Genomic DNA, 72,089 nt, shown 5'->3' on the forward strand with positions numbered 1-72,089 from the left:
TGAAAATGTTTTACCTCTATTCCCACCAAAACATCCATATCCCTTTCAGTGAATTGTTCTTTAATAAGCTTCAAGATGTTAGTGCCTTGAAATCTGATTCATTTATATGTACTTTACACGTACAAATCATACACAGAAGTCATTTCACTTCCGTTTGAAATTTGCCCTTCAACATCATGGTACAGACATTTCCATTAATGTAATTCACCTCAGTGCAGCTAACAATTCTACCTACTAATGACATCACAATGCATTGCTTTAATTTGTTGTATCTCGGCATTCTAGGTTGGATACTGCAGTTAGAAACATAGAAAACCTACAGCACAATACAGGCCCTTCAGCCCACAAAGTTGTGCTGAACATGTCCCTACCTTAGAAATTACTAGGCCCTCGATTTTTCTTCATGAAAGGGAACAGGTCCCACTGTCTCTGTGTTCAGACCAGTCATGATTTTATATACCCCTGTCAACTCTCCTCTTAGCCTTCTCTCCTCAAAAGAAAACAGCCTCAGCGTCTCTGATCTGTCTTGTAAATGTAGTCCCTCATCAAATTTTTCGGGACCCCTGCTTAGGTCTTTTACATCCCTTGCAGTTGTGTATGGATACCTGCTTTGATAATAAATGAACCTTTGAATCTTTTTTTTAATCTTTGATTTAATTTAGTTCATCGGTAGTCAGTTTTCCAATTGAGACAATTGACTGCACAGCGTCAGTTCAGACACTTTCCAAATTTCACACAGTGTATTCGTTCAATGGATGACACTTATGGCAGTGCTTGATTAACAACTTTTCTAGCAGAGTGCCTGCTGCCATCAACTGCCACACCTTGATCTCTATGTAATGAAGGAAGTTATTGCTCATGAATGAGGATGTATCTTAAATTCTGCAAAAAGAGAAAAAAAACTTGTTAATGCTTGAAAAGATGCCATTGTCATTCAGAGACTGGACAAGTCACCAGTGACAGATATGTTTATATTGTGTAAACATTCTCCTTTTTTTATTTTTAAGTAGAGTAAGGTTTATTGTCCTTCTGTATCAAATTGCTTACAAACTTTATATTCCATGACCAATACTAAATGTTTGTCCTCAATGTACTCCTTTGAGAACACGTTTAATTCAGTACCTTAGAATGTGCTGAGCATCCTGGAGATTTTCCAGGAAGTGATTGACTATAATTAGCAGAGAAGTGGCAAATCCAGGTACATTGCCTCATACAGAGCAGAATCTAATTTATAAATTCAGTTGAAGAGAGAGAATGAGAGAAAGAGAGGGAGGTGAAGAGAAGGGAGAAGAGAGCGGAGAGGCAAAGCAGGGTTTGGGAGGGGGGAGAGAAAGAGATACGGAGAGAAGGGGGAAGAGGGAGAGACGGGGATGGGGAAGAAGGAGAAAGAGGGGGGAGCGAGAGGAGGAGAGAGAGGGAGCAGGAGAGGGAGAGATAGATCTAACATGATGTACAATTCTCTGACCAGTTATCCTGTCCATTTGAGCTTCTGCTCTAGAACTGTTTACTTCCTGAAACATAGCAAGATTTTTTTTACATTTCAGCTTCTTTTTTCTGGTTAAGTGCTGAGGAAATGTCAATTAAGCAACAATCTCTAACAGGTATATATCTATTTTATGTTCCTTGCAAAAAAAAGATGTTGGGACTGGACCTATAAGAAATAAATTAAGAGGTTTGGTTACGCAGCACCTTCCAATCTCAGGATATCTACCTCCAGTACAATCGTACTGCAATGAAATTGCCATTGATCACTGATGACACTTTCTGCTACTTTATTAACCCCTGGTTTCCATTTAAGGTTTCTGCACCTGTGCACCAGTACAGATTGTACTACCCGCCCCTTGCTTCTTCCTGCATCAGGAAGTTCCCATCCATCATCAGTACCTGCCTGATTATTTTTACATTGCTTAATGTTCTGCTGAATTCCGTTCACTGCCCCCAATGGAAAAAAAGTTGTTATAGGAACCTGCATAGGTTATGTTAAAAATATGTTACTTTCTCCTTGTTCCAAACCTCTCACGTTCTCTCCTTAATCACTGAGCTGATCCTATCAATGACTGCATAGCTGCTGCTTCCTGCTCTAAACCTCATACTTTTTGCTTTTTTGCTAGATATTCTTGCCAGCTCCAAAGGTAAAACTGACAGGATTTATACATTTAGATGGAAATAAATCAGGTTTAGTTGGACCCTCAGTAAATCTAGGAATTACTGTGCCAGGGTAATGAGACTGGCCAGGTAATTGACCTTTCATTGGGTGGACAGTTAGGAAACAGTGAGCACAACTCCTTAACTTTAGGACTGCTATTGATAAGGATAGGTATAGTTCTTGTGGGAGAGCTTTAAATTGGAGTAGGGAAAATGACGAGGGCATTATGCAGGAACTGAGAAGCGTTAATTGGGAACACCTTTTCTCTGGCAAGTCCACAGCAAACATGTGGAGGGTATTTAAAGTTCAATTGTATCAAGCACAGGAAAGGTATGTTCCTGTTAGAAGGAAGGACGGGGATGGAAAGATAAGAGAATCTTGGATGTCCAGAGAAGTGATGAATTTAGTCAAGAAACAAAAAGAAAAGTATGGGAAAGAAAAAGAAGTTAGGTTCAAATGAATCACATAAGGCATATTAAGAAGCCAGACAAGAACTAAAGAAGGGAATTAGGGAAGTCAGGAGGGGCCATGAAAATTCATTGGCAAGTAGGATTAAGGAGAATCGCAAGGTATTCTAAACATACATCAAGAGCAAGAGAATAACTAGGAGAGCGTGGTACCACTCGATGATGAAGGGGGGAGCATTTCCCTGAATGCAGAGAATGTGAGTGAGGTACTTAATGAGCACTTTGCTTCAGTATTTACCGAAAAAGAGATATGGAGGACCAGGAGATCAGTGGTGAGTGTAAAAATACATTAAGGCAATTATAGGTCAAGGAGGAGGAAATGTTGGGCCTCCTAATGAGTATTAAGGTGGACAAGTCCAGAGGGCCTGATGGGATTTAACCCAGGTTATTGAAAGCAAGAGTCTAGATTGCTGTAGGAGTGGTGGGTGGATGGGTTGAGGGCAGATGTGCGGGAAATGGGAGAGATGCGTTTGAGAGCAGAGTTGATGATGGATCACACCACTCGGGATAGGGTTCCACTTGTCCTCACCTACCATCCCACCAGCCTCCGGGTCCAACGTATAATTCTCCGTAACTTCCGCCACTTCCAAGGGGATCTCACTAGTGCATCTTTCCCTCCCCCCCTTTCCGCTTTCCACAGGGATTGCTCCCTCTGGTGCTCCCCTTGCCCTTTCTTTCTCCCTAGGCCTCCCGTCCCATGATCCTTCCCCTTCTCCAGCTCTATATCTCTTTTGCCAATCACCTTTCCGGCTCTCAGCTTCACCCCAACCCCTCCGGTCTTCTCCTATCATTTCACATTTTCCCCTCCCCCTCCTACTTTCAAATCTCTTACTATCTTTCCTTCAGTTAGTCCTGATGAAGGGTCTCGGCCCGAAACGTTGACAGTGCTTCTCCCTATAGATGCTGCCTGGCCTGCTGTGTTCCACCAGCATTTTGTGTGTGTTGCTTGAATTTCCAGTATCTGCAGATTTCCTCGTGTTTGCACCCAATCTACATCAGGTTTCACCAATACAGAGCAAGCTGCATTGGGAGCATTGGCTACAATGGACGACCTTAACAGATTTGCAAGTGAAGTGTTGCCTTACCTGCAAGAACTGTGTGGGACCCTGAGTGAGAGTGGGGGAAGAGTTGGGGGCAGGTAGCATTTTTTTCCATTTGCAGGGATAAGTGCCAGAAGGGAGATTAGTGAGGAGGGACAAATGGGCAAGGGAATCCCGGAGGGGATGATCCGGCTGAGTAGATCTACACAAAACCTACCTTTGTTAGTGTGTAGATGCCTTCATCTTTAATTGATTCAGTTCTCCCAGTAACCAGGGACTCAGCAATGTTGCTTCCCAGAAAGACAACCGCAGTCTGTTTGAAAGTTGGCAATTAACTTCTTCTTGATTAGTTCATTCCTGCTGCTCCTGGTTATGCAGCACTTCCTTTAAGAGAGAAGGGTGTCAAGCCAGTGAGTGTCATATTAAAAACCTGACGGAACTGGTTATCGCAGATACACACCTGACATGTGTAAATCCTGATGCAGTCTACAGCTTTATCAGTACGGTTTGTGTGAGTAGAAAGCTCAGAATCCAGAATAATAATGCGAACACAATGCTGGATGGACTCAGCAGGTCAGGCAGCATCCGTGAGAAAAGAGTAGCCAACGTTTCGGGCCGAGACCCTTCATCAGGAATGGTGGGGAAGAGAGGACCGAAGACCACTAATAGAGCTTAACACCATTCCGGGCACCAGACAGTCCTTCCCGTTGAGGCAACACTTCACCTGCGAGTCTGCTGGAGCCGTCTATTGCATCTGGTGCTGCCGGTGCAGCCTCCTCTACCTTGGCGAGACTCGACGTAGATTGGGGGACTGCTTCGTTGGGCACCTACGCAATTGACAGTCTGTCGCAATAGACAGGACCTCCCAGTTGCCACCCACTTCAACTCTGCCTCTCATTCCCATCTAGATATGTCCATACATGGCCTCCTCTACTGCCATGATGAGGCCAAACTCAGGTTGGAGGAGCAACACCTCATCTACCATCTGGGTAGCCTCCAGCCTGGTGGTATGAACATTGAATTCTCCAATTTCTGGTAATTCCCTCCCCCTCCCCCTTCCCCTATCCCAGGTCCCTTTCTGCCTCTCTCCCCTTTCAACTTTCTGCTTCTTTATCTCTACAGTTCTTTCATGCTTATCCCCTCCCCTCCCCCCCCCCCTTTATCCTTCCTCTGTTTGGTTTTCTACCTGGCGCCTCTAGGCCCTACTCCCTCCCCTATCTCTATTATTGGGCTTCGGTCCTCTCTTCACCCCTGTTCCTGATGAAGGGTCTCGGCCCGAAACGATGGCTACTCTTTTCTCACGGATGCTGCCTGACCTGCTGAGTCCTTCCAGCGTTGTGTACGTATTCTTTGATCCACAGCATCTGCAGTTGTATTTTTGTGTCCAGAATAATAATAGTTATTGGTAGGTGGGTAAGGGGGTGTAATAGGCAGAGCAGTGGCTTAGTCCAAAAATTAAAGAGATAGAATATAGCATTTGAAGCTACATTCACTTTCCAAGATCACTGAACTTCCTTTATTTCAGATAGTTCTAGAATGCAGAGAGGATGTTTCCCATAGTGGGGGTGTCTAGGACCAGAGGGCACAGCATCAGAAAAGAGGAGTGTCCCTTTAGAACAATGATGAGGAGGAGCCAGAAGGTGGTGAATCTGTGGAATTTATTATCACAGACGGCTGTACAGCCCAAGTCATTGGGTATATTTAAGTCAAAAGTTGATAAGTTCTTGTTTAGTAAGGGCATCAAAGGTTATGGGGAGAAGGCAAAAGAATAGGGTTGAGAGGGATAATAAATCAGCCACGATGGAATGGCAGAGCAGACTCAATGGACCGAATGACCTAATTCTGTCCCTATGTCTCATGGTTTCGTGGTCTAACATTATTGAAGTCATTAACCTTTGCAGCTACAGCAGCTCCTGCCAGTAAGCATGTCCAAACTCCTCTTGCTCCTATGAAGATACTAGACAGCTGTTCCCTGTTCCACTCTCTTAAATAATATTTCCAGAATCAAATAACCATGACACCCACTCAGCAACACGTCAATCATGGTTGCGAATTTCACAACAGAACATCCGCAATTATTTGAATAGTCAGCAACGCAGTACCCCTTCCCTTTTAGAAACATAGAATTTCTTTGCTGATGCAGAATTTTTCTTTCATCAGTCTCCTGGCTGATGTAAGCAGCCATTTATTCAGAATGCTAGGAAGTGATATTCCTGCTGGATATCTGGACACATGTATAATCTGTGACAATGTGCAAGCTACATAGGACGTAGATGAGTACAGCACAGAACAGGCCATTCAGCCGACAATGCTGTGCCGAGTCAGGTAAAATGCAAATCAAAGTCACCCAAACACTAATCCCTCCGACCTACACCATATCCATATTCCTTCATCTTCCTCACTTTCGTGTGCCTATCTAAACATCTCTGAAGAATTTGCATCTACTGCTATACCAGACAGCATATTCCAGGCATTTAGGTAAAAAACTTACACCTTGCATCCCCTTTCTCACCTTCAATGCATGCCATCATAGTATTAGACATTTCAACCCTGCAAAACTCTATCTATTCTCTCTCTGCTTCTCACAATTTTATGAACCTCTATCAGATCTCACCTCAGCCTCTGCCGCTCCAGAGAAGACAACTGGAGTTTATTCAGCCTCTCATGATAGCACACACCCTCTAAACCGGGCAGCATCCTGGTAAACCTCTTCTGCACCCTCTCCAAAGCCTCAGAACCTTTCCTATAGTGGGGCGAACAGAACTGTATGCAATGCTCCAGATGTGGCCTAACCAAAGTTTTATAAAGTTTTATAACCCCTTGACTTTAGAACTCAATGCCTTGACTAATATAGCGAGCATTCCATAAGCCTTCTTAACCACCCTATTGACCTGTGTAGCTATGAACTGGGATCCCAAGAGCTCTCTGCTCGGCAATGCTGTTAAGGATTTGCCTTTAGCAGTATAATGTCTCCTTACATTTGCCCTCCTGAGTGCAACACCTCACATTTATCTGGGTTAAACTCCATCTGCCATTTCTCTGCCGATATTGGCAGCTGATCTATTTCACACTGTATCATTTGCCAATCTCTACACTACCCACAATTCCATCAATCTTGGTCTCATCATAACCTTACTAACCCACCCATCTGCATTTCCATCCAGGTCATTTATATACACCATTTATATATCCCTGCAGAACCCCACTAATTACGCACCTCCAGCTCAAATAAGTCCCTTCAAACATTACCCTCTTTCCTCTTTGCACAGGCCAGTTCTGGATCCAAACAGCCAGTTCATCAGGGACCCCCATTCGTCTTAATCTTCCGGATTAGCCTCCCATGAGGGACTTTGTCAAACACCTTACTAAAATCTGTGTAGACAGCATCCACTGCCCTACCCTCAACAATCTCTTATGTCACCTTGGTAAAAAAAAACTTAATCAAGTTGGTAAGGCACGAATTACTATGCAAAAAGCTGTGCTGGCTCTCCCTAGTTAGGCCATGGGTTTCCAAATGCTCATATATCCTATCCCTAAGAATCTTCTCCACCAACTTTCTCTGCAACTGACATGAAACTCACCAATTAAATCCTATTAGGCTGTGGGGACTTATCCACCTTAATACTCATTCGGTTGCTCAACATTTCCTCCTCCTTGACATATAAATGTGATAACATATTTATACACTCAATACTGATTACCTGGACTTCCATATCCTTTTCCTTGATAAATACTGAAGTAAATTACTTATTAAGTATCTCACTTGCATTCGCCGCATCAAAAGGAATGTTACCCCCATATGCTTGAGTGGTCCTACACTCTCCCTAGTTATCCTCTTGTTCTTAATGTATGTATAGAATGCATTAGGATTCACCTTGATCCAACTTGCCAAGGACGTTTCATTGCACCTCTTGGCTTTCCTAATTTCCTTCTTCAGTTTTTTTTTGGCTTCTTTATACTCCTCACGGGCTCCGTTTGATCCTAACTTCCGAAGCTTTACCTGCTTTTCCTTTTATTTTTTGACTAATTTCATCACCTTTCTGAACATCCAAGGTTCTCTTATCTCGCAGCGTCGAGCGGGCAGTGGAGTCCGTGGAAGCAGAGTCCTGGGCTTTGGCTAAGTGGGCTTCGGCGTAAGGGGACTTCGGTAAGCCTGTGTGATTGCTCGCTGAGGGGAAGAAGGTAAGGTCGCTAGGTGCTTTTTAGACTTATTCTATTAATTCAGTTCAGGTATGGGGGAGACAGTCAGAGCAGTGGTGTGCTCCATATGCAGTATGTGGGAAGTCAGGGTCAACACAGTTGTCCCTGATGACCACACCTGCAAGAGGTGCGTCCAGCTGCAGCTCCTATCAGCCCGAGTTAGGGAGTTGGAGCTGGAGCTGGATGAACTACGGATCATTCGGGAGGCAGAGGCAGAGATAGATAGAAGTTATCAGGAGGTAGTCACACCAAAGAACCAAGATTTAGGCAGATGGGTAACGGTCCAGAGAGGCAGAGGGAGCAGGCAGAGAGAGCAGAGCACCCCTGCGGCCATTCCCATTAACAATAAGTATACCGTACTGGATACTGTTGATGGGGATGACCTACCAGGAATGAGTTGCAGTTCAACCTCTCTGGCACAGAGGTTGAACCCTCAACTAGAAAGGGGAGGAGGGAAGAGAAGAGAGCGATAGTTTTAGGGGATTCTATAGTTAGGGGGGCAGATAGGAGATTTTGTGGGGCAGATCGGGAGTCTCGGATGGTATGTTGCCTCCCTGGTGCCAGGGTCTGGGACATCTCAGATCGGGTGCAGGCTATTCTTGAGAACGAGGGCATGAACCCAGATGTAGTGGTCCATGTCGGGACCAACAATGTAGGTAAGGTGAGTGAGGGGGTCCAGCTTAGAGAGTTCAGGGAGTTAGGAGTGAAGCTGAAAGGCAGGACCTCCAGGGTGACAATCTCGGGATTGCTACCTGTGCCACGTGCGAGTGAGGCGAAGAATAGAATGATTATGCACATTAATACGAGGCTGAGAGCATGGTGCAGGAAGGAAGGGTTCAGGTTTTTGGATAATTGGTCTCTGTTCCAGGGACATTGGGATCTGTTTCGAAGGGACGGTCTACATCTGAACCGGAGGGGTACTAACATTCTTGCAGGAGTGTTTGCCAGTGCTGCTCAGGGGCGGTTTAAACTAGATGTGCAGGGGACAGGGATGCAGATCCAGAGGGTTGGTCAGAAGGAGCATGGGATTAAATGTGTAGAAGGTTTGGGTAATCTTGAGAAGGTCATCAAAATTCAGGGTGCAATTAGCCCGATGGAAGTTCAAGGAGCTGGGTTAGGTACAGTAGACAGTCTTTTAAGCAAAGAGAGGAGGAATGGGCTAAGAATTCTATACTTGAATGCACGTAGTGTCAGAAATAAGGCAGATGAGCTTGAAGCTCAGATGAAAATGGGGAACTACGATATTGTTGGGATAACAGAGACATGGCTGCAAGGGGATCAGGCCTGGGAATTGAGTGTGCCAGGGTATACGTGCTATCGTAGAGACAGAAATATGGGAAGAGGGGGTGGGGTGGCCCTGTTGGTAAGGAATGAGATTCAGTCCTTAGCAAGAGGTGACTTGGGAACAGGGAAAGTAGCGTCTGTGTGGATTGAGCTGAGGAACAGCAAGGGTAAAAAGACCCTAATGGGTGTTGTGCACAGGCCCCCAAACAGTAGCGTGGATATTGGGTACAAGTTGATTAGGGAGTTAACATTGGCATGTGCTAAAGGTAATGTAGTCGTTATGGAAGATTTCAACATGCAGGTGAACTGGGAGAATCAGGTAGGTGCTGGACCCCAGGATAGGGAGTTTGTGGAGTGTCTAAGGGGTGTATTTTTGGAACAGCTTGTGCTTGAGCCAACCAGGAACGAGGCTATTTTGGACTTGGTGATGTGTAATGAACAGGAATTGATAAGTGATCTTGAAGTAAAGGAGCCATTAGGAAGTAGTGATCATAACATGATAAGTTTTTATCTACAATTTGAGAGGGATAAGGGCAGATCAGAGGTGTCAGTGTTGCAATTAAATAAAGGAGACTACGGAGCCATGAGGGAAGAGCTGGCCAAAGTTAAATGGGCGGATACCCTGGCAGGAAAGACAGTGGATCAGCAGTGGCAGATATTCTTGGGCATAATACAAAAGATGCAAAAGCAGTTCATTCCAATGAGAAGGAAGGATTCGAAGAGGGGGAAGGGGCCACAGTGGTTGACAAAGGAAGTCAGAGATTGTATAGCATTAAAGAAAAAGAAGTATGACAGGGCTAAGATGAGTGGGAATACAGATGATTGGGAAAGTTTTAAGGAACAGCAGATCTTAACTAAAAAAGCAATACGGAGAGAAAAAATCAGGTATGAGCTCAGTCTAGCCAGGAATATAAAAGGGGATAGCAAAAGCTTTTTTAGCTATGTGAAGAGAAAGAAGATAGTTAAGAACAATGTTGGCCCCTTGAAGAATGAATTGGGAGAAATTGTTATGGGAAACAGGGAAATGGCAACAGAATTTAATGCGTACTTTAGATCTGTCTTCACCAAGGAGGGCACAAGCAATCTCCCAGATGTATGGATGGGCCAGGGTCATAAGATATCAGAGGAATTGAAACAGATTGACATTAGGAAAGAAACTGTGATGAGTAGACTGATAGGACTGAAGGCTAATAAATCCCCGGGTCCAGATGGTCTGCATCCGAGGGTTCTAAAAGAGGTGGCTCAGGAAATTGCGGATGCATTGGTAATCATTTTCCAATGTTCCTTAGATTCAGGATCAGTTCCTGAAGGTTGGAGAGTGGCTAATGTTATCCCACTTTTCAAGAAGGGAGGGAAGGAGAAAACGGAGAACTATCGCCCTGTTAGCCTAACGACAGTCGTGGGGAAGATGCTTGAGTCCATTATTCAGGACGAAATAGTGGTACATCTAGATGGCAGAAATAGGATTAGACCGAGCCAGCATGGATTTACCAAGGGCAAATCATGCTTGACTAATCTGTTGGAGTTTTTTGAGGGTGTAACAAGGATGTTAGACGAGGGTAAGCCAGTGGATGTTGTATACCTAGATTTTCAGAAGGCATTCGATAAGGTGCCACATAGGAGATTGGTGAGTAAAATCAGAGCTCATGGCAATGGGGGCAGGGTTTCAACATGGATAGAAAACTGGTTGGCAGATAGAAAGCAAAGGGTAGCAGTGAATGGGTGTTTCTCGGACTGGCTGGAGGTGACTAGTGGGGTACCACAGGGCTCTGTATTGGGACCACAGCTCTTTACGATTTATGTCAACAATTTAGATGAGGGCATTGAAAACTATATCAGCAAGTTTGCTGACGATACTAAACTGGGTGGCAGTGTGACATGCGAAGAGGACGTTAGGAGAATACAGGGAGACTTGGATAGGCTGGGTGAGTGGGCAGATACTTGGCAGATGTCTTTCAATGTGAATAAATGTGAAGTTATCCACTTTGGAAGCAGGAACAAGAGGGCAGAGTATTGTCTGAACGGTGTAGAGTTAGGTAAGGGAGAAATGCAAAGAGACCTAGGAGTCCTAGTTCACCAGTCAATGAAGGTGAATGAGCAAGTGCAACAGGCAGTGAAGAGGGCAAATGGAATGTTGGCCTTTGTTACAAGGGGAATTGAATACAAGAGCAAGGATGTCCTTTTGCATTTGTACAGGGCCCTGGTGAGACCACACCTGGAATATTGTGTACAGTTTTGGTCTCCAGGTTTAAGGAAGGACATTCTGGCAGTTGAGGAAGTGCAGCGTAGATTCACTAGGTTGATTCCTGGGATGGCAGGGCTGTCTTACGCAGAGAGATTGGAGAGATTGGGCTTGTACATGCTGGAATTGAGGAGATTGAGAGGGGATCTGATTGAAACGTTTAAGATAATTAAAGGATTTGATAGGATTGAGGCAGGAAATATGTTCCAGATGTTGGGAGAGTCCAGTACCAGAGGGCATGGATTGAGAATAAGAGGTCAGTTATTTAAAACAGAGTTGAGGAAGAGCTTCTTCTCCCAGAGAGTTGTGCAGGTGTGGAATGCACTACCTCGGAAGACGGTGGAGGCCAATTCTCTGGATGCTTTCAAGAAGGAGCTAGATAGATATCTGATGGATAGGGGAATCAAGGGATATGGGGACAAGGCAGGGACTGGGTATTGATAGTGAATGATCAGCCATGATCTCAGAATGGCGGTGCAAACTCGAGGGGCTGAATGGTCTACTTCTGCACCTATTGTCTATTGTCTATTGTCTTTCCATCCCTATCCTTCCTTCTAACAGGAACATACCTTTCACGTGCAATTGATCTTGTTTTGGCTATGTCCTAATCAATTTATCACTAGCTTTCTTTTTACTTGGTCTTCCTAAGAATCTAAACTGGGTTGGTAGCAAGAATTTAAAACACATTCATGGATTCGGATAATTTTCCTGTTGAGATTAATGTAATGACGGCTTTGTTTCAAAATCCCCTCCCACATGCCTATTATTTCAAGCTGCATATTTATTCCTGCCTTCTTAAAAATCAACTTACTTGATAGCATAACTGCCTTATTATAATAATTTGCCATGAAGGGATTATGTCAGGTATTGGAAATATCCAAACTTGCCTCTGAGATCAAGTAAAGCTCTAATTGTCCTGAGTTTTTTGCTTTCTCACTACATTCTACAGGCTGTGTTTTGACATATGGTAGAATGATTGACAATAGACTAATTGCTTTATGATGGTACTTTAAACAACTGGAATAATGGAGTGGTAGCATGGAGGCAAGTTTTCCTAAATTGTAATCATCTCACTCTTAGGTAAAAGAACATATGGATGTTATGTTTTAGGCCTTTTGCTGATGAATGGCCAGTGAGTCACTGATACATAAGTAAAGGTTTAAGAGACCTATCAATGTACCAACATGCTGTGCCATAGAATTGCAGAGTGCAAGCTAACGTCTATTATTTTCCCGAGCGAATCCTCAGATGTCACCAGGGTGGAGTTGAAAACAGACAGTTTGAAGTGCATATATCAGGGTGACCTAACCTTTGGCTTAGTTTACTAATACTAGCAAATGGATTGAAGTAAAAACTTGATTTTTCCCTTTCCATTCAGTCACAAATGCATAGCCTTGTAAAGAATGACCTACGCATTTTATGTTTTTGCAAAATTTACATGATAAAAACAGGTTGCTCAAATCAGCTGACTGACCATAAGACAAAAGAACAGAATTAGGCCATTTGGCCCATCAAGTCTGCTCTCCACTCAATCATGTCTGATCCTTTTTCCCCTCCTCAGCCCCACTCCCCAGCCTGTAACCTTTGATGCTGTGTCCAGTCTAGAACCTACCAAGCTTGGCCTTAAATACACACAATGACCTGGTCTCCACAACTGTCTGTGGTAACAAATTCCACAAATTCACCACCCTCTGGCAAAAAAAATTTCTCCTCATTTCTGTTTCAAATGGATAGCCCTCTATCCTGAGGCTGTGCTGTCTTGTCCTAGACTCCCCCACCATGGGAAACATTCATTCCATATCTGCTCTGTCTAGGCCTTTCAACATTCAAAAGGCTTCAATGAGATTCCACCCCTCATTCTTCTAAATTCCAGCTAGTACAGGCCCAGAGCCATCAAACCTTCCTTGAATGATAACACTTTCATTCCTGGAATCATCCTGGTGAATCTCCTCTGAACTCTCTGCAATGCCAGCACATCTGTTCTTAGATGAAGAGTCCAAAACTGTTCACAATACTCAAGGTGAGGCCTCAGCAGTGCCTTATAAAGCCTCAGCACTACATCCCTACTCTTGTATTCTAGACCTCTTGAAAAGGGTGCTAACATTGCATTTGCCTTCCTCACCACCGACTTGACCTGCAAGCTAAACTTCAAGGTGTTCTGCACAAGGACTCCTCTGTCCCTTCGCATCTCAGATTTTTGTATTTTCTCCTCATTTAGAGAATAGTCTGCACATTTATTTCTACTACCAAAGTGTATAACCATACACTTGCTAACATTGTATTTTATTTGCCACTTCTTTGCCCATTCTCCCAATCTATTCAAGTCTCTCTGCAGACTCTGTTTCCTCAGCACTACTGGTCCCTCCACCTATCTTTGTATCATCAGAAAACTTAGCCACAAAGCCATCTATTCCATAATCCAAATCGTTGATATACAATGTAAAAAGAAGCAGCCCCAACACGGACTCCTGTGGAACACCACTGGTAACTGGCAGCCAACCAGGATGGGATCCCTTTATTCCCACTCTCTGTTTCCTGCCAATCAGCCAATGCTCTATCCACGTATGTAACTTTCCCGTAATTCCATGGGCTCTTATCTTGTTTAGCAGTCTCACATGCGGCACCTTTTCAAAGGCCTTCTGAAAATCCAAATACACAACATCCCCTGCATCTCCCTTGTCTAGCCTACTTGTAATTTCCTCAAAAAAATTGCACTAGGTTTGTCAGGCAGGATTTTCCATTAAGGAAACTGAACTGACTTTGTCTTTATCTCGTTCTGTGTTACCCAAGTGCTCCATAATGCTCATCCTTAACAATTAACTCCAACATCTTCCCAACCACAGAGGTCAGGCTAACTGTTCTATAATTTCCTTTCTGCTGCCTTCCCCCTCTCTTAAAGAGTGGAGAGACATTTGCAATTTATACCGATGATACTAAGGTAGGAGGTGTTGTGGATAATGAGGTGGATTTTCAAAGCTTGCAGGGAGATTTATGCCGGTTAGAAGAATGGGCTGAACGTTGGCAGATGGAGTTTAATGCTGAGAAGTGTGAGGTTCTACATTTTGGCAGGAATAATCCAAATAGAACATACAGAGTAAATGGTAGGGCATTGACGAATGCAGAGGAACAGAGAGATCTAGGAATAACTGTGCATAGTTCCCTGAAAGTGGAGTCTCATGTAGATAGGGTGGTGAAGAGGGCTTTTGGAATGCTGGCCTTTATAAATCAAAGCATTGAGTACAGAAGTTGGGATGTAATGCTAAAGTTGTACAAGGCTTTGGTAAGGCCAAATTTGGAATATTGGGTGCAGTTCTGGTCACCGAATTATAGGAAAGATATCAATAAATTAGAGAGAGTGCAGAGACGATTTACTAGGATGTTACCTGGGTTTCAACAATTAAGTTACAGAGAAAGGTTGAACAAGTTAGGTCTCTATTCATTGGAGTGTAGAAGGTTGAGGGGGGATTTGATCGAGGTATTTAAAATTTTGAGAGGGATAGATAGAGTTGACATGAACAGGCTGTATCCATTGAGAGTAGGGAAGATTCAAACTAGAGGACATGATTTGAGAGTTAGGGGGCAGAAGTTTAAGGGAAACACGAGGGGGTATTTCTTTACTCAAAGAGTGATAGCTGTGTGGAATGAGCTTCCTGTAGAAGTAGTAGAGGCCAGTTCAGTTGTGTCATTTAAGGTAAAATTGGATAGGTATATGGACAGGAAAGGAGTGGAGGGTTATGGGCTGAGTGCGGGTAGGTGGGACTAGGTGAGATTAAGGGTTCGGCACGGACTAGGAGGGCCAAGATGGCCTGTTTCCGTGCTGTGATTGTTATATGGTTATATGGTTATAATTTTCTAGTCCTCTGGCTCCATGCCAGGATCCAATGATTTCTGAAAGGTCCTGGTATTTACACTCTACCTCAGCCTCACCTGAGCCCAATTTATCTAATCCTAGTAATACAGACTTTCATTCCTTTTTGTTTCATCTACTGGTCTATCTTGTTCTCATTTATTCCATGCAGCAGCAAGTTCCGCTTGCTAATCATTCTATCTTAAAAGATTTCTCCAGGATTATTTATTGAATTTATTTGTGATCATTTTTCATTTATGGTCTCTAGATCTGGAGTAACCACACCTAAAAATATCTTCTCTATATCCATCCTATTAAACCTCTGTTTGCTATTCTGCCACTTATTCCTCACGTAAAGAGCTTAATCCATTCAATCTTTCCTGATTTGTTATTAATTTCATGCTTGCAATCTTTCTTTTGCAACTTTGGGTGTAATGTAGAGACCAGGACCGAGTACAGAATACACTGCAATCTGCAACAACATGCAAAAAGCTGTAGGAACTCAATCAGTCAGAGAGCGTCTATGGAGGGAAGAGGACAGATGATATTTCAGGTTGAGGCCATTCATCTGGGATGAAAGATCATGGTGAGATGTAATATTTGCTGACTCCGGCATTCTGAGGGTTGTCTAAATGAGGTGGTATAGAAATGTACTATAATCTATCTGCCTTACATTTTACGTTAAGCCTGGGAATTAGCCTTTATGAAAAACACAAATACTAAGATAATCACTGAGAAAGATGCATCTGGCAGAATGTAATGTAGTCTGTAATACGTTACATCCACATGCAGTTCAACTCTTTGAACTGTTTGAAGTTAGAAAGTTTGAAGTTAATAACTCATCAGGGGTGATTGTTAAGTTCGTGGCCTAAGGTAGAAGGAGGTGAGTTATTAACTTCAAACTTTCTGTATAATCACTCAAAGAGTTGACCTGCATGTCAACTCAGCTCTGTCTATTCATTCCCCAGCATTTTCCAGATTCCCAGATGGTATGTTGCCTCCCCGGGGTCAGGGTCAGGGACATCTTGGATCGGGTCCACAGCATTCAGTGGGTGGGTAAGCAGCCAGAGGTCATGGAACTAATGACATGGATAGGAAGGGTGATGAGGTCCAGCAAAGTGAGTTCAGGGGGTTAGGTGCTAACTTAAAAGACAGGGCCTCCAGGGTTATGATCTCAAGATTGGTACCCATGCCATATGCTAGTGAGGCCAAAAATAGGAAGATCATACAGTTTAATATGTGGCTAAGGAGATGGCTCAGAAGGGAAGGCTTCATATCTTGGGATCATTGAGCTCTTTTCCAGGTACAGAAGGGTTAGCTTGCACCTGAACTAGAGGGGAGGGTTTGCTCGTGCTGCATGTGGGAGTTTAAACTAGAGTTGCAGGGGGTGGGGGGATCTAGAATGCCAGAACACTTTTCCAATAAAACCATTACTGAAACACTGACTGTGTATTCCTTTCCATAGGTGCTGCCTGATCTCCTGAGTTCCTCCAGAATTTTGTGTGTGTTGCTCTGAATCTCCACCATCTGCAGAAACTCTAATGTTTAGGATTTTCTACTTCATCCATATTTCTGCTATGATGTAGGATATAGTCAATGGACCAAATTTTTGTAACAAATATTACCACATGATATCCTTTGCTCCTCTAATCCAAGGATGAATTTCTATCTTTGCCATTATTAAGTCTTTCTCACTGAGCTCCTTAATTAAATGGTCTGAAAAAAAACTTGTGTGTGGTGTTAAATAAAATGTCTGGAACCACTCATCAGATCAGGTAGCACCTGTGCAAGGGAAATAATGTTTATATTTCAGGTCAGCAACCATTTGACAAAATAGAACCCACTGCTGAAGTAAGGTTATTCCTGCATTTTTCCATGTTCACATTCTCATGTGCTGCGGAGTTTTGTCTGTGAATTCTTCACAAATAATTTGATAACAGGTGTTATATTTTCGCTTGGTGAATATCAAGCTGTACTTTAGAACAAGAATAAATGAATCGGAAATAGGATATCCAACCCCTTAGGCCTGCACTGTAATAAATAAGACTGTTTTTGATCCTGTGCCTTCTCCACAGACCTAGCCAATGCTGGTGATTCCAAGTGATTCCACAAATCTACCAATCTTGGCTTGAGTATCTGATTATCCACCACCCTAGAGATGGAGAATTCTGAAGATTAAAAGCTCTCCGTGCAAGGAACTTTCCTGTCAGCTTATTCCTAAAAGCCAGCCCTTGTCCTAAGAAAGAGTTCCCTTGCTCCAGTCGCTCTGGCTAATTGGAACAGACAGTCAGCACTTATTCCCTTGATTTCTCTCAGGATCACATTATTCCTCAATGTGATCATCTCTCTTTTTTTCCAAATACGAATGGCTCCATACCTTTATTACTTTGTATCTCTTCATGGGCATTTCTTTTGTATGCAAAGTTATGAGGAAGGGTAGAAGGGTAGATAATAAAAACTTTAAATATCAAATTTAAGGTAGAGAGTAAGAGGTCAGGAAAGAATCTGAGGAAGGGTTTTTTTTAGAAGGGCTGGCTGCGTTCTGGAATGTACTGATTGATGCGATGGTGGAGGCAGAAATTCACACATTTAATGAGTATTTAAGCACCAAGATGCGGGTAGCTATGGATTAAGTTCTGGAAGATGGGATTAATGTAGATGGGAGCTTGGTGGTTAACACAGATCTGCTTAGTGGCTTGTTTCTGTAGAGCATAACATACTGTATGTTTCCATCAATCACACTACACTGACTCCAAAACAAGTATATCCTCCATTAGTTACGAAGTCTAAAACTGAATGAAGACCACAAAGCAAGACTTCCTCACTACTGAAATCCATTGTATCTTATAATAAAAGCAACTGGTTTTGTAGCCGCTTTCTATAACTGCATGTTTATTTTCATTCCACAATATGATCTCTTAGTTAACCAGCTTAACCACTTTTCTCCCAATTAGAAGTATTCTTATATTCTTTCTACCAGACAACCTAACTTCATATTTCTCCATGTTATACTGCACTGTTAACTTCTTATCTACTTACATAAGCTGACCATTACATTTATCCTACTCACTGTCCACCTTCACTATAGGAAGGATGTGGAAGCATTGGAAAGGGTACAGAGGATGCTGCCTGGTTGAAAGAGTATGGATTATGATCAGAGATTAAGGGAGCTAGGGCTTTTCTCTTTGGAGAGAAGGAGGATGAGAGGAGACATGATAGAGGTATACAAGATATTAAGAGGAATAGACAGAGTGGACAGCCAGCGCTTCTTCCCCAGGGCACCACTGCTCAATACAAGAGAACATGGCTTTAAGGTAAGGGGAGGGAAGTTCAAGGAGGATATTAGAGGAAGGTTTTTCACTCAGAGAGTGGTTGGTGGGTGGAATGCACTGCCTCAGTGGTGGAGGCAGATACACTAATAAAGTTTAAGAGACTATTAGACAGGTATATGGAGGAATTTAAGGTGGGGGGGTTATATGGGAGGCAGGGTTTGAAGGCCAGCACAACATTCTGGGCCAAAGGGCCTGTAATGTGATGTACTATTCTATGTTCTATATTCTTTTGTTCCCAATATCTGAAAATATGATTTAATTTTAATTATCATTAAAACATGAATATGAGCGGTTTATTTTTACCTTTGGAACAAACTCTCCTGCCCACATTCCTCAAATTTGTAAGTGATTTGTTGATTGACACTCTCTGATTTTCTATGATTTAAACACAATTAGCACATACTTTACAGCGCCAGAGATTAGGGTTCAACTCTCACTGCTGTCTGAGGTGTTTGAGTGCATTCTCCCCATGAGCATAAGACATAGGAGCAGAATTAAGCCATTCAGCCTATCAAGTCTGCTCTGCCATTCCATCATGGCTGATCCCGGATCCCACTCAACCCCATACACCTGCCTTCTCACCATATCCTTTGATGTCCTAACTGATCAGGAAATGACCAACTTCCACCTTAAATATACCCATGGACTTGGCGTCCACTGCAGTTAGTAACAGAACATTCCACAGATTTACTACTCTCTGGATAAAAAAAAAATCCTCTATCTCTGTTCTAAAAGGTAGCCCCTCAATTTTGAGGCTGTGCCCTCTAGTTCTGGATACCCCCGCCATAAGAAACATTCTCTCCACATCTGCACTATCTGGTCCTTTCAAAATTCTATAGATTTCAATGAGAACCCCCACACTCTTCTAAATTCCAGTGAGTACAGGCCCAAAGCTGCCAAACGCTCCTCATATGTTAACCCCTTCATACCTGGAATAATCCTTGTGAACCTTCTCTGGACTCTCTCCAATGACAACATGTACTTTCTGACATATGAGGCCCAAACCTGTTGATAATGCTCCAAGTGTGTCCTGACTTATAAATGCTCAGCATTATCTCCTTGCTTTTATATTCTATTCCCCTTGAAATAAATGCCAACATTGCATTTGCCTTCTTTATCACAGACTCAGCCTGTAGATTAACCTTCTGGGAGTCTTGCACAAAGATTCCTAAGTCCCTCTGTACCTCCGATGCTTGAACCTTTTCTCCATTCAGATAGTAGTCCACACTTTTGTTCCTTTTATCAAAATGTATTATCATACATTTCCCAACACTGTATTCCATCTGCCACTTTTTTGTCCATTCTTCCAATTTGTCTAAGTCCTGCTGCAATCGCATTGCTTCCTCAGCATCACCTACCCCATCCGCCTTTCTTTGTATCATACACAAACTTTGCCACAAAGCCATCAATTCCATTATCCATTGACATACAATGTGAAAAATAGTGGTCCCAATACTGACCCCTGAGAAACACCACTAGTCACTGGTAGCCAAACAGAAAAAGCCATCTTTATTCCCACTTGCTATCCTCTGGCTGTCAGCCATTCCACAATCCATGCTAGTATCTTTCCTGTGAAGCTGTAGGATTTTATTTTGTTAAGCAGCCTTATATGTGGCACCTTATCAAATGCCTTCTGAAAATCTGAGTAAATGACCTCCACAGCCTCTCCTTTGTCCACCCTGCTTGTTACTTCCTCAAAGAACTCTATCAGATTTGTCAGGCATGATTTCCCATTATGTGTAATAGCATGTGGGTTTCTTCCAGGTTCTTCTGTTTCCTGCCACGTTCCAAAGATGTACAGGTTAAGGTTAGTAGGTTATGGGCGTGTTTCGTTATGGTACTGGATGAATTGCAACACTTATGTGCTGTCCCCAGCACATCCTCGCATTGTTTCTGTCTTGCGTTACTGCAAACAATGCACTTCATTGTGTTTCAATGTTTTAAAGTACATATGACAAATGAAGCTAATCGTTAATCTTTAAAAAATTCACCCATCTATGTTCTTCTGAATGCAATTAGCTCTGTTTTATGTAATCATATTTGTCTTTTATCAATTGCTTTGGATAATTCAGATATATTACTTCCATCAGTTCCCCTTTTTTACTCTACTAGAAAAGTCTAATTCCTCAACAGCCTCCTCTCTTAGAATACTAGGCATCTTGTTTCATTAACAGTATTAACACACATTATGCACATTAAGTTAGTTTTGTTATATTATCTTTTTAAAACTTGCTCAATCTTCTCCCCTTGGGGAACTAAATTAGCAAGTTTAATCTTGTCTTCATTTTCCTTTATTAATCAAAATCCCTTGCAAGCTAATTGTTAAAATATTGCTGTAGGGACTTCATGCAAGCTCAAATTTGTCCTATTTCTAGCTGCTTATATTTTCATATTGATTTACTTTAATTTCATGAATCTCATAATTCCCATTGCCTTCCAATCAGAGAGTTTGCTTCTCTGTAGTAAGAAAATTATTCCTCTGGTTAGTTTTCTGGAAGTTGATGATGAACTGAGCTATGAAATCACCTGATTGACATGACAGGAGGCCACTTTGAGGGCTGGTCAACATTAAGATTCTTGAGTAACCATGCAAGCATTCAGTCCAAAAGTTCTTTCCTTGGCAAGGTTTGCTCAGGGTGGGAGAAACTGAAGTTGAACATAAATCTGATATGGGATTCAATTTCCCGAAGGAAGGAGAGAGCCAAAACAGTAGTTATATTGACTGACTTTTCATTTTATTCCATGGAGAAACAAGCTCCTATCACCACACACAAAAAAATAGGATTTCCTTATGTTTTGAGTTCCTTTTGAACTTAGCTACTACCTGATACAGGGCACAGCAGTTGCTCTGCAAATCTGATAGTTAGCCTGAAACCAAAATCTCTAAAAGAGCAGTTTGTCCTCTTCAAACAAGTTCTCCTTATCTCTAGTTAAAAGATTTCAAAGAATATCGAGCCATCCCAATGATAATAACAATGTGACGAGAATTTCTGCCAGGCCCCGCTCTTCAACTCTTTCTGAAATTCTTGACATTATCTACAGTTGTATAACCACAAAGCAATCAATTTGACTATGTCATGTGTCTTTAATCAGGACATTCTGTTCCCTGCTACCTTGTCCAGACCATGACTGTATTGGGAAGGAGAGTCATGTGGTGTATTAACATTGTCATAGGCACTCAGTCCACACTAGCAGTGAACAGCTTTAACACGTGAATCGTTTAAGCATTCTGCCCTGCAAATAAATATACATTTTTTGCTGGAGATAATCTATTTCATGTTACTGCTGCTCCTTGGGTTTTCTTTGTATTACAAGTTTCACTCTAAAGCAGATTTGCTTTTTGTCACTGTCATTATAAACTATGCCAAAGTGCAAACAAAGATTAGCATTAGCCATTCTAAACATAGTGTACTTTGCATCTTGCCTTTCGTCTAAGGCTAGGTGCAGCCTGATAAATTGTTCCAAATGCGAAACTGTGCAGGTCTGTACAAACAACGTATTACTCTGCCTAGCCCTTGCCTGATAATGGATCTCATTCTAATCATTGCTCACACCCCTGCATCTGCTTTGTGCTTCATTGACAGAACTCAATACCTCTCTCTCCACGTATATGCATGTTTACGTTTTGCCTTGAATGCTGAATGGAGGGAATTTTCCTCTGTAGCGTTCTCATTCAAACTCATTATTAAATGCCACATTGCTGGAGTGACTATATTTAAGTTCTTTGACATTCATTTGTTAAATTACTACCATATTTTTATTCTATATCTAAGATGACATCACATTAAACTCTCGTTCACTTAAACCCCACATGACAGGCGACTTCACCCAATCAAACTTATAAAGGGAATCCTTTTATTCCCAAGCTTAAACATTTTTATAATTTCTTATGAATGTTATTAGAAATGTTCAAATGTTTTAAAGTTTATGTTTTACATAAACCATGGGAAATGTTTTGTTGAGTACAAATGCCATCTTATAAAATGTTGCCAGGAAAATTCTAGATTCCTAGAATCCTTAAGTCAAGATTAAGTTTGTAAGGTATAAGAGATAAACAAAGAAAGCCAACAAAGGTCGTTTAAGGTATGAAATAGTACTGTTGTAAATAAATTAGTCTCTGGAGTTTTTTGGAATTGAATAATGTGATACAAGTAATGGTAGAAAATATCATTTGCATGGTATAAAAGCCTTGAATTTCATCATATCAACAACATTATTTGCTGCAATATTCAGTTTTCTATAACATCTGATTATCCAATTGAGTTGGTCTCCAATGCTGGCAATACATTAGCAGATGTTTCGTCACCATACAAAAAGTCATCATCAAAGCACTGCTCAATTGTGGTGTGTCTTCTTCTTCTTCTTCTTCTGTTGTTTTCTGGCGGTTGGCAAACCAGCTTTAAGGTGCATTACCGCCACCTACTAGAATGGAGTGTGGATCGTTTGATAAACAGGAGGAATGAAAAGAATTGCATTCCCTAAATTCTATATAATAAACCAGAGTCTTTCAGATACTTCATGATATAGGTCCATATTTCTCTTGAACTCCCACCTAAAGTGTCTTCTATACCCACAACAGTTTCTTTGTTTATCTGAAGCACACCTATCATCTTCACTCTTTCTCTTTCACAAACTTCTTAGGTTTTATAAATACATGTTCAACTGTTTCTGGTTGATTACAGTATTCACACAACCATGTCCTCCAAATGCTTAGCCTTTACATAATTATCAATCAGTCGATTGGTCATGTTTACGAAAACACTATTGTGATGTAGGGAAGGGGCCTCATTGCTGATAGGTTGCGTGGCAAACCTTGTGTGTTGTCATCTGGAATGTTGGTTCAAATAGAATCAAGGTCCACATATCTGTTTACAGAGTTGTTTGTGAAAAACCATGTTGCTAGCAATTCTCTTGAATGCTGCATGTTCATTTGCGCCATGACTTTCACTGATGCCCAGTTGAACTTCTGTCCCTTTCAATCTTCATGGGTAGAGACTGAAGAGAATTGGTCATGCCACATCACAGCTAGTTGATGTTCATGGATTCTTGAGGATAGTTTTCTCCCAGTTTGACTGAGGAAAACTTGCTCCAGTCCTCGCATTTGTAGACCACTTTGTTCTTGTCCAATAGGCTGGTTCATTTTTTTGATCTGCCGAGTACTCTCCTCAATGTTGCTGTTGGCTTACACACAACCTAAAGTCTATGGTCTTCGAGCAGTCAGGCTGTCACTTCCGAGGTATTTTGAATGTAAGGAAGGACAACCCATTTGGTCCTGTCTTGGTGGACGCATCGTCGACCTCACAGGCATCTTCGTATGAAGTTATGTGGTTATCCATTTCATGCGAATACTTTAAAGCGATATTTTTCCTCATTATCCTTTAGTTGCACAATGCTGCAGTGTACCTCTCAACTCTTGGGAACAAAATTTTGATATAGATTTTCTTGTCTGCATTAGGGCGTTTTCTGTGATAGTTAACAATCTGATCTGTATGTGTTCCATTACGATAATCGGATGCTTCCAAAGTGATTCCAAAGAATCCATCTGGGTTCTTTTCTGCAAAACATTAGACTATGAGACCATAAGATATAGGAGCAGAATTAGGCCATTTGTCCCATCGAGTCTGCTCTGCCATTTCGTTGTGGTGGATCCAATTTTCTTCTCAGCCCCGATCTCCTGCCTTCTCCCCATATCCCTTCATGCCCTGACCAATCAAGAATCTATCAACCTCTGCCTTAAAATTACATAAAGAATTGCCTCCACAGCTGCCTCTGCAAAGAATTCTGTAGATTCACCACTCTCTGGCTAAAGAAATTCCTCCTTATCTCCATTCTAAAAGGACACCCTTCTTATTCTGAGGCTGTGTTCTCTGGTCTTATACTCTCCCAGCTTAGGAAACATCCTCTCCACATACACTCTATTGAGGCCTTTCACCATTTGGTAGGTTTCAGTGAGGTCACCCTTCATTCTTCTGAATTCCAGCAAGTACAGGCCCAGATCAATCAGATACTTTTCATATGACAAGCCATTCAAACCTGGAATCATTTTCGTAAAAATTCTTTGAACCCTCTCCAGATTCAGCACATCCTTTCTCAGATAAGGGGCCTGAAGCTTCTCACAATACTCCAAGTGAAGCCTCACCAGTGCTTTATAAAGCCTCAACATTACATCCTTGCTTTTATATTCTAGTCCTCATGAAACGAATGCTAACATTGTATTTGTCTTCCTCACCACAGACTAAATCTGCAAATTAACCTTTAGGGAATTTTGCACAAGGACTTCCAACTCCCTTTGCAACACAGTTTTTTGTATTTCCTCTCCATTTAGAAATTAGTTAACCCTTTCATTTCTTCTACCACAGAGCATGACCATAAACTTCCTGACACTGTATTCTATCTGCCATTTCTTTGCCATTCTCCTAATCTTTCTAAGTCCTTCTGTAGCCCCTCTGCTTCTTCAAACTACCTGCACCTCCACCTATCTTCATATCATCTGCAAACTTTGCCACAGAGCCAAATCATTGATATACTGTATACCATAAAAAGAATCAGTCCCATTACAGAGCCCTGTGGAACACCACTCCCTTTATTCCCAGTCTTTGCCTCCTGCCAATCAGCCACTATTTTATCCATGCTAGAATCTTTCCTGTAATACCATGAGCTTGTAGCTTGTTTAGCAGCCTCAGATGTGGCACCTTCTGAAAATCCATGTACACAACTTCATTCGATTCTCCTTTGTCTATATTGCTTTTTATTTCTCAAAGAATTCCAACAGATTTGTCAGACAAGGTTTTCTCTTGAGGAAACCATGCTAGCTATGGCCTATTTTATCATACATCTCCAAGTACCCTGAGATCTCATACTTAATAATCGAATCCAACATCTTCCCAACCACTGAGGTCAGACTAATTGGCCTATAGTTTTCTTTCTTCTTAAAGTGTGGAGTGACATTTGAAATTTTTCTGTCTTCCAGAACCATTCCAGAGTCTGGTGATTCTTGAAAGATCATTACTAATGCTTCCACAGTATCTTCAGCCATCTCTTTCAGAACATTGGCTTGTACACCATTTGGTCCAGGTGACTTTTCTACCTTCAGATCTTTCATTTTCCCGTGAAACTTCTCTTTAGTCATGCAACTTCACACAATTTATGAACCCTGATACCTGGAATTTCCACCATACTGCTAGTGCCTTCCACAGTGAATAATGATGCAAAATATCTATTCAGTTTGTTTGCCATTTCATTGTCCCCCATTACTACCTCTGCAAGATTGTTTTCCAGATGTCCAAAATCCTCTCTTGCCTCTCTTTTGCACTTCATGTATATGAAATAACTTCTGGTATCTGCTTTAATATTATTGGCTAGCTTAATTTCAATTTCCATCTTATCTTCTTAATAACTTTTTTAGTTGCCTTCTATTAGTTTTTAAAAGTGTCCCAATTCCCTAACTTCCCATTAATTTTTCTTTTATTACCTGCACCGTCTTTGGCTTTTATGTTGGCTTGTTAGCCACCTTATTGCTAGTCATCTTTCCTTTAGAATACTTCTTCCTCTTTGAAATACATATATCCTGTGCCTTCTGAATTGTTTCCAGAAATTCCAGTCATTATTGCTCTGCCATCATCCCTGCCAGTGTTCCTTTCTAATCAATTCCATTCAGCTCCTCTCTTACGCCTCTGTAATTCCCTTTACTCCATGTAATACTGACACATCTGACTTTAGCTTCTCTTTCTCAAATTTCAGGGGGAATTTGATCATATTATGATCACTCTCCCCTAAGGGTTCTTTTACCTTAAGCTCTCTAATAAATTCTGGTCAGTTGCACAACGCTGAATAGGTGATCCTCTAGTGGGCTCAACCGCCAGCTACTCTAAAAAGCCATCTCGTAGGCTCTCTAGAAAATCTCCCCTCTTGGAATCCAGCACCAGCCTAATTTCCCCAATCTTCCTCCATAGTGAAGTCCCCTAGGACTATTGTAACAGTCTCCTTTTTCATGTATTTTCTATCCCCCGATGTAATTTATAGAACACACCCTTACAACTGTTTGGGAGTCTGTGTACAACTCCCACAAGGGTCTTTTTACACTTGCAGTTCCTTAGCTCTATCCATACTGATTCAATACCTTCCAGCTCTATGTCACCTCTTTCTACTGATGTGATTTCATTTTTTTACCAAAAAAGCAAGCCCTCATTCCCACCCTCCTGCCTGTCCTTTCCTTGGACATTAAGCTCCCAGCTATAATCTACTTTCAGCCATGATTTCAGCCATAATGCCTACAACATCATACCTGCCAATTATCTCCCTTATTCCATAAACTGCATGCATTCAAATACAACATCTTCAGTCTTGTATTCACCCTTTTCGATCTTGCCCACCTTTTAGACCAGCAGACTATAAGATGTAGGAACAGAATTAGGTATTTGGCCCATCGAGTCTGCTCTGTCATTCAATCATGTCTGATCCTTTTTTCCCCTCCTCAGCCCCACTCCCCAGCCTTCTCCCTGTAACATTTGATGCCGTGTCCAGTAAAGAACCTATCAATTTCTGCTTTCAGTACACCCACTGGCCTGGCCTTCACAGCTGCCTGTGGTAATAAATTCCAAAAATTCACCACCCTCTAGCTAAAGAAATTTCTCCATATCTCTGTTTTAAATGGACTGAGGGTGTGCCCTCTTGTCCTAGACTCCCGCAACATGGGAAACATCCTTTCCACATTTACTCTGTCTAGGCCTTTCAACATTCAGAAGATTTCAATGAGATCACCTCCTCGTCCTTCCAAATTCCAGCGAGTACAGACCCAGAGCCATCAAATGTTCCTCTGTGATAACCCTTTCATTTCCAGAATCATCCTTATGAACCCTCTCCAATTCCAGCACATCTTTTCTTAGATGAGGAGTCCAATACTCTTCACAATATTCAGGGTGAGGCCTCACCAGTGCCTTATAAAGCCTCATCATCACATCCCTGCTCTTGTATTCTGGACCTCTTGAAATGAATGCTAAGATTGCATTTGCCTTCCTCACCACTGACTCTACCTGCAAGTTAATCTTTAGGGTAAACACAAAATACACTGCAGATGCTGGAGTCAAAGCAACATGCAAACATGCTGGAGGAACTCAGCAGAAAACAGCAGTCAACGTTTTGGGCCGTGACCCTTCGTCAGGACTGAAGAGGGAGGGGGCAGGGGCCCTATAAAGAAAGTGGTGGGAGGGTGGGAAGGAGAAGGCTGGTAGGTGCCAGGTGAAAAACCAGTAAGGGGAAAGATCAAGGGGTGGGGTAGAGAAAGCACTATGGGTAGTAGAAGAAGGCGGAACCATGAGGGAGGTGTTAGGCAGCTGGAGGAGGAGGCAGAGTGAAACTGGGATGGGGGAAGGGAGAGGGAGGGAATTACCGGAATTGGAGAATTCAATATTCATGCCAAGGGGCTAGAGACTACCCAGACAGTGTATGAGGTGTTGTTCCTCCACCCTGAGTTTGGCTTCATCGTGGCAGTAGAGGAGGCCATATATGAACATATCCAAATGAGTATGTAATCAGAGTTGAAGTGGGTGGCAACTGGAAGGTATTGTCTGTTGTGACGGACGGAGTGTAGGTGCTCGACGAAGCGGTCCCCCATCTGCATCGGGTCTCACTGATGTAGAGGAGGCCGCACCGAGAGCACCTTTAGGGTGTTCTGCACAAGGACTCCCAAGCCCTTTGTATTCTCAGGTTTTTGGATTTTCTCCCCATTTAGAAAATATTCTGCACATTTATTTCCACTACCAAAATGCATGCTATGCATTTTCCAACACTGTATTTCATTTGCCACTGTCTTGCCCCCACTGTCTTGCCCTAATCTGTCTAAATCCTTCTGCAGCCTTCCTGTTACCTCAACACTCCCTGCCCCTCCACCAGTTTTCGTAAACTTGGTACAAAGCCATCTATTCCATCATCAAAATCATTGATATACAGCATAAAAGAAGTGGTCCCAACACTGACCATTGCCAAACACCATTAGTCATTTGCAGCCAACCAGAAAAGGATTGTTTTATTCCCACTCACTGCCTCCTACCAATCAACCAATGCCCTAACCATGCCAGTATATTTCCTGTAATACCATAGGCTCTTAACTTGGTAAACTGCCTCATGTGTGGCACCTTATCAAAAGCCTTCTGGAAGTCCAAATATACAACATCTACAGCATCCCCTTTATCTATCCTACTTGTAATCTGCTCAAAGAATTCCAACCGGTTTGTCAGGCAAGATTTTCCCTTAAGGACACCATGATGACTTTGTCCTATCTTGTCCTGTGTGACCAAGTACTCCATAAACTCATCCTTTACAATTGACTCTAACATCTCTGCAACCACTGACATCAGAGTAACTGGTCTATAATTTCCTTTCTGCTGCCTTCCTCCTTTCTTAAGGAATGGATCAGTTTATCTGGTCCCGGTGACTTATATACCCTTAGGTCTTTCAGCTTTTTGAGCACCTTCTCTCTTGTAATAGTTACTGCATTCTCTTCTCTTGCTTCATATCCTTCAATATCCGGCACACTGCTAGTGTCTTCCACAGTGAAGACTGATGCAAAATACTTATTTAGTTCACCTGCCTTCTCCTTGTACCATGTTATTGTTTTTCTAGCCTCATAAAAATGAAACATTAATCTGATATAAGGTACAGATGGGGAAATTAGATTCATTTTTTTATTCATTTTTTATGCATTTTCTACATAGCTACAGATAAAAAAAATCCAGATCAAAATGAAGAACATTAATACAGTGCAAAAATAAACATACAATAATAATATGATACAAAGATAATTGAGAAAGCACCCAAATTGAAGACATGTAAAATTAGTATCCTCCCCAAGCCCCGCAATAAAAAAAAACTCCAGACCAACCACAACACAATATAGAGAATATAAATCAGGACAATCAAACCCCTAAAACTGTAAATACACTTAGCAACAGAAGATATTAATGCCTACTACCAAAAAAAAAGGAGCTGAAAGCAAGGGACCGAAAAAAAACCTTAGTTAAGAGGAAGGTTGTGAAAGTACTCAATAAAAGGTCCCCAGACCTTATGGAACTTTAAATCCGAATTAAGAACTGAATAATGAATTTTTTCAAGGTCCAAGCAGGCCATAGTGTCGTTAAGCCATTGAGTATGCGTGGGCGGGGCAAAATCTCTCCACCTAAGGAGGATTAAACATCTAGCCAGGAGAGAGGCAAAAGATAATATTCGACACTTAGTCGAACTCAGACGTAAATCTGTCTCACCCCAGAAACCGAACAAAGCAATTAAAGGGTTAGGTTCTAGGTGGTGATTCAGAATATACGATAACGTTATGAAGACATCTTTCCAAAATTTCTCCAAGCTAGGACAAAACCAGCACATATGAATGAGAGAGGCCTCGCCCCTTTTGCATTTATCACAAAGCGGACTAACGTTAGGGTAAAATCGAGATAATTTAGATTTAGACATATGGGCTCTGTGAACAATCTTAAACTGTAAAAGGCAACGGCGAGCACAAAGAGAGGTTGAATTAACCGATTTGAGAATCGAGTCCCAAGTCTCATCAGATAAGGAGGTATTTAAATCATACTCCCATGCCAATTTAATTTTATCCACAGGGGCACGTCATAAGGCTGCTAATTTATCACGAATAAATGATATTAAACCTTTACCTAGTGAATTAATAGAAAGAAACAATTCCATAACATTTTTCTCAGGCTTTTCAGGGAAGTTAGGAATTAAGGAAGTAATAAAGTGTCTAATTTGGAGATATCTAAAAAAATGAGCATTGGGCAGATTGAACTTAGCAGACAGCTGTTGAAAAGAAGCGAAGCAATTATCAATAAAAAGATCTTCAAAACGTCTAATGCCCTTCCTAGACCAATCCTGGAATGCTGAGTCATACGTAGTAGGTAAAAAAAGGTGATTATGTAAGATGGGGCTAGAAAAGGAAAAACCATGGAAACCATAAAATTTCCTAAACTGAGCCCATATACGCAAAGTGTGACTAACAAGAGGATTAACTATTATTCTGGACAAACTACTAGGGAGTACAGAGCCAAGAAATGCAGAGATAGATAATTCTTTAGTGGAGCTCAACTCCATTGCCACCCAATTAGGGCACTCGGGTTGGCCAAGGAAAAAAGACCAAAAGGTAGCACAACGTATATTGGCTGCCCAATAATATAAACGAAAGTTAGGTAAAGCCATGCCACCCTCTTTTTTAGATTTTTGGAGATAAACTTTATTAATTCTAGAGTGCTTATTCTTCCACAGATATGACAAAATAATAGAGTCTAAGGAATCAAAAAAAGATTTAGGAATAAAAATTGGGATTGATTGAAATAAATATAAAAGTTTAGGGAGAACATACATTTTAACAACATTAATACGACCTACCAAAGACATAGATAGAGGTGACCATTGTAACAGAGGAAATTAGATTCATGAGAGTAAGGAACTGATTGTGGATTTCAGGAAGGGAAGTCGAGGGAACACACACCAGTCCTCATTGAGGGATCAGCAATGGAAATGGTGAGAAATATCATTTCTTCGGTGTCAAAATCAAAGAAGATATATCCTGGGCTCAACATATTGATGCAGTTACAAAGAAGGCACGTCAGCAACTATTATATTTCATTAGGAGTTTAAGGAGATTTGATATGTCACCAAAGACTCTACCAAATTTCTACAGATGTATCATCGCGAGAATTCTAACTGGTAATATCACCATCTGGTAGGAGGGGGCTACTGTACATGTTCTGAAAAAGCTGAAAACTCAACCAGCTCCATCATGGGCACTAGCCTCCTCAGCATCGAGGACATCTGCAAAAGGCGATGCCTCAAAATGGCAGCACCCATCATTAAGAACCACCATCGGATAGGACTTGCCCTCTTTCCATTGCTACCATCAGGGAGAAGATACAGGAGCATGAAGACACATGCTCAGAGTTTTAGGAACAGTTTCTTCCCCTCTAACAACAGATTTCTGCATGGACAATGAATCAGCCCATGAATACTACCTCACTATTTTTGTACTCTATTTGCATAACTTATTTAATTTAAATTTTTTTGTATATATACCGTATATTATTGTAATTTATAGTTTGTTGTTATGTATTGCACTGCCCTGCTGTCACAAAACAACAAGTTTCATGACATATGTCAGTGTTATTAGACCAGATTCTGATTCTGAAGAAAATGGTCATCATGAAATACTCAGATCAATTTGGCTACTATGGGTTACATTAGGGGCATGATTGAGAGTGTCCCGACTGGCTGCATCACTGCCTGTACTTCCCTCAATCACAGGACTTTGCAGAGAGTGATGTGGACAGCCCCAGCACATCTGTAGATGTGAACTTTCCACTATTCAGGACGTTTACAAAGACAGGTGTATGAAAACGGCCCAATCATTGGAGTCCCAAATCACCTCAATCACAAACTATTCTAGCTGCTACCATCCGGGAAATGGTACCACAGCATAAAAGCCAGGACCAACAGACTCTGGGACAGCTTCTTCCACCAGGCCATCAGACTGATTAATTCATGCTGACGCAAATGTATTTCTATGTTATATTGACTGTCCTGTTGTACATATTTAATATAAATTACTATATTTACATATTGCACATTTAGATGGAGACGTAACGTAAAGATTTTACTCCTCATGTATATGAGGGTGTAAGTAATGAAGTCATTCAATTCAATTCAGTATATAGAGGATGGTGCTTACAGATAAGGGCAAAATCAAATGATTTGAGATGAAAAATAGAAATTCTCAGAATCATTCAGGAATGTGAAATGTAAGTCTGAGGTGCTCCCTTCCTAATGATATGTTAAATATAAGCCAAAGCAATTTTTTTTATTATTTTGTCCTCTTGCTAAGGTTGTGGTAAACAATCGATTAAAATCACTACAGACCATTTGTTGCATTTACCTCACACTATTGTTAAGTTCTAGGATTTTAACCTATCTTCAGGAATGGAATACCTTGTAGCTACAGCACTCCAAAAAAATGTTTCAAGAATTTTCTTTTTTTTGTAATTTGTTTTTTATTGAAGTTTATCATCAAACATTTCCATAAGATGTATTTCAGATACTGTACATATATATCATATAATCATATTTGTCACAAATCTCCACATAATAATTATCTGATGTATACACTTATAGAAAGGAGAGGAGAGAAAGAACAACCAAAATAAAAAAACTGTACAAAGTAGGGAGTGACCTTTTTTTTTACAACATATTCATTGACTTGTGAGAATAAAATCTGGCCTATGAGGTGTTATGTACTTAAACCATTTTCCCCAGTATGAATCAAATCGTTCCAACTAATGATTAACAGATGCTGTTATCTTCTCCATTTTGTAAATGTCCGTTGTAATTTCCATCCATACATTTAAAGTTGGGCTCTCCTGTGATAACCATTTCCTGATAAGGGCCTTTTTACCAGCCACCAGCAGTATATTCTAGAGACCCCAGGCTTGGAATCACACCTTTGTTTCAGGAATTTTCATCAGAAAAGTACTCAGAATAAATATTGCTAATTGATTTTAAACCGTTGTGATATGTAAAGCCATATAGTGAATGGTTTGACTGATGCTTTAAAACTGAATGGTGTCCCTTGAACTTACTGTTGGAATAACTAAAAAGATTTCTATGAGGTTGTTTAAATAGAATAATTATTCCATATGTGAATGACAGGAAAGAAAATACAGTGAAGTACTTTCAAATATTAACATGACAAATAAAGGAACTGAACTCGTCAGTGAGTTTTTCAAGGCTCATCTTTGATATGTAAGTAAAAAGGCAAGTGCTTAACAGGTGTGGTTCGAGCTCATCCACTAAGTGTACGTGCTTGTCAAAGCATTTCTGAGGGATGTTTGTTCATTTCTATGTGCATTCCCAAGTACAGGTACATTGCTGATGTCAAGAGCTCCATGGCAACGTATTATCCATTTGGCAGCGAGACAAGGATGGGTTCATGTTACAGAGTAGATCAACAATGACTCACTTCAACAAGAATTTTATGTACCCTTTAAGTTAAGGCGTGGCCTGATAATTAGCAGTATAATTTTCAGATTAGTTGTAAAATTTCCAAAATTGTCAAGTTGAAATATGGTTCCATTGAATAATGTTGTAAATAACAAATTAGCTCTCTGTGGAACATCATTCCAGTCTAATTTTTCAGCTAGTAGAAAACATAAAAGGGAACAGCTTTTTCTGACGATGGATCTCAGCTCAGAAAGTTGACTGTTTATTCCCCTCCTTAGATGCTACCTGACTTGTTGAGTTCCCCAGCATTTTGTGTGTTTTGATCAAGATTTCCAACATCCAGTGAACCTCTATTAAAAACCTCATAGGATTATCCAAAAAAGTGGCACCACATTCGGTTTCTAAATAACCGGAAATGGAATTGTGATTACGCCTCAAGTATAATATGTAAATATAAAACAAAACAACATGATCTTATGCCTGTGCACAGACAGATTTGTCTCTGAGGGTGAATGTAAACCGGTATGGTTACAATAGAGTGAACCAATAAAAAATTGGTAGACATAAGCAGCATTAATGGGTTAAATGAGTACTATTGGTGATATGAGCGTGGAGATCAATATTACATTTGCCATTCCTGTGTCCTTTATTTCTATTCACTCATTAACCTGAAATTTACTAAATTTTCTGGGTGTCATGCACTGAAGTTACACTGTGTTCCAATGTCAAAAACAGTTGCATCGGGATGTTAATTCTGAAAATGGAATTCAGAATAACTTACCCAATTTTCAGCTCCAACTAACAAAAAAAAAGACTACTGTTTTGGAGACTGATCATGATATTAATTATTTAAATTAATTTTAAGATCAGTTTTCAAGCATTCCAGCTCTATGATTGCTTAAAGTACTTGACAGCCAAAAATAGAAGTCAGAAATACATAGACCTTTGGATCCCTTGAAGATGAGCATCACCCTCTATTATTAAAATGAAACTTATTTTCCATCCTTAACCTGCTTAGTATTTTTGCAGGTGTAAAATTTTGTCTATATCTTACATTTTGCAACATAAAATATTTTCAACACATTGTTTCTGGGTGTTATTTAACATGCAGATTTCAAAATGGGCAAATGACAATATACCTGGGAACATATGACAATATACAAGAAGAAACCTTTATAAGGAAGAGCAAGAACATACAGTATCTTTAGGCAATAAGACACAAATGTGACTATATCTCATGTACTATTTACAGTAAGATTCTGACATGCTTTGAACTTTCATGGTTAACAGATTTTCTAGATGATTGGAACCTTATGCTTATTAACATCTTCACATGTCTTAATTTTTTTTAAAGATTATATAGTATCATAATAAATTTTCCGGGAAGCATGGGAACTGGGACCTTGGAAAGTTAGAGGAAGCGCAGAAAGTTGGAAGGGTGGGCAGGAACTGGGCTCCTGGGAAGTACAACAAATGGTAGCTCATGAAACAGATGCCAAATAATTGAGATTTGTGATCGGACAAACATTGAATTATTGAAACTAGTGTACTTTTACCAGGATCTCCATTTAATGCATGTTACTTCACAAGGCAGGATGCTTCAGGTACAAAACCAAAACCAAAATACTGTTGATGTTGAACATCTGTATCAGTAGCTCATTGGAAGAGAGAGAGGAAAAAAAAGTTAACATTTTGTGTTAAAGATCCTTCATCTGAATAATAGTTACAAAAATGTTGTGCCTTCTCTGGTAGCTGACTTGCAGATGACTAGCACCACAAAGAATGTGTTTCCTGTGAACAGAAACATTAGGTCATCTGATCCTATCTGGACTTCAGTGGTGAGAGAAATCAAATCTGTCATTTGACTGCTCATGAATGTATCAAGCTACTCATAGAAGCCTGGCTTGAAAAGGAAACTTTGCTTGTTGAAATGAGACATCATAGTAGCAGGATGTGTTAAAATTCCAGGTGATTGTAACTCCAAGAACAGAAGTTCATAAGCATTACCTATTTACCACATCCGTTTTACAAAGCATCAATATTGTTTTTCAATTCCAGCTTTTGACCTTGGCCACTCTCTTCATTCTCTGTATAGTATGACTTTTCACAGCATTTTCTTTAGTACCACTCCCTCCCATCCCTAGTCTCAGCAAAGGATAACAAATGTATAAAATCCACTTTGAGAGCTGGAATAATGTTTTTTTTTAACAACAACTGAAGCCAAAAGGAATGCTTAAAGATGTGTATAGTGCTTTAAATCTGGATTTTCCACAACTCTAAATGTCAAAATGTCACTAACAGGTAAAGCTTGACTAGAAACTTGAATTAGTTATTCTAATAACCTTACGTGACAGAACTAAGTGCAATGTAATCATTCTGCATTCATCTGTACAAAGCCATCAATAACATAATCTCTAGCATTTTGCCTGCTATCTGAATTTCTTTGCCAGTATCTTCAATGTAAATGTTCTGGAGAGCAATTTGAGTTAGTGATTTTTTTAGTACCATGCAAAATGTACACATTTATGTTTTCTTAAATTTCAATCATCCTATAAGCTCACACATCGTTGAGCAATGTCTGCCATCTGTCATGTCTGACCAAAAAAAAATAAGATTAATGAATGTCAAAGAGCTGACACAATGATTCCTGCTGAAATTCCCAGGATAAATTCAGTAGACCCGTGATGTGCCAGAGACAGAGACGCCAAGTAGCATTACATCTATTCACTCTACAGTTATGGAGCAAGTAGTAGAAAACTGATGAATTGTGTGACGGGGCTAAATATATCAAGGCATGGATAAAGAGAAACCCTAGAAAACAAGAGGAGTCAAATAGGCAGCCAGCAGGAGGCTAGGATCAGGAGTGAAGTTGGAAATCAATAGAAGGGGAATCTCACTATCAGCTTTTGGAGTTGGGTCTTTGAATCATGATCAGGCAAGGGAACTTGGCTGTCGTAAATGGATAGGTTTTCAGGTGTTGGAAGGAGGTCTGCACAAGAAGGAAATCACAAAAGTAGCTTTCAGGTGTGTTGTGAGCTATTAGGAGTTACTGTGTGTTATGCTATGTAACTCCAAAACATTACACTAATTAAATGAAGGACAAAAATGTGAGTCTAACTTTGTGTTTACTTTAAGCAAGATGCATACATATCACATGGTAGCGTCATGACATATGCCATTCACTTACTTTTACATATATTTGGAGTACTGTGCTCAATTCTGGTCGCCGCAGGAAGGATGTGGAAACCATAGAAAGGGTGCAGAGGAGATTTACAAGGATGTTGCCTGGATTGGGGAGCATGTCTTATGAGAATAGGTTGAGAGAACGCAGCCTTATCTCCTTGGAGAGAAGGAGGATGAGAGGTGACCTGATAGAGGTGTACAAGATAATGAGAGGCATCGATCGTGTGGATAGTCAGAGGCTTTTCCCCAGGGCTGAATTGGCTAGCACAAGAAGGCATAGTTTTAAGGTTCTTGAAAGTAGGTGCATTGGAGATGTCAGGGGTAAGTTTTTTACACAGAGAGTGGTGAGTGCATGGAATGGGCTGCCAGTGGCAGAAACAATAGGGTCTTTTAAGAGACCCCTAGATGGCTACATGGAGCTTAGAAAAATAGAGGGCTGTGGGTAAAGCCTAGGTAGTTCTAAAGTAGGGACATGTTTAACACAGCTTTGTGGGCCAAAAGGGCTGTATTGTGCTGTATGTTTCTATGTTCTATAATCCATAGTGAATTACTTAAACAAACAAAGAATGCTTAATCAAATGCTTAATGATGTAGTGCAGGCTACCTCAGTAAATATACTTAAGCCAAGGTTGGATAGATTTTTGTATAGCAGGAGAATTAACGGTTATGGGGAAAAGGCAGGTAGATGGAGATGAGTCCATAGTCAGATCAGCCATGATCTTATTGATTGTTGGAGCAAGCTCAATGGGCCAGATGGCTCCAATTTCTTGTGTTTTTATGCTCAAACAGCATATTTACAAGATAGTGCAAATATTACTGCAATATTAATGCACAACACTCCTCTCTGCTTAGCTATAAACTCCAACTCAATATAGAATGTATTTCAACTATATACACAATATACAGTACATATATCCACAGTATGGTAAATTTTTAAATTGTCCCATTCGGGCTTAAAGGCTTAAACACCAGAGGATTTCTTACTCTTGTGGGATAACGTCTTTTTTGACGAGGCAGGTGAGATTCATGTTTATGAAAACAATCTCAGGTTCTTGGCCCTTTCTCTGTGTGATTGTAGGAGTTGACACTGAGACTACAGGATGTTAAATTTCAGCAACTTAGATGCTGAAATTTTGATCATGTTCACTTTTATTCGTGACTACAACTCAATGTTTCCAACCATTTCTTCTCTTTTTTTATGATTATTATCACCCAGTACTCATAGCTTATGAACTAGTGAATTCTTCCATCTTCTGACTGTCTTTATCTCGATTGTGTCTTACTTTTGGACGAACACGTTTCACTGCGCTTCCACAGGTAGGTAGTTGTCTTGGGTTCATTTAAAAGTACCTCATCACCACTGTTATGTTTTGTAACACCAAACTATTAAACACAGGAATCCCAGATATGATTCTAACTTCGTCTTTACTTTAAGCAAGGCAGGCACATATCGTGTGGTAGCGTCATGTTGTATGCAACTTATTACATATAACATGTAATTAATTATTTAAACATACAAAGAATGATTAATCAACAACACTTTCACTAGATCCCTCAAATATTACTGAAATATTACATACCCAACAATGTGTAACTAGGCGCTTCTGATGACAGCTGAAGGAGATTGGAGAATTCATGGTTCATCTGATCACAATTATAAGGTAAAACTTTTATCTGAAAACCCGTCAGCACAACTCCATGCAAGTATAGAGTCTTGTGAATGCAGGAGCCAAACTCACGATCCTGTGAAGTGAAGAAAGGTCTTAAAGCAGCTCAAATGACAATAAATCTTTGTACAGATGTCAAAGATCATCATACCATCTTGAATTATCTATTGCTTCTCAGGGGATCCCCCACTACTTGAAGTTGGAACTATTGCTTCAAGAGCACCATAAAGGTGGAAGATCACACAGCAGAGTCCACACAATTTTGTAACTCACAGTTCTTTTCTGTACATAACTACACAGAAAATTCTAAATTCACCATTCTACACTCTAGTAAGTACTGTATGTAATACACATTGTAACACATTTTTATGTTGCTTCTCTGTAACTTCACAATAAACTTGTCTTTGTTCCACTGCAGAGTGCTGTTTTAAAGCAGGCCATCATCAAAAGGAGGCCGTCTCTCTCGGTTTGAAGCACAGAGACGTGGACGGGTGATGAAGGGCACCAGTGAATGTCAGGTTGCTCGAGATCGGCTGGTCCTGGCCTTGGATGTCCATTTGAGCAAGAGGAACGAGGGGCGGTTATTTTGCAAATTTGGAGTATGAGCCCCATGTTTGGGGTCCAGAGGTGGCTACTGAAGGTCGGGACTCGAAGGTTGACTGGAAGTTTGGAAATCTAAACCTGATTGTGAAAGCCTGGAGTCTGGAGACTGGAGGCCTGTCCTGGAGTTGGAAGATGGTTTGCATGTGGGGGGAGGGGGTAGCTGGGTGGGAAGGTGGAAGGGAGGAAAGGGGCATATTTTGCTGTAGTTGTTTTGTCATTTGTGTTCTGTGTTGTTCCGCTGAACATTGTGGGCATGCTATGTTGACACTGGAATGTGTGGAGGCCCTGGTGGGCTGCCCCCAGAACATCCTTTGCTGCATTGGTTCTTAATTCAAATGCCACATTTTGACTTATGCTTCTACATATTGTACATACGAAAAATAAATCTGAATCTGTATCTGACCATATTTATCCCGTGTATTGTTATTTAAATATAATATTGAAAGCCTCAGCACTTTTTTCTGCTTCATCAGCATGAGTGTGCGTCTTTCAAGATCATCAGATTGCAATTTTGTACCTTTTGGTGACAGTTGGACTGGACTTAGTAAAGATCACGCATGGCAGCTATATATGGAAAGAGGAGATGGAGACTGAAAATGATAAATCACCTGTGTTGACCATGCAAACTCATCTCTACACTGCTACAGTTCATTCTCTATTCTATCCTGACTTAGTTGTAAGCAAAGAATTAAAAAATCTAAATGCTGAGCCAAACCTTTGAGAAGAACTATTCAAACTTCATGGTCATCTGAAACTGATTTGATAGTCGTACACTTTCACAGTAAGATTTTTTTTGAAGGTTGCATTGCACTATTTGAAAATTTAGTTTGAAGCACAAATTTTGGAGAGTTTTATTTTTGCTTTGCTCAGCTTTTGGCTGGAACATAAATATATGAGGAAAGCATATTGTTTCAACTGCTGATGCAGTTGTTTCATGGCTCTGGTGGAGTCTGAATGTTCCTCTTGCGTTGGTGTAACTCGTGGACATTAAAGGAAAACAGTAAGCACTGTTTCTCTGGAACTAGAAGGGCTGAGGGGTACTTCTCTTGACTGGACTAAGCTGCAAGATCCAGCTCATTGCCTTTGTTTTGATTTGCTTTCTCAGGATCCAGGGCTGGAATAGAATACTCTTTACTGGCAGGATGGCACACCAGCCCAAATGTTTTCTATAGAAGAAATGGGGCTACCTCTGGAGCAGCTGGTGTATATTGGTTGTCCCTGAGTACCCTTGAGCTGCTGGTGAAAGTACACCAACCATTCTGCAGGATGGGGATTTTCGGAGTTGCCGTCCATAGCCCGCCACTTTGATGCAAGCAAGACCTTGTGCAGAGCTTCCAAGAACATTCATGCAGGTGCAATAGTTCCAATGAACTAGGACAGTCATTTGTTCAGAATTAATTTTTGCTTTCTCCACCAATTCTGTGACTATGTCATTTAAGTGAGAAAAATGTGTCATATATATCTTCTAATAAACAGAATTTTAAGCAACAATCAACATCCCCCTCCCCATCTGTTCCAAAACATCTGATCTAACTGAAATTGATACCAATCTAACAAAGGGTAAAAAATCAATAGAAAAGGTACTGTAGAAATCTTTTCCATTACCATAGATTAGCTTAAATAAAGAGTAATTTCAGTAATTAGAAATCAGTAATCAGTAATTTCAGAATTAGGGACAAAGTCTGTGTTCTATCACCGTGGCTTCTGATATCTGTCACCTGCCTTTACGGAAGCCAAGAAAGAATTGGTATAACAAAGTCCATTCGGTTTTTGATCATCATTAAGTGCAAGATAAAAATTCTGAAGGATTACATCAAATGACAGGATCAGTCTGACACGAATTGATCATCTGTTTTGACTGTCCTTGCTGATAGATGTAATCTGCTATGCACTGCATAATTTTCATTTATAAGTAGGAGCAGCAAGCGGCCAAAGGTCGCAGATGCATTAGCCATTTACGGTCCGCCCAAAAACAAATAACTACAATGAAACATGATTGGCAATCACTTAAAGAAGATTGTTCTTTTAGTGTAATCTGTTCTCGGTAGATGAAAGATTTTATACATATCTTCAATCTATATTACTTTATGCTGTCTCTTCTGTGTACAGCTGATTAGTGCAGCTCGCTATTATCCTTCTCAATTTTAAAGCAAAAATACACATTCTGACATCAGTATGAAATATTTAGTTTTCTGTGGCACTACTGTGTGATGTTCTAATTCTTACTTGTTAGCCTCAATTGTGAAGAAGCAGTAGACTGAATGACTATGACAAATGTAGGAAACAACTATGATATTCCATACAAAGCTTTTGGGGGTGGCATTAAATGGTTAACTGGGAGGGAAAGATCATCCCTGAGTGAAAAACCACAATATCAGGGTACCTATTCCCCCTGAGGCATGCTCTTAGACTTTATTACAAATTCTTGAATGCTGTGAAAATAAGCTTTTGGAACTGAAATATATAGTTAATCATTACCTTTTTGCAAGGTTGGAGTGGTTTTATCAGATCATCAGACTTCCAGTATCTTTGAGCAGGCTTCCACGGGAATACAGAAGTGAGAACCAAAGATGGTGTTAACATTTTTCTTTGTACAAAAGCAACCTCATTCTTTGGATTGCCCCATGTCCCACCCAGCAGGCTAAAATTTCTTAGGATCATGCTTAGAGAAATAAGCTTCTAGCCATCATCAATCCAGGCTTCATAACTTCTGGTTCTGAATCTGATCCTGGAATCAATCTGAGAATGAAATCACATGCTTCCTGTGACAATATTAATGGGGAGACTCACTTCATTCAACCAAATAGTTCCTCCTCTTTTTCTCAATATTCCTTATCGTGTACTACATTCTTTTATCTCTCTGAATTATTTAATTGACTTTCAAAGCACTTTTGATAAATTAGTCCTGTGTAATAAAAGTTTTCTTGTCTCTCCTCATAATTCTATGCTATGAACATTAAACTTTTGTTTGAATTTAGTAAGGAGTAAATTTGATTTTGTTTTTTCAAGAAGATAAGCCAAACTTATTTATCTTTCCCTCATTACTTAAATTTGGAAAATTATTATTTGCTTCTAGTTTTAAATCACTGGAAAAAGATTTAAATGTTTTTATGTGCTGCTAAGTTACTATAGTACATCAGGTTCAGTTACCATTCAAAACAATGGAGATCCCTGCATTCATTAATTGGCACATTGTCTTTTCCCATTTATGGCCAGGTAATTGTATTGAATACAGCTGAAACAAGTGACCCACAATAAAAGTTGGTTTCCAAGAAAATAATCTAATAATCTTTTTTGATTCCAACAGTGCTTCTCGACCAGTGGTCCATGAGAGGTCACTAGGGGTTCCATGAGAGATCATGATTAAAAAGAAAAATCACTCTTTGAACTTCACGCAATGCACAATGCTAGCACTTGCGGTGTTGGACAGTGACAAGACAGCCTCGTTGGCAATCTTAGCCTAGAATGGAAGTGTGTAGTAGGACCGTATTTATTTTGTTGTGTCCATTCTCAGTTGTTGAAACGAGAAAGGGAAGGCCAGCGATACTTAGTGAGTGCTGTATTGCACGGAGGGGAGGACTGTAGGCTGTTCATGAGCAGGAAGTGTGTTTTCCAAGCATTGAATGGACTCATCCAATTTGAGCTGTGACATCAGCCTCTCCTTCCCAAACTATCTCCTCCAACTTCCCTTTACGCGCTGCTGACTGACTTATGAGAGCGGACAAACTACCAGTGTAGTAGAAAACTGGAGGAAAACCTTCATTCTAAAGACAGTCCAGTGCGGCAATTTTTGAAGTGATGTGAAAGGTGGAAGAGGTGGATTCTAGGCCCAAGCCTAGAGACAATTCTGACAAGGTTAATGATGAAGAATTACAATCTGAGTCATTTCACTGAACTACTCAACAATGGACGCAAAAAAAAATGTCTGTCTGTACAATGAAAGCAACTTATCAATGGGTTTTACAAGGACTGGTGATCCAAGTTGTCCTATTCCATTGTTCCTAGTCAGTGGCAAGCAACTTACTAATGTAGTAATGGCTCCATCAAAACTGAAAAGACACATAACCACAAATCACAGCCATATGACACATAGAAAGAATGATTATTTTAAATGACTATTGGAATCTTAAAACAAACAGGTTAAAGCTTTTGAAAATAAAGTCACAGTCAGTAAAAGGAATCAGGAGATAAGTTACTTATTAGCTTTAAGGGCAGTTCACTAGAGAATATTTTAAAAACTGTGAAAACCTAGACAAAGAGACACTGATCTCCTGTTATATATGAAAATCTGGTGGCTTAGCAGAGGAAGGTTTCTCAGACGGGTGTTTGAGCTGGAAGGTGAATTGCAAGGGTACTTTCAAGACAATAGTAAGCTAGATTTTGCTGTGTACTTTGAAGATGAGGAAGGGCTGCAGAAACTACCCTACTTAACAGACATTTTTCATCATGTGAACCAGTTGAACAACTCTCTGCAAGACCCTGGAGAAAATGTTTTGACTTCAAGTGACAAGATTCTTGATTTAAAAGGCAATGGTGACATCTGTTTTGTATTCAACACTACATGATGCACTGATATGTTGTTCTTAGCTCAATTCTGCTACACTGCCCTGTAACGCCTATTCAGAAAATGGCATCACTTTTGCCTATCCAGGGAATTCACTACTTCGATCTTGTACACACTGCTTCAAGCCAAGATCAAGGTGGCACTGGAAGAATACCCACATCTATCAGCCGTCATGAGACGGTAAATCCTAATGACAAGGCTATCAATGCAAGGTACTTAATTCAAGAAAATTTCAGGAACATGCTCCCCAAGTGTCACCAGCATGTCTCCTTCTCCATATTAAGGATTAAAACACTACAATACCAACATAAAACACACCTATATCCCTCACCCTCATTTCCACAAGTCAGATGATCTGCTTGCAGATATTGAAGTTCAAAGCACTAATGGAAAGTGTAATGCAGCAGCAGTTTGAGGGGGTTGAGGATATACGTCAGGACTGTCCTGAGTTGATGGACTGAGCATGTTTAAGAGCACCTCACCTAGCCTGAATGAATATGCCTCTGTTGTCAGTAATTTTGTCATGAAATGTGTTGACAGCTGCATTCCAATGAAGGCAGTTGGGGTCTGTCCTATCTAACAGCCTTGGATGAACAGAGACATCCACATTCCTCTGAGGTCCCGATCCAAGGCTTTCAGGAAGGATGATCTTGCACTGCACAAGAAAGCCAAGTATGATTTCTATAGAGCTATCAGGAATGCAAAGAGAGAATGCTGGACCAAGCTAGATTCAAACAGGACGCTACTGTGGCTGGTCCCAAATTCCGTCATGGCTGTAAGTCAAAATTTGAATTGATTTCTGGCAGTGACATATCTCTACTGGATGAGTTCAATGCTTTTTATGCCCATTTTGAGCAATTTTTACCAAAGTGTGTACTCCAATCCCACAATGACTCTGCCCCTTACATCTTAGAGGCAGAAGTCAGATCTGCTTTCACAAAGGTAAAAGGTCAGCAAGCAGCCAGACCAGATGGAGTCCCTAGACGGGTTCTGAAATCATACTCAAATCCACCAGCCACTCACTGCTAAGTCAAAGTCAACTCTCATTTCAACGATTTACTATGCCCCCATCCCCTTTTTTCATGAAATCTTCCATCATTCCAGTCTCCAAGAACAGTAGACTGTCCTGTCTCACTATTTACTGACCAGAAGCTCAAACAGCACTATAACTAAGTTTTTTAAAAAGATTTGTAATGACCCTCATCAGTGCCAACCTCCCAGGCAATCTAGATCTCCTGCAATTTGCATGCAGACAAAAATATGTCTATGGAGGACACCTTGCACTATATTTAGCTCTGGATCACCTCAACAATAAGAAGACATTTGTCAGGGAACTCTTGGTTGATGACAGCTCTGCCTTCAACACTATAACACTAATTAAGTTAATTTCTAAACTCTTGAACTTCAGCCCATTTTCACCTAGCTTCTAGACTTCCTGACTAGCAGATCTCATTTGTTTAGAATCAATCATAACATTTCATTCACTCTGGCCCTTAACACTGGTGCACCCAGGGTTATGTGCTTATTCACTTCTGTGATAATCCAGAAGTATGACGTTACCAACACCTGCAGAAAAAATAGTAAAACAGAAAATTGCTTAAGTAAAGAGAAAACACAAAATGCTGGATATTCTCATAAATAAAATACAAACTTATTATACAGGCACAAATAAAATTAAGAAGAATAAGAGATGATCTTGGTGAAGCATATAAAATCTTCAGGGGGTTTACATATATATTGTAGCGATGTGCTACACACAGCGCTGAAATAATGACCCGCAGTCGGTAAGTTGTTTCGAGACTAGTTTATTCAAACTTCGTGGCGCTGATATTTCAATCCCTAGCGCCCGCCCTCTCTGGGTGGAAATGACGTCGGAGGTACATTACCAAAGTCTCTCCCCACGCGCTGGCTATTTGTGAGCCGGTTTGCCTGCGCAGAAAGTGGGTTGCCACATAACCCCCCCTCCGGAACCGGCGATACACCCCCCAATGTCCTCAGTCTGGGTCGGACTCTGTTTGGGAGGTCTGCTTCTGCGCCGCGGTGCCTGAACCGCGACTGGCTGCGCCAAGTCCACATGGGCTGGTTTGAGTCGGTCCACCGTGAATACCTCCTCTTTCCCCCCAATGTCTAGAACGTACGTGGACCCGTTGTTGTTGATCACCCTGAACGGCCCCTCGTACGGCCACTGTAGTGGTGCCCGGTGTCCGCCCCTTCGTACAAACACAAACTTACAGTTTTGCAGTTCTTTGGGTACATGGGTCGGTGTCAGTCCGTGCTGTGAAGTTGGTATGGGGGCCAGGTTGCCGAGCCTCTCGCGTAGTCTGTCCAGGACTGCTGCGGGTTCTTCCTCTTGCCCCCTTGGGGCTGGTATGAACTCTCCCGGAACGGCCAGGGGTGCACCGTACACCAACTCGGCCGATGAGGCGTGCAGATCCTCTTTGGGTGCTGTACAAATTCCAAGCAGGACCCAGGGAAGCTCGTTCACCCAGTTAGGTCCTCTCAGGTGGGCCATGAGAGCCGACTTCAAGTGACGGTGGAAGCGTTCCACCAGTCCGTTCGACTGTGGGTGGTAGGCAGTTGTGTGGTGCAGCTGCGTTCCCAACAGGCTGGCCACAGCTGACCACAGGCTGGAGGTGAACTGGGCGCCTCTGTCGGACGTAATGTGGGCCGGTACCCCAAAGCGTGCTACCCAGGTTGCGATCAGTGCTTGGGCGCAGGAATCAGCAGATGTGTTGGTGAGCGGGACCGCCTCTGACCACCTCAAGAACCGGTCTACCATAGTTAGGAGGTACCGCGCTCCTCAGGACACTGGTAGGGGGCCCACGATATCCACGTGACTGTGGTCGAACCTCTGGTGGGTGGGTTCAAACTGCTGTAGCGGGGCCTTAGTGTGCCGCTGTACCTTGGCTGTTTGGCACTGCGCACACGTTCTGGCCCATTCACTGACCTGCTTGTGAAGTCCGTGCCACGTGAATTTGCTGGAGACCAGCCGGACGGTTGTCCTGATAGGTGGGTACGCCAAACCGTGTATGGAGTTGAAAACTCGCCACCTCCAGGCTGCCGGGACGATGGGGTGAGGTTGGCCGGTAGTCATGTCGCACAGGAGGGTCCCCTCACCTGGGCCTACGAGAAGGTCCTGCAGCTGCAAAGCTGAGACTGCGGTCCTGTAGCTGAGCATCTTGTCATCTGCCAGCTGCGCCTCCACCAGTGCTGCATAGTCCACCCCCAGGGACAGGGCCTGGACAGCTGTTCTGGAGAGTGCATCCGCCACGACGTTGTCCTTTCCTGAGACGTGCTGGATGTCCGTTGTGTATTCAGAGATGTAGGACAGGTGTCACTGCTGGCGAGCCGACCAGGGATCAGACACCTTCGTGAACGCGAAGGTCAATGGTTTGTGGTCCGTGAACGCGGTGAATGGCCTGCCTTCTAAGAAGTACCTGAAATGCCGGATTGCCAGGCATAGCGCCAACAGTTCCCAGTCAAAAGCACTGTATTTGAGCTCGAGTGGTCGTAGGTATTTGCTGAAAAACGCCAGGGGTTGCCAGTGACCCTCGATGAGGGTCCACAATGCTAGTCCACACTAGCCAGAATGCTAGTGCACCCCACCAACTGCCGTGTCAGATGCGTCCACTGTGAGGGTGGTAGGGACGACCATTCTGGGGTGCACTAGCATTGTGGTGTTTGCCAAGGCTTCTTTCGTTTTAATGAAAGCGGCAGCGGACTCCTCGTCCCAGGTAATATCCTTGCCCTTACCCGACATCAGGGCGAACAGGGGGCGCATGATTCGGGCAGCTGAAGGGAGGAAGTGGTGGTAGAAATTTACCATACCTATGAATTCCTGAAGGCCTTTGATCGTGGTGGGTCGGGGGAAACAGCGGACCGCATCTACCTTAGCGGGCAGAAGGGTTGCCCTGTCTTTAGTAATCCTGTGGCCCAGGAAGTCAATGGTGTCGAGCCCGAACTGGCATTTGGCCAGGTTGATTGTCAGGCTGTATTCACTCAGTCGGGCGTAGAGTTGACGGAGGCGGGACAGATGCTCCTGACGACTGCTGCTGGCTATGAGGATGTCGTCCAAATAGATGAAAGTCCAGGTCACATCCCACCGCGTCCATTAACCACTGAAATGTCTGTACGGCATTCTTTAGGCCGAACGGCATGCGGAGGAACTCGAAAAAGCCGAAAGGGGTGATGAGTGCCATTTTGGGGACGTCGTCTGGATGCATCGGGATTTGATGGTATCCCCGGACGAGGTCTACCTTGGAGAAGATCTGTGCGCCGTGCAGGTTTGCTGCAAAATCCTGAATGTGTGGCACAGAGTAGCGGTCCGGTGTCATAGCCTCGTTCAGCCTGTGGTAGTCGCCGCATGGTCTCCAGCCCCCTATTGCTTTGGGCACCATGTGCAGTGGGGAGGCCCATGGGCTGTCGGACCGCCGTATGATCCCCAATTCTTCCATCCGCTTGAACTCCTCCTTCGCCAGCCGGAGATTGTCCGGGGGGAGCCTTCGAGCGCGGGCGTGGAGGGGTGGTCCCTGGATCGGAATATGATGCTGTACCCCGTGTCTGGGCATGGCTGCTGTGAACTGTGGTGTCAGAATCGATGGAAAGTCCGCCAGGAGTCTGGTGAAGTCATTGTCGGACAGCGTGATGGAGTCCAGGTGTGGGGCTGGCAACTTGGCTTCATCCAGGGAGAAATTCTGGAAAGTCTCGGCAGGTACCAGTCTTTTCCCTTGCAAGTCGACCAGCAGGCTGTGAGCTCGCAAGAAGTCTGCCCCCAGGAGTGGTTGGGCCACCGCGGCCAGTGTGATGTCCCACGTGAACCAGCTGGCACTGAACTGCAGCTGCACTGTGCGGGTGCCGTAGGTCCGTATCAAGCTGCCGTTTGCAGCCCTCAGGGTGGGTCCTGCTTCTTTTTGTGGGTGTTGTACCCCGTCGGGGGCAAGACGCTGATCTCCGCTCCAGTGTCGACCAAGAAGCGGTGTCCTGACTGTTTGTCCCAGACGTACAAGAGGCTGTCCTGGTGGCCTGCCACCATAGTCATTAGCTGCAGCTGGCCCTTGCAGGGCGGGCGACAATGGCGGGCTTCTGTGCCCCACCACTGGTGGTAGAAACACCGCTGTTCACTGGCCTCCTCACTCCTGCCTCTGTGTTGTGTGCGCCCCCCTGCCGGGCCTGGTCTGGTCCGCTGTTGGGCACGTGGCCTGGTAATCTGACCGACGGATGCCACGCTCTCCCTCTTGGCTTTCCACAGCACGTCTGCCCGGGCTGCCACCTTCCGGGGGTCGCTGAAATCTGCGTCGGCCAGTAGCAGATGTATGTCCTCGGGCAGTTGCTCTAGGAACGCTTGCTCGAACATGAGGCAGGGCTTGTGTCCATCAGCCAGGGCCAGCATCTCGTTCATTAATGCTGATGGCAGTCTGTCTCCCAAACCGTCCAGGTGAAGCAGGCGGGCACCCCGCTCACGCCGTGAGAGGCCAAAGGTCCCAATGAGTAGCGCCTTGAATGCTTCATATTTGCCTTCTTCCGGGGGCGAATGTATGAAATCCGCAACCTGGGCGGCCGTCTCCTGGTCAAGGGCGCTCACCACGTGGTAGTAACGCGTGGAATCAGAGGATATCTGCCGAATCTGGAACTGGGCTTCTGCTTGGCTCAACCACACGCGTGGTCGCAGCGTCCAGAAAGTCGGCAGTTGTAGCGAAACTGCGTGAACAGATGGACCAAAGATGACCGACTCTTCATCTGTTCACGCAGTTTCGCTACAAACTGGATTTGGACCATCGGGGTCACCAATGTAGCAATGTGCTACACACAGCGCTGAAATAACGACACACAATCGGTAAGTCGTTTTGAGACTAGTTTATTCAAACTTCGCGGTGCTGGTATTTCAATCCCTAGCGCCCGCCCTCTCCGGGCGGAAATGACGTCAGAGGTGCATTACCAAAGTCTCCCCACGCGCTGGCTATTTGTGAGCCGGTTCACCTGCGCAGAAAGTGGGTCACCACTATATATAGATATTGAATGCTTCCTCCATATGGGAGAATTTAGAACTAGGGGAAAAAGTTTCAGAATAAAAGATCAGGAGGAATGATGTGAATTGCGTGGGCCTGTGTGTAAGGCAAGTCATGCAATTTTTGAATGGTATTTGAAAATGTCTTCAGTGACCTTCATAACATGTGTGAGATCGTTGTCATTTCCTTCTTTTGACTTTGAGACTGCTAGTGCTGATCTCTCATTTTGAAAGAAGAGCTCACTCCTCTCCACTTTGTCAATCAATGCTTCCAAGCAGTGTATTAAAATGAATGTGTTTGTCACCTTTTGAAGTCATGTCTTACACCAAGCAAGTTCCCAAAACATGTGGAATCTTTCTACTACCAATTACTATCAAAGTAAAGCAAATCTCTTTAAGACACACAGACACGCATTCAATGCTAACTATTCACAGAGTTGACCCTTGCACACATGTGCCAAGGTGCTTATAGATAACAGACAGTGTTAGTATCACTGATTGGACAATGAAATGATAATGAGGTTGGAGCATTAATAGTTAGCTCACTCCATATGGATTAACTTTATGCAAGTCAATCAGTTGTGAGTTCTACCAATATTTTCAGAATATCATTCCTTCAGGCAGGAGTATATTACCTACATTATTCCATGGAAATCCATATGGAATATAAATTTTTAAAAGTATCAATTGCTCACAATTTATATTATAGAATCCAATGACTCTGGTTCATTCTTTTTTTCTGATAGATGACACAACCATCAACTGCCTTCACCTTAGGCAAATTGACACAATAGACATAAGAGTCCACACACAAAATGCTGGAGGAACTCAGCAAGACAGACAACATTTAGAAACATAGAAACATAGAAAACCTACAGCACAATATAGGCCCTTCGGCCCACAATGCTGTGCTGAACATGTATTTACTTCAGAAACTACCTAGGGTTACCGATAGCCCTCTATTTTTCTAAGCTCCATGTACTTATCCAGCAGTCTCTTAAAAGACCCTGTCGTATCTGCCTCCACCACCATCGCCAGCAGCCCATTCCACACACTCACCACTCTCTGCGTAAAAAAATAACCCTGACATCTCTTCTGTACCAACTTCCAAGCACCTTAAAACTGTGCCCTCTCATGTTAGCCATTTCAGCCCTGGGAAAAAGCCTCTGACTATCCACACGATCAATGTCTCTCATCATCTTATACACCTCTATCAGGTCACCTCTCATCCTCGAAGGAGAAAAGGCCAAATTCACTCAACCTATTCTCATAAGGCATGCTCCCCAATCCAGGCAACATCCTCGTAAATTTCCTTTGCACCCTTTCTTTAGTTTCCACATCCTTCCTGTAGTGAGGTGACCAGAACTGAGCACAGTACTCCAAGTGGGGTCTGACCAGGGTCCTACATAGCTGTAACATTAGCTCTGGGCTCTTGAACTCAATTCCACAGTTGATGAAGGCCAATGCACCGTATGCCTTCTTAACCACAGAGTCAACCTCAGACCCCAAGATCTCTCTGATACTCCACACTGCCAAGAATCTTACCATTATTATTATATTCTACTGTCATATTTGACCTCCCAAAAAGAACTACCTCACACTTATCTGGGTTAAACTACATCTGCCACTTCTCAGCCCAGTTTTATATCCTATCAATGTCCTGTTGTAACCTCTAATAGCCCTCCACACTATCCACAACACCTCCAACCTTGTGTCATCAGCAAATTTACTAACCCAACTCTCCACTTCCTCATCCAGGTCATTTATAAAAATCACAAAGAGAAGGGGTCCCAGAATAGATCCCTGAGGCACACCACTGGTTACTGACCTCTGTGCAGAATATGACCCGTCTACAACCGCATTTTACCTTCTGTGAGCAAGCCAGTTCTGGATCCACAAAGCAATGTCCCCTTGGATCCCATGCCTCCTTATTTTCTCAATAAGCCTTGCATGCATTACCTTATCAAATGTTCTGCTGAAATCCATATACTCTACATGTACTGCTCTACCTTCATCAATATGTTTAGTCACATCCTCAAAAAATTTAATCAGGCTCGTAAGGCATGACCTGCCTTTGAGAAAGCCATGCTGACTATTTATAATTATATTGTGCCTCTCCAAATGTTCATAAATCCTGCCTCTCAGGATCTTCTCCATCAGCTTACCAACCACTGAAGTAAGATTCACTGGTCTATAATTTCCTGGACTATCTCTACTCCCTTTCTTGAATAAAGGAACAACATTGCGACCCTCCATTCCTCTGGAAGCTCTCCCACCCCAATTGACAATGCAAAGATCATTGTCAGAGTCTCAGCAATCTCCTCCCTTGGCACCCACAGTAGCCTGGGGTACATCCCATCCAGTCCCAGAGATTTATTCAACTTGATGCTTTCTTAATGTCCATATGCTCAAGCTTTTCAATCCACTGTAAGTCATTCATTCAATCACCAAGATTCTTTTCCATAGTGAATACAGAAGCAAAGTATTCATTAAGTATCTCTGCTATCTCTTCCAGTTCCATACACACTTTTCCACTGTCACACTTGATTGGTCCTATTCTCTCACGTCTTACCCTCTTGCTCTTCACATACTTGTAGAGTCTTTTTGATGAATTGATTAAACAGTTGAGGGTCTAGGCTGAGATTTTAACTTGCAAAGGTAAGGGGAAATAAAAATCAATATGTCACTTTTCAATGATGAAGTTTTTCTAACAAATCAGAGGAACTGAAAATTATTGATGTTGTGACCAAGAGTGGTAAGTGAAGAATGATGGAAGTGGATCAGTCTGTTGTCATAGGATGCCCCTGCATCCCTGCCGAGCCAATCCAAGTAATGCAATGGTGATCAGCAGAACAGAATTATACTCCCATACACTTCCAAAAAATAGAGATGCTACTGACTTTACCAGATTACGTATGAAGAACTGAGTGACAATTCAAAGATCAACAACAGTTTTATTCACCTAGACTCCCACTCATTTCCCAGTTGGAGTAGGACACTTGCAATTAGACCATCGCAAGCTGTAATAAATTGCCTGAGCTTATAAACAATTACCTCATACTTTGCTTGGTAATTAAATCAGACGTAAGGAAGACAGTGTAGATTTTCTGCTGATTTTGCATTGCTGAACAGCATGCAGCAACAGGAAATTTGAAAGATCATAAATCAGATCAGTGTTCATGCTGCTGAATCACCCCAGCTCACCTTTATTCACCCCACCCCCCATCACCTGTACATAAAATCAAGCAGTTTGCTACTTGTGAGGCCATTCCACATTGTAGTCACATATTTGTTGTGCTTTAAAGAGTCTGTAATACTAGCAGATCAGTTCAGATCTCTGCATTGGTCCGAGGCACACACAGTACTGTCCATCTTGGTAAAGGCATAAACAAAAGCAGGATTAGAAAGTGATGCAGGGTCAACCTAAATGAAAGACTCTCAACATCATATCTTCTCTTATATCTCATATCATATCTTCTATAGTTGGCCACAATATGAATAGTCTTGTGTTTCTCTGATCTGCTACAAATACTTTACCATCTCAAAAACCTTTCCACACATATCAACTTATAGTTCCATGTAAGCTAATGACACAAAGTTCACATCTTGCCAAAATTGTCTGAATCCACAACACCCTTGCTGGTGGCAAAATTTAAATTAAAAAGAAAACATACGAGGAGACAAATTTGTCTTAAGCCATGGGCAATAAAACTCTCACTGATTTAACCTTTGCCTCTCTGGTTCCATGGACTCAGTAGAACTTAATGTGAGAGAGGAGGGTGAGCCAACAGTCAATTCTTGTGCAAACACTTGGCACTAGCCAGCAAAGATAAAATTCTCTCCCCTGTTTGTGCCATTTGTACTGCACATCTCTGCTAGATGTGGCATTTTACAGCTGCTTGCAACTTAATAGGACTCATTATCCTTATTTTGTGGACACCTGAGATGAACCTATTGCAGATTTTAGTTCTTATGTCATAAGAACATCCAAGCTAAGTCACCTTATATGCTTGGATAAACATTGTTTTACTTTCTCTTCTCTCTCTCTCTCTCTCATTTATTTCTGTATACTTACATCTTTTCCTCACCGATCAGCTGATAGCTCTCCAACACCCTCTCTCAGCTTGCAATGTATCAGTGTTTACTTGAACATCGTGTCAGTGTTTACCCTTCATGGGAGCAGGCCTCACAATCTAACGAACTCATTCTCTTCCTGTAAACTATTATCGCAAGAGCAAAAACAGCTGGAGAAATGTGGGAATTCGAGAGAGTAGAAAGATGGTAAATTAGTTGACTACTTTAAATTACCTCGACTAAGTGAAAGGGTACACAGATCAGAGAAGTGAGAGAGTGTAGAATTAATGGACATATGGAGGAGAAGAGGTTACAGAAAATTTTGAGGGGAATGAGTTTGGTAGGATTGCTCGGAGAGGCAGCTAGAAATTAGTGGGTCAAACGGCCTCTTTCTGTTTCATTGGAAAATATGAAAGAGGAAGTTGATGGCTGTCTTTAATGTGGTCTCATCCTGAGACTTTAAAGCATCTGGTCACCGTATTATTAATGGGGAATGCCTTTACATGGCCACTGCTCTAGAGTAAAACAAACCTCTGGAAACCTCGAACTCAACAACTTATTTTTTATCCTCTTGAAACCAGGCAGATACACTTTCTCTGATATAAACCAGGATTTTTGTAGGAGAAGACTGTGCATCTATGAAAAAAATTACAAACTGCCTTTGGACTTAGTCGCTGATATACACTAACTGACTCTGGATATAATATAGACTAATGTGGATTGCAGTGTCATTAAGTGATCCAACACTATACTAGTAATCTACAACTGATTGCCCTATTACTTTGTACAGTCAGCCATCTACTTCCTTGAGGAATAAGGAAAGCAGTTACATGAGAATTTTTCAGAAAAAAATACTGTACTTCACGCATACTGTACTTCAATGCATAAATTTACAAAAGAATTTCCAAACTATATATCAATGTTTTATTTTTTACTTCTATATTTTATAAAGTGCATTAAAGAACAGTAAAAATAAATCAAATAAATGAGTGTATTCACCATCTTGATACCAAATCTTCAAAGAGACTGTTGCTGCTAATGTCTATAACTGCGCTGGTCCTATATACAAATATCAAGAAAGCTAAAATGTCTATTCACACTAAGCTTGCATTTTGTTTATAAATATGAAATTGCTTAACATTTTTAGAAATTGTTACTGGTTGCAAGATAATTCTGGATGAATGCATACTATATAAATGAAAGTTACAGCATTTGGTATTGCGATGGATTTTCATTTCTTGGTTAGCAGACCTCTTTCACTTTCCTGATTGTTTGTTAATCTTGTTTTCTAATCATTGCATCCTGTAAGATCAAACAGTTGTAAGTAAACTTCCAACAAACAGTTTGTTTAACTTCTGGTTGTAAGTGGAAGTTCAAAGTTCAGAGTTCAAAGTAGATGTTGTTATCAAAGTGCATATGTCACCATATACAAACATGAGATTCATTTTCTTGTGGGCATACGCAACAAATCTATAGATAGTAACTATATCAGAATCAGTGAAAGATCACCCAACTAGGGCATTCAAACAGAATTGTCAAAAGCAACAAACTGTGCAAATGTAAATATAAAATAAATTGCAATAAATAATGAGTAATGAGATGAAGATTACTTGAAAGTGAGTCCATTGGTTATGAAGTTGAAGGAAGTTGAGGGAAGTTATCCCCTTTCATTCAAGAGCCTGATAGTTGAGTGATAGTTACTGTTCTTGAACCTGGTGGTGTGAGTCCTGAGACTCTTGTACCTTCTTCCTTTTGGCCACAGCTAGAAGAGAGCATGTGCTGGGGTTCCCCAGTGATGGATACTGCTTTCCTTTGATTGTGTTTCAAGCAGATGTGCTCAATGGTTGGGAGGGCTTAACCAATGATGGTCTGGGCTGAATCCATTACTCTTCGTAGGATTTTCCATTCAAGGGCGTTGGTGTTTCCTTACCAGGCCGTAATTCAGACAGTCAGTATACTCTCCATTGCATATCTATAGATGTTTACCAAAGTTCTAGATGTCATGCCAAATCTCTGCAAAATCCTAATGAAGTAAAGGCTCTGCTGTGCTTTCTTCATAATTGCAATTAGGGCCTGGGTCCAGGACAGGTCCTTTGAATAGCTAGGAATTTAAAGTGGCTAACCCTCTCCACCTCTGATTCTCCAATGAAGATTGGTTTCCCTCTCCTGAAGCCTATAATCTTTGGTCTTGCTGACATTGAGTGAGAGGTTGTTGTTATGACACTACTCAGCCAGATTTTCAATCTCCATTCAACCAGGAGATGGCTTTCCAGAGATTGTACCTGGACTTTGTGTAGCTTTATTGGTTTCTAGCCTTGAATTCCTCTGATCTGGCCTCAGCAGACCTCAGTCCTCATGGCTCATCCTGTGGTTCTGATTGGGGAAGTCTCTGAATAATTTCATGGGGACATACTCGCCTACAGCTGTTTTAATAAGGTTTATTACAGCCATGGTGTATTCATACAGATCCCCAGAGAGTGCTTGAACACGGCCCAGTGAACTGACTTAATGCAATTCCTTAACCGCTTCTTGACTTCCGCGACCACCTCTTCGTTGTCCTAATCACTGGAGCCTTGCTCTTCAGCCTCTGCTGTATGTAGGCAGAAGGACAGACAAGTGATCTGATTTACCAAAATATGGATTGGGGAAGGAGCGGTAGGTGTTCCTTATCTTAGAATAACAGTGGTCTAGTAAGTTGGGACCTCTGTGCTACATGTTATATGCTGATGGTAATTGGGCAGGGTTTTCATGAAACAGCTCTGGTTGAAGCCTCTGACTATTATTTGAAATGCATCAGGATGGGCTGTTTCTTGTTTGGAGATGGCATCATGTGGTGTCACTTGATTACAGCCAGCCATTGGTGATATGTACACTGAAGTCAGGATTACAGAAGAGAGCTCCCTAGGCAAGTAGAACAGATGGTATTTGACTGTTAGATGTTCCAAATTGAGGAACATGAATTCGACAAAACAGAGCACTGAGGAGAGTTTATCATAACACACACATTGCCTTCCTTTGCCTTTCCCAAATCAGCAACTGGGTCCACTCTGCAGATCAAGATTTATTCTGGTTTGATCACTGTTCCTGGTGTGCCCAGAGAAAGCCACATTTCAATTAAGTATTCAATTGAGCAGTCTCACAGTCGCTTCAGTTGCTTCCAATACCTGCAGTCTAGCCTCAGGTCCTCAATTTTGTTCTCCAGAGACTGCACATTTGCCAACAAGGTGCTGATAGAGGAGGCCTCATCCTTCTGTGTTTCAGCCTGGTTTAGAGTCCCCTCCTCCTGCCTCATTCTCAGCCATTGTGATGAACATTCTTAAAGCTGTTGTGCCTGTCTGGTCCTCAGTTCTTAAAGTGTGAATGTAAAGCACTCTTTGTAGAACAGCTTTGCAAATAGGCTCTGTATTTTGAAAACTCTATATAGTCACAGCAACTGATTTATTATTGCTCAAGAGTAGAGTATACAATAGGTTTTTAATTTGGGTTAATTCAAACAGACAAGCTGACTCTTAAGTTGCTTAGTTCCAGGAAGCTCATAGAACAGATAGATGATGTCATTTAGAACAGAGTTTCTCAACTGGGGTTCTGTGGAACCCTAGAGTTCTATGAGAGGTCACTAGGAATTCTGCAAGAGATCATGAATTAAAAAAGTAAACATTGCTTTTTAATCTCACGTGATGCACTGTGCCACTGCTCACAGTGGTGGGCATTGACTCAGCAGCCAGTTAGCAATTTTATTAGAGTCTCTCAGACCAGTATGGCAGTGTGGACCAGGACTGTGTTTATTCAGTTGAGTCCATTCTCAGTTTTTTACGTAAGGTAGGGAAGGCTGTTGATCATTGGTGAGCGCTGCATTGCAAAGAGCAGAAGATGGTAGGTTGATGAGGAGCATGAAGTGCATTTTCCAAGTGTTGAATCTACTCACCTAACTTGGGCTGTAATGTCAGCCTCTTCCTCCCGAATTACCTCCCTCAACTTCCCCTTACATGCCATAGACAAACTTACAGCAGCAAGCAATCTCTACTGATATAGTAGACAATTAGAGGGAGATTTTCAATCTAAAGAAAGAATTTTTTTGTACTGTAACTCAACTGCTGACTTGCCACTTTGCTGTTGTAAACATTGCAAAAGGTAGATTGTGTGGGTTAGAAGTGAATTGCATTATGAAATTTTCATACTTTGCCTTCTGTGGGCAAGCCAGTTCTATATCCACAAAGCAATGTCCCCTTGGACCCCATGCCTCCTTATTTTCTAAATAAGCCTTGCATGGTGTACCTTATCAAAGGCCTTGCTGAAATCCATATACACTATACCTACCACTCTACCTTCATCAGTGTACTTAATCACATCCTCAAAAATTCAATCAGGCTCATAAGGCACAACCTGCCTTTGACAAAGCCATGCTGACTATTCCTCATCATATTGTGCCTCTCCAAATGTTCATAAATCCTGCCTCTCAGGATCCTCTCCATCAACTTACCAACCACTGAAGTAAGACTCACTGACCTATAATTTTTTGGGCTATCTCTACTCCCTTTCTTGAATAAAGGAAAAACATCAGCAACCCTCCAGTCCTCTGGAACCTCTCTCGTCTTCATTGATGATGCAAAGATCATAACCAGAGGCTCAGCAATCTCCTCCCTCGCCTCCCACAGTAGCCTGGGATGCATCCTGTCCAGTCCCAGTGACTTATCCAATATGATGCTTTCCTAAAGCTCCAGCACATCTTCTTTCTTGATATCTACATGCTCAAGATTTTCAGACCATTGCAAATGATCCTTACAAACGCCAAGATCCTTTTCCGTAGTGAATACTGAAGCAAAGTATTCATTAAGTACCTCTGCTATTTGCTCTGGTTCCATACACACTTTTCCACTGTCACACTTCATTGGTCCTATTCTTCCACGTCTTATCCTCTTGCTCTTCACATACTTGTAGAATGCCTTGGGGTTTTCCTTAATCCTGTCCGCCAAGGCCTTCTCCTGGCCTCTTCGGGCTCTCCTAATTTCATTCTTAAGCTTCTTCCTGCTGGCCTTATAATCTTCTAGATCTCTATCATTACCTAGTTTTTTCAACCTTTCGTAAGCTCTTCTTTTCTTCTTGACTAGATTTACAACAGCCTTTGTACACCATGGTTCCGGTACCCTACCATCCTTTCCCTGTCTCATTGAAATGTACCAATGCAGAATTCCACACGAATATCCCCTGAACATTTGCCACATTCCTTACGGACGTTTCCCTGAGAACATCTATTCCCAATTTATGCTTCCAAGTTCCTGCCTGATAGCCTCATAATTCCCTTTACTCCAATTAAACGTTTGCCTAACTTGTCTGTTCCTATCCCTCTCCAATGTAAAGGAGATAGAACTGTAATCACAATCTCCAGAATGCTCTCCCACTGAGAGACCTGACACCTGACCAAGTCAAGTCAAGTCACTTTTATTGTCATTTCGACTATAACTGCTGGTACAGTGCGTAGTAAAAACGAGACAATGTTTTTCAGGACCATGGTTTACATGACACAGTACAAAAAACTAGACTGAACTACGTAATAAAAAAATACATAATATTGGGTTCACTTCCCAATACCAGATAAAGTACAGGCTCTCCTCTTGTCAGCTGATCTACATATTGTGTCAAGAAACCTTCCTGAACACATCTAACAAACTCCACCCCATCTAAACCCCTCACTCTAGGGAAATGACAATTAATATTTGGGAAATTAAAATTTTCCACCACAGCAACCCTGTTATTATTTGCAGAATCCATCTGCCTATCTGCTCCTCGATGTCCCTGTTACCATTGGGTGGTCTATAAGAAACACCCCGTAGAGTTATCGACCCCTTCCTAATCCTAACTTCCACCCACAGAGACTCCGTAGACAATCCCTCCATGCCTTCCTCCTTTTCTGCAGCTGTGACACTATCCCTGATCAACAGTGCCACACCCCCACTTCTTTTGCCTCCCTCCCTGTCCTTTCTGATACATCTAAAGCCTGGCACTTAAAGTAGTCATTCCTGCCCCTGAGCCATCCAAGCCTCTGTAATGGCCACAACATCATATCTCCAAGTACTGATCCACGCTCTAAGCTCATCCGCTTTGTTCATAATACTCCTCCTCGTGTTAAAATAGTTCCATGGGTGGATGAATTGGGTATAGAACTGACAGAGGAGGTCTGGGATGAGTGTTTAAAGAGTATACATGATTGTCCGGTCAACGTTAGATACAGACTCATGCAGTTTAAAACATTGCATAGATACCATAATTCTATAGAAAAGTTGCACAACTTCTACCTAGTTTTGCCGGTTTGTAATAGATGTAAATCTGTGAGCAGTAACTTGTCACATTCATTCTGGTCATGTTGTAAGCTTTATGCCTACTGGAAAAGTACTTTTCACTGTTTCTCTGAGGCTTTTGAGAAGTGGTGGGAAACGGACCTGCTCATAGCCATCCTTGGAACAACAATAAGCCAATATCTATGAAAAAGTGGCTGCATTGTTTGGAATGGTGATTGCTTTTAATCCTGCAAATGTGGAAAATGGACTCTGTGCCTACGTATGACCTGTGGCTGAGAGAACTGGCAAACACTTTACATTTGGAGAGACTGAGACTATGTAATGAGGACAGAGGGGACATCTTTGAAAGGATATGGGGCCCTGTATTGGACTTTCTTATGGGGTGAGGACTGAGGTTTTTTGGTGTGGTGCACCTCTGCTGTGTATGTTTACTTTTTGCCTTTATTTTTTTTCTTTTTTGCTGCTCAATATTTAATTTGATTTTGCTATGGTTGTGGTTTTTGTGGTTGTGCTGTATTTGTTTTCGTTAGTCTTTTTTAGATTTTTCCCAGTTTGTTCACATAAAACAATAAAATAATAAAATAAAATAATCTTTAAAAAAATAGACACATCTCAAACCATTGGTCTAAGTGCGTCCCTCCCCTATCACCTACCTATCCTCCCTTTCGCACTGTCTTCAAGCTTTCTCTGTTTGTGAGCCAACCTCCCTTTCTTCCGTTACATCAGTTCGGTTCCCACTCCCCAGCAATTCCAGTTAAACCTCTCCCCAATAGCCTTGGGAAACTTCTCTGCTAGGATATTGGTCCATCTGGGATTCAAGCGCAACCCATCCTTTTTGTACAGGTCACACCTGCCCCAAAAGAGGTCCCAATGATCCAGAAATCTGAATCCCTGCCCCCTGCTCCAATCCCTCAGCCACGCATTTATCCTCCACCTCATCCTTTTCCTATTCTCACTGTCACGTGGCACAGGCAGTAATCCCAAGATAACTACCTTTGTGGTCCTGTTTCTCAACTTCCTTCCTAACTCCATGTAGTCTGTTTTCAGGAGCTCCTCCCTTTTCCTGCCTATGTCGTTGGTACCAATATATACCATGACCTCTGGCTGTTCGCCTTCCCACTTCAAGATATCGTGGATACGATCAGAAACATTCCAGACCCCGGCACCCGGGAAGCAAACTACCATCTGCGTTTCTTTCCTGCATCCACAGAATTGCCTGTCTGTCCCCCTAACTATAGAGTCTCCTATCACTGCTGCCATACTCTTCCTTTCCCTACCCTTCTGAGCCACAGGGCCAGACTCTGTGCCAGAGGCACGGCCACTGTTGCTGCTCCCAGGTAGGCCATCTCCTCCAACAGAGCTCAAGCAGAAGTACTTATTGTCAAAGGGTACAGTCACCAAAGTGCTCTCTAGCCTCTGACTCCTGCTCTTCCCTCTCTTGACTGTTACCCACTTTACTGTCTCCCCAGGCCCCAGTGTGACTACCTGCCTATAGCTCCTCTCTATCACCTCCTCACTCTCCCTGACCAGACAAAGGTCATCGAGCTGCATCTCCTGTTCCCTAACCTGGTCCCTAAGGAGCTGCAGCTCGACGCACCTGGTGCAGAAGTGGCCGTCTGGGAGGCTGGGAGTCTCCTGGACCTCCCAAATCTGACACCGAGCACAGAAAACCGGCCTCACACACATACTTTCTGCCTGTATTCTACACAGGTAACCTACCTCACCTCGATCCATTATCGCTGAAGCTCTGTTGAGCCAAAGCCTTCCTACTCTTTCTACCTCTACTCTGTTGCCAGCTTCTCTGATGCCTGCTGTGTAAACCTGCATTCTTTTAAACTCTTTTCACTGGTCTCACTGGCCGATGAACACGCGTTTGTGCAGTCGTACCCTGTTCAAACTGTTGAAGTATTTATCATTATTATTATTATACCATCACATTTGCAGTATAGCTTTGGTGTAATTAGTGCTAAAAACATGTTCTCAACATTCTAGCTAGGATATTGATAGTCATTGATTGTGTCTATTGCTGTGTATACAATAGATTCGCTCAGGTGAATCCAAACCTATGATTTAATATGTGCACAAGCTTCTCAAGCTTCACTTCTGTGCAGAGTTATTTGGCAGCACTTCTGTTTTATTGAAGGTCCCAGTTGTTCCTTCATCATGGCAATAGAGGAGGCCGTGAACTGACATTTCAGAATGGGAATGGGAATAGCTCCATCTTTCCCTTGTCCATTTTTAACTCCCAGCTAATCTCCGTCCTGGCACTTATCCCTGCAGGCAGATCCTGGTGGCCAACCACTTTTATTCCAATCCCCATTCCCATTCTGACATATTGGTCCTTGGCCTCCTCTACTGCCACTTCATTGGAAGTGGTGACATTTCTCAATCCTCCAGTTATCATCATACTGCACCTCATGTTCCATTAAAATCTGATCATGTTCACATGTTATGATTCCCACTCAGTAAATTCCTTCTAAGCCACTCTGAGATCCCCAAAATTGGACTTTGATCTGGTTCTTGTTAAAGTTAGATTTAAAGCTCTTTGGCTAAGTTGGTTTCCACTCTTGGCAATTTACTTGCAAATGTTTAATCGCCGTATGAGGAGACAACGTCAGTGTGCTGTTGATTGTGGGGTCCTCTGAATGCTTAACTTTTATAGACTTATCTATTGGCTAATTGGTCACCATTTCAGAAACGCAATTTAATGTGGGGAGGGAATTCAGAAGGATGGGTGGGGGGGGGGAATCTCATTGATACCTTTCGAATGTTGAAAGGCCTAAACAGAGTAGATGTGAAAAGGATGTTTCCCATGGCGGGAGAATCTAGGACAAGAGGGCAAAGTCTCAGGATAGAGTCCATTCAAAACAGAGATGCAGAGAAATTTCTTTAGCCAGAGGGTGATGATTTTGTGGAATTTGCTACCATCTGCAACTGTGGAGGCTATGTTGTTGGGTGTATTTAAGACAGAGATTGATAGGTTCTTGATTGCACATGGCATCAAAGGTTACAGGGAGAAGACTGGGAAATGGGGTTGAGGAGGAGATAAAAAAGGATTAGGCATGACTCCATAATGACAACTGCTTTGCTTGCATCTTTGGCAATGGCTGTATTTCCATCTTTATTATCTCTATTTTTCCCTTTCAGGGTACTTTTGAAGACCCTGACCTGGAGTTACATGCTGACTATGGTTCTTTGTGGGAATGGGACCCGCACTTGGGGTTTCACAACTGGCCATTGTTTGGCAGGCCAAGGGGGCAGCACAAGAGCTCTGCTTGCCTTTGGAGGACCAGGTTTTCGTGCGTCTGGAGATGGGGGATCGGAGGTCGATGTCAAAGCAGAAGGCCAGGGTGTTGTGGGAGAAGGAAGATCTAAGACTGTGTGCCCAGAGACCCGAGATCTTTGGGCACGAAGCTCACAAAAAACGACGCAACAGACTTTTAACGTCACAAACCAGTGAGCTGTTTGGTATGTCTACCCTCTCGCTATGAAATGGAAACACCTCTTTCTTCCTTATTAGGGAGAGAGGGAGAGAGCCTGTGGTATGTCGAATGCCGGGTGAACAAATATAGTCTTTGGAGTACTGTGAGTCTGTGTCTTTGCTGCTGCCTTGGTGGGGGGAGGGGGATTGTTGCTTGCTGCTGCTTACACACAGGAGGGAAGGAGATGGGGGGACGTTAGGGTTCTAACAGTTAACCGTCATTTATTCTTTGGGGGCACTCCTCTGTTTTCATGGATGGTTGTGAAGAAAAAGCATTTCAGGATGTATATTGTATACATTTTTCTGATACTAAATGTACCTTTGAAACATTTCAAACCTTTGAACCTTTGATTGAATGGTGGAACAGACCCAGCGGGCCAAATGGCCTAATTCTGCTCCTATGTCTTATGGTCTTATGGAAACCTTATCGCTGATTGGTTTGTGGTGAACTTTGTGTGTTGTGGTCTGGAATTTTTCCCTCTTTGGCTCATAAATAGGATCAAGGCCGACATGTTTGTTTATAGGATTGTTCATGGAAATCCATGCCCCTAGGGATTCCCATGCATGCTGCATGTTTTCTTGCATCGTGAGTTTAATTGGAGTCATGTCTTCTCGTGCCATGATCTTTGACTGCAGTACTGCGCAGCTGCAATAGAAGCATTCCTGTTCAGATCTGGTGAAGAGCTTTAAAACCCAATTTCTATAATGGAAAGGTACTGCCTAACAAAGTGGCTTCAGCGAGAACAGGTTGAGGTTAGGTAAGTAGGTAAATTCTTTCCTTATTTCCTATTTCATTTTCTGAATTAACACGTGAGAGAACAACGTTTATGTCTGCAGAGCCAGTGTTCTGTTCTGGGCGTCAAATGTGGGATTTCCAGGAGACTACCAGCCTCCTCGATGACCACATCTGCACCAAGTGCATCGAGAAGTGGTGGGGAAAGTGAAGTGGTGATAGACAGGAGCTACAGGGATGTAGTCACCCCAAGGCAATAGGAGACAGATAAATGGGTGACTGTCAAGTGAGGGAAGGGAGAACATCAGACAGTGGAGAGCACCCCTGTGGTCATCCCTCTCAACAATAAGTACTCCATTTTGAGTACTGTTGGGGGGGGACCTACCTAGGGGAAGCAACAGTGGCTGTACCCCTGGCCCTATGGCTCAGAAGGGCAGGAAACAGAAGAGGACGGCAGCAGTAATAGGGAACTCTATAGTTAGGAGGACAGATAGGTGATTATGTAGACGTGAAAAGTAAACATGGATGGTAGTTTGCCTCCCAGGTGTCAGGGTCTGTGATGTTTCAGAACACATTCATAATATCCTGAAAAGGGAGGGTGAGCAGCCAGAAGTCATGGAACATACTGGTACCAACAACATAGGTATAAGAAGGGAGGAGGTCCTGAAAACAAAATGCAGTGAGTTAGGAAGGAAGCTGAGAAGCAGGACCTCAAGGGTAGTAATCTCGGGATTGCTGCCTGTGCCATGTGACAGTGAGGATAGGAATAAAATGAGGAGGTTGATAGATGTGTGGTTGAAGAATTGGAGCAGGGGGCAGGGATTCAGGTTTCTGGATCATTGGGAACTCTTCTGAGACAGATCTGATCTGTACAAAAGGGATGGGTTGCACCTGATTCCAAGGGGGACCAATATCCTTGTGGGCAGGTTTTCCAGAGCTGTTGGGAGTGGTTTAAACTAATATGACAGGAGGATGGGAACCAGTATGATAGAGCTCTGTGCCAGCAGGTTTACAAGTGAATGATGTAATCCATAATATGAATGTAAGAAAGAACAAGCCAATGACTGGGTACAAATGCGGAGAGAGCAAAGAGTTAAATTGTACCACAGAGGTAAAATTGAAAAGGGCAAAGAATGCAGGACTGAAGGTGTTGTATTTAAATGCATGTAGCATTCAGAATAAGATGAACAAGCTCATGGTACAAATAGAGATTGGTCGGAATGACGTTGTGGGCGTCACTGAGTTCGGGCCGAAGGAAGGTCATAGATGGGAGCTTAACATCAAAGGATATACTTTGCATGAAAGGACAGGCAGGAAGGCATAGGCGGAGGTGTGGCTCTGTTGTTAAGAGATGGAATTACATCTTTCGAAAGAGGTGACATAGGGTCAGAGAATGTTGAATCTTTGTGGGTGGGGTTAAGAAACTGCAAGGGTAAAAAATCCATTATGTGAATCATATATAAGCCTCCAAGTAGTAGCCAAGATGTGGGGTTGATGTAAAGCCAATGAATACGGCATGTAATAAGGGAAATGTCACAATTGTATTGGGGGATTGTGAAAATCGGGTTGGTGTCGGATTGCCAGAGAGGGAATTTGTTAAATGCCTATGATTTGGTCTTGTATTCGAGCCTACTAGGAGAAAGGCTATCTTTGATTGTGTGTTGTGTAATTACCCAGATTTTATTAGTCAACTTAATGTAAAGGAAAGCTTAGGAGGCACTGATCATAATATGATTGAATTCATACTGCAATTTGAGAGCGAGAAGCATTAATCACATGTATCAGTACTGCATTGGAATAAAGGGAATTACAGGGGCATGAGAGAGGAGCTTGCCCAGGTGGATTAGAGAGGGATGCTGGTGGAGATGACAGCAGAACCAAGGTGGTTGAAGTTCACAAGGCGCAGGGTAGATATGTCCCACATAAGACGAAGTTCTCAAACGGTAGGGCTAGGCAACCGTGGCTGACAAGGGAAGTTAAGGTCCGCATAAAAGCCAAGTAAAGGGCATATAATGTCGTAAAAGTGAGTGGGAAGTTGGATGATTGGGAAGCATTTAAAATCCAACAAAACTAAAAAAGCTTTAAGAAGGAAAACGACGGAATATTAGGGCAAATTAGTCGATAATATAAAGCAGGATACTAAAAGTTTTTTCAGTTATATAAAGAATAAAATGGAGGCGAGAGATGATATTAATCCATTGAAAAATGATGCTGATGGGGTAGTCATGGGGCACAAAGAAATGGGTACTTTGTATCATTCTTCACTGTGGAAGACACAAGCAGTGTGCCAGACGTCCGTGAGTGTCGCGGAGCAGGAGTGAGTGCCATTGCTATTACAAAGGAAATAGTGCAAGGCGAACTGAAAGGTCTTAAGGTGGGTGAGTCACCTGGACCAGATGGACTACATCCCAGCGTTCAGAAAGAGGTTGCTGAAGAGACTGCAGAGGCATTGATTATGACCTTTCAAGAATCACCTGATTCTGGCATGGTTCCGGAGGACTGGAAAATTGCAAATGTCACTCCATTCTTTAAGAAGGGGGGAAGTCAAAAGAAAGGAAATTATAGGCCAGTTAGCCTAAGCTCAGTGGTTGGGAAAGTGTTGGAGTCCATTATTAAGGATGAGGTTTTGGGGTCCTTGGAGATTAATGATAAAATAAGACAAAGTCAACATTGTTTCTTTGAAGGGAAATCTTGCCTGACAAATCTTTTCAAATTCTTCATTGAAGTTACAAGCAGGGCGGACAAAGGAGAGGTAGAGGATATCATTTACTTAAATTTTCAGAAGGCATTTGATAAGGTACCTCACATGTTGTTTAACAAGATAAAATCCTATGGTGTTATAGGAAAAATACTAGCATGGATAGAGGAATGGCTGAGAGGCAGGAGGCAGCGACTAGGAATAAAAGGGGCCATTTCTGGTTGGCTGCTGGTGACTAGTGGCGTTCCTCAGAGGGTTAGTATTGGGACTGCTACATTTCACATTGCTTGTCAGTGATTTAGATCATGGAATTGATGGCTTTGTGGCAAAGTTTGCAGATGGTATGAATATAGGTGGAGGGCAAAGTAGTGCTGAGGAAGCAGTGTGATTGGAGCAGGACTTAGACAAGTTGGAAGAATGGGGACAAAAGTGTCAGAAGGAATACAGACACGAGAAAATCTGCAGATGCCTGAAATCTAAGCAACACACACAAAATGCTGGAGGAACTCAGGAGGACAGGCAGCATCGATGGAAAAAAGGTACCGTCGACGTTTCGGGACAAGATCCTTTAGTAGGACCCGTCGGATGGAATACAGTGTTGGGAAATGTATGATAATGCATTTTGGTAAAAGGAACAATAGTGCAGACTATTATCTAAATGGGGAGAAAATTCAAACATCAAAGGTGCAGAAGGAATTTGGAGTCCTCGCATAAGACTCCCAGAATGTTAATTCACTGGTTAAGCCTGTGATAAGGAAGGTAAATGCAATGTTGGCATTTATTTCAAGGGAAATAGACTTTAAAAAAAAGAAGATATTGCTGAAGCTTTATAAGACACTAGTCAGGCTGGCTGGTGGCGCAGTGGCATCAGCGCTGGACTTTGGGGTCCAGCAAGAGGCCCTGAGTTTGAATCCGGTGGCTCCCTTGCACACTCTCCATCCGTGCCTGGGTTGTGGGTTGCCTAGCAACTTGACCTCGTAAAAAAAAAACCTGGAGAGGGATGGGTTCTGCCAGGTTTCAGATGCCCAAGACAGTAAAAAGATCGGTGTAAAATAGCTTGTCATAACGGCACCCTGACGACATTGGAGAGAGTCCACAGGAATTTCACGAGGGGTTAGAATGAAGGGAATGAAGGGGATGAATGAAATATAAGGAATATTTGGCAGCTTTGAGCCTGTACTCACTGGAAATTAGAAGAATGTGTGGGGATCTCATTGAAACCTACCAAATGTTGACCAGAATAAGAGGACATTGCCTCAAAATCGAGGGTCAACCTTCTAAAACAGAAGTAAGGAGGAATTTTTTTAGTTGGTGACTCTGTGGAATGCTTTTCCACAGACTGCATTGGAGGCGAAGTCCATGGGTATACTCAACGCAGAATTGATAGTTTCCTGATTAGTTAGGGCATCAACAGACATGGTGAGAGGGCAGATGTATGGGGTTGAATGGGATCCGAGATCCACCATGCTGAAATGGCAGAGCGGACTCAAAGGGCTGAATGGCCTAATTCTGCTCCAATGTCTAATGGTCTTATGGACTTCCACTGAGGCCCCGTTGAACTTGTGCCCCTCTCGATCTTCGTGGGTAGAGACTAGGGAGAGTTAGTCATGCCGCTTTACAGCCAGCTGATGTTCACGGATCCTGCTGGCTGTAGTGCTAGGAAAAGGCATCTCCCTCTCTCACCAAGATATGAAGCCCACTGGTTATACTCACCTGGTTTAGCCCACCTGTCAAAGTGGTGTACTGCGACATGGCCGCTGTCACATGCAAGCAACTACTTAGAGTCACAGAGCCAAAGGAGTGAGCTGCCCCAGGTTGGACATGGCAAGCTCCTTCACCAGAGGCGCTACCCCTCCCTGGATGCCCTATTCACCCCACCTTCTCCAAAATGTACTGCATTCACATGCCCTGGCTGCTTCAACAGTGTCTTTAACAGCAACAAACTCTAGCAGCAAGAAAGGCAAGGGAGGCAGTGACATGGAAATACATTTCCAAACTCCGCACCATCCTGTCTCAGAAGTACAGTATATCACCAGCTCTTCAACACCGCTGGATCTAAATCCTGGGACTCCTACAATACAGCAGCAGTTTGAGAAGGCAGCTCACCACTGCCTTCTGAACAGAAATTAGAGCTGGCCAATATATGGTGGCCTCATCAATAACAGCATCTTGGCAAATGAGGCATCTTTTTCCAGATGGGACAGGATGGATTGGAAGGCAGAAGCTATGGCATTTTCAGTGGACCAACTTGAGGGTTAAACAAACTGAAAAGTGTCCAAAATAACAGAGAGGTGGGAGTTAATGCAACCCCTAACCAGCTGTTTGAAATACTTCATCTTTGTTGAGGTCAGTGCCATTGGATGGTAGTTGTTTCAGCAGGTTACTTTTGCCCTCTTGGGTACCAAGACCACGTCTCAGAGAGAGTTATTGATGGTGCATCAAATGGTGATGCCCTTGATGCACCATCAATAACTCACTCTGAGACGTAAAGGCGAGATATCGGCTTTTATTGACTGGAAGAAGGAACAAGCAGTGAGTGACCACCATACTACATCCTGGAGACTGAGAGGCCGGGCTCAGGCCTCGATCGTCTTTATACAGGGGTCTGTGGGAGGAGCCACAGGAGCAGTCAGCAGGGGGCGTGTCCAGACAGGTATACATAGTTTATCACAGCCCTCAATGCACCTCTCTATATAGCCACTCACTGCCGTTTATGTGATGGTAGCAGGTATCTGTCTCCTTGAACATAGTCTAGTCCATGTTTTCAAAACAGTTCCGCAGTGCTGAGGTTGCTCCTGCTGGCCAAGTTCTTATCTCCCTATGAACTGGTATGACTTGTTTGATCAGTGGCGTGTATGCAGGAATCGGCATAACAGATAAGTGGTCAGAGTATCCAAGGTGGTGGTATGGGGGGAGGGGGTGAAAGGAGCTGCTTAATAAGAAGCAGGAATACTGGTATAAACTAATGTACTCTCACCTCTGGTAGCAAAGTCGACATGCTGATAGAATTTAGGCAGGACTTTTACACAGAGTTTCCTGCTTACCTCATTGACAGATCTGTTGGTCTACTAATAGGCCTAAGTCATATCTGAAATAAGTGCAATAACCTGGAGGCTAATAAAATGAGAGTTCGACTTTTATAGGAGAGTTCTGCCTCAGTGATTCAATAAGGACAAGAAGTAGTGTTTGTTTTCCTTATCTGAGTATCAGGAAACCTATCTACATGTTTCACTTTTATTCCTCTTTTTAATGGGCATCTATGATAGGAATAACTTCTACCAGCCACTAGCGTTGTGGAAGATGATACCCAGAAAGAGAAGAACATTGACTTAGTAGATGTATCTCTAAATCCATTCAGGGAAATGGAACTGGAATGACACAGTCTCTGGGTACTCTTCTGAGCAATACTTCCAGGTACTCCATATTTGCCGATACCCCAGCATAAGGGCAGTTAATTAACCTCACTAGAGTCAGGCAAGCTAACTTGCAGTGCACTCTCTTTTGTATCCTCAGTACTAGCACAGACTTTGCTCTTTTAAAGTTATTGTTTAATTCTCCACACCATGGTAGTGCAATGGTTAGCATAACACTATTAAACTGCCAACAACCCAGGTTCCATTCTAACACTATCTGTACATCTTCCCTGTGACTGTGTGGGTTCCCTCCACGCCGGAATTACTCTCGATGTACTTTGAACAAATTTAAGTATAACAGTCAAAGTATTATGGCAATGTGTAAGAACTAATCATAGCTTTTCCTTGCAGAAGTGTCTTTCCCAATACCCAGTGAGAATGTGAATGAACTCCCACTGAAACAAAGCTTGCAAAGTCAAGCTGACAGTGTGATGATGACATAGTAAAACAATTCATGCAGCACATAAGTCAGAGATGGGGTTGGGGAAAGCTGGAGTAAATAACAGTATTAATGTGTCAACAGTGGCCCATAGCACTGTGGAGCTGCATGATCAAAGTCCTAGACAAATACCAGGTCGACATAAATGAAGCCACACAGGCATGGTGATGAAGAAGGAGGATGTCTGTGTCAGCCATATTCCTCTACACAGAACCCCAAGGCCTCACCCCTCACCCTCAATACGTAGTGAGTCAGAAATGCGATCTACACAGCCACAAGCAGAGAGAGGGAATAATAGTGTTAACCAGCCTTAAGCATCAATTCTCAAATGTTCTAACTTTATTGTTCGGAATCTTGCTTGATTTTGATAGAGAACATGGAGGTGGCATTTATTAAAGATTTGAAATCCTATCAGTAACTTTGCATGCACAATTAACTAGGTATAATAATATTTGTCAGCAATAAGCTAAATCAAAGTAACAATTAAGGAATTCCAAGTATCCTCCTACTGACAATAACAAGTATGATAAATACCAGTGTGACTCCAGCTGAAAACCTCAATGACCACAGTCTCCATGCAGATTCCAATTAATCGAATTGTTCTCGTAATTTCTTTGAACAGATTGGCATTAAGTCATTATCACTGAGTTAAATGCAATATGTACAATTGTCTTTAATAAAGAGGACAACTTATCTTCTACATTTTATAATAATGTACTCATTCAGAGCTCTGCTACCTAAACCTGATAAGCCTTATTTCCAACAATGATGAGACAGCCTACAGAGAAGAAGTCTACACCCTGACACAGTGGTGCCAAGAAAATAACCTCTCCCTCATTGCTGGAAAAACAAAGGAGTTGATTATGGATTACAGGAAGAACGGAGACAGGGTAGCCCCTAATGACATCAATTGGACTGTGGTTGAGAGGGTGAGTAACTTCAAGTTCCTTAGTGTACGCATCACCGAGGATCTGACCTGGACTGTACATTCCGGCTAGGTGGTGAAAAAAGCACAACAGTGCCACTTTCACCTCAGGTGGCTGAAGAAGTTTGGCATGGGTCCCCTTATCCTCAGGGCTTTCTACAGGGGCACCAGTGAGAGCATCCTGACTGGCTGTGTCACTGCCTGGTATGGGAACTGTACTACCCTCAATCGCAGGGCACTGCAGAGAGTGGTGCCGACAGTCCAGCACATCTGTGGATGTGGACTTTCCTCTGGTCAGGACACTTACAGCAGCAGCTGGGTAAAAATGGCCCAGAGGATCATCAGGGAGTCCAGCCACCCCAACCACAACCTGCTTCAGCTGCTTCCATCTGGCAAACAGTACCACAGCATTAAGGCCAGGACCAACAGGCTCTGAGACAGCTTCTCTCACCAGGCC

At 42.3% G+C, this 72,089-nt stretch overlaps 1 long non-coding RNA gene across 1 annotated transcript; it reads left to right on the plus strand.

The window, feature by feature from the left end:
* The first annotated feature begins 35,821 nt into the window (after positions 1-35,821).
* On the plus strand, positions 35,822-38,687 carry LOC132399775 (uncharacterized). The gene is made up of 3 exons (XR_009514073.1): positions 35,822-35,853; positions 37,952-38,052; positions 38,581-38,687. It is a non-coding gene; the product is annotated as an uncharacterized LOC132399775 (long non-coding RNA).
* Positions 38,688-72,089: the final 33,402 nt, after the last annotated feature.

Source organism: Hypanus sabinus, chromosome 9 (genome assembly GCF_030144855.1).
Source record: "Hypanus sabinus isolate sHypSab1 chromosome 9, sHypSab1.hap1, whole genome shotgun sequence".
Lineage (NCBI taxonomy): Eukaryota > Metazoa > Chordata > Chondrichthyes > Myliobatiformes > Dasyatidae > Hypanus > Hypanus sabinus.